The sequence below is a fragment of the Panicum virgatum genome, chromosome 2N (assembly GCF_016808335.1).
Source record: "Panicum virgatum strain AP13 chromosome 2N, P.virgatum_v5, whole genome shotgun sequence".
Classification (NCBI taxonomy): domain Eukaryota; kingdom Viridiplantae; phylum Streptophyta; class Magnoliopsida; order Poales; family Poaceae; genus Panicum; species Panicum virgatum.
Window position 1 is genome coordinate 61,270,371 of NC_053146.1, and position 69,952 is coordinate 61,340,322.

Sequence of the window (69,952 nt, forward strand, 5' to 3'; positions counted from 1 at the left end):
CCAATTTGTAGTAGATGCTGCATATCAACACTAGTAGGGCCTCGCAAATATTCTCCGCCAAACTTGTCAATCACTCCTTCTGCAAACCGCTCCAAACACTCCATTGCTGTGCTCGTACCAATTTGTACATATTCGTCAACAGCATCTGCTGGGGAGCCACGAGCTAACATACGAATAGCCGCTGTGCACTTCTGCAAAGGTGATAACCCTTGGCGACAACAGATATCTGCCCTTTTGGTGAAATAGGGAGACCACTCACCTAGCGCATGGACAATACGTAGAAAGAGTGGTCTACTCATGCGATACCTTGTTCTGAATATTTTTTCATCATAGACTGGATCATCAGAAAAGAAGTCAGTGACAAGCCGTTGATGACCCTCTCCATGATCTCTCTCTATGACTCTCCTATTAAAACCTTTCCGGCGGCGAGATGTACCACCTTGCCGTGCTTTGATTTTGGCCTGAATCTTCACATTGATCCGCCGAAGTAAATTGTGCATGACACTGTGCTCAGCAATGAATTCTTCCATAGTGTATTTGTATTTGCCTGCTGGGTTGATGGTGTTTCCATCTTCAGAATCATCTGAGCAGGAAGAAGTGTTTGATTGATGGGACATGCCTACAAGATGAACAATGACAAATATTTCAACATACATGATTTTTCTTGTAGGAAATATCATGATGAATGGCTTCACTTGTTCAAGCTGGAGGTCACGCTACATGTGGCTAGGGTGAAAACTGATACAAATCCTTAAAACTTTCGTGGACAAGAAACAACCCCCCCCCCCCCCCCCCCCAAAAAAAAAGACAAGGTGCAGTGCAGAGGGGCAAGTAATTGAATGCCAACGTAACCAAACCTATTATCTGATTTGACCGTTCGATGGGAATTTCACTCTCGGAAGTTGAATGTAATCAGATGTAATGCCCCGACAATAATGAGGAGAAAAAGAACAACCTGCTTCGCCACTCATCAGTGGGGATTGGTCGGCGGGTGTAATTTGGGGGAGACGGCGTTGGGAAGTCAAATCCCCCCTCCCGACTGGATCGCACCTGGTTGTTGGGGCAGTAGCGCCGACCGGCACCAGCTAAAGGAGAAGTGAGCGCGCAGCGGCGACCGCGGAGGAGGACGAGCGGCTGGCACTGGCGAGTGCACGGGGGGTTGGCTGGGGTTGAGTGGCGGCGCGGAAACAGGGCGGCTATCCACTGGCGGCGCAACCGGCCGGCGGTGAGGGCCGAACGGAGGAGAGAGAGGTGAGGCGCTCTTGTATAGACGGCCCAACAATATGACAATTTCGGCCCAGCCTTGTGCCTCAGCACGCAGAGCCCACCAAAAGGCCCAGGTGGACGTTGCCGAACCAGCAATAGGCAAACACCAATTTATTTAGTACTAAAAAAACCAATTTATTTATTTTGTTAAAAGGAGTAAATCTCAGAAATAAAAGCTTCATCTGATAGACACCGAATTGCATCCTTTATTAGTACAGTTACACTAAAAAGCATAGCAGTGCATTGGATTTAAAAGAAATGAAACAATTCTGCAAACACTCATAGAGGTAGGTGCTAAATGAAGCGTGACAAAAATTGTTAATCTTGATAAATATTTGGTAAAATTCCTATTAAAATCCAAGAATTATGACATTAGGTTAATGCATGTATGCTAATATATATGCCTTAGAAGTCAATGCAAACTATTTTGTTCTTGGCCTTTTTGTTTGAGTTTATGACCACCTTGATTTTTGTTTTAGTGGAGCACTGATGAAGGTTCTCCTTTTTCGTTGAGATATATTAAAAATCCCACAACAATAACCACTTTTACATCCAAAAAATAAGAGATTTACTCCTTTTAAGATGACTTAGATCTTATATTTCTAGTGCACACTTACATAACGGCTCGGCAGCAAATTAAAACTGATAATGCTTTTGGAAAATACATATGCACGGGTAGTTGTGCGTGGTAGGTTTTATATCTGGGAGAAGCAATAACTTGTTCTATCTAAAAGGTGGAACCAAATTAAATCCTCCAACAGGAACATGACATGATGAACGTTTGTTCCTTACATCAGTTTTACCGACAATGTCTAACCATTACTTGTTTGGCAGCTAAAACCCTCTCTTTTTTTTCCCCTTACATCAGTATACATGATATGCATATGAAGTTAGTTTCGTATTACTTTCAATATTTGTGAAATTCACAAGTCATATGCACCCTCCTCCATACTAGCTAGCTTCAATTTTGGATTCAGTTGAACAAAAATCTTCCAATAATAGCGCCAATTTGAATGTCAAACCCTGAAAACATCACCAAATTATTCGAATCGTATGTATTAGCATGCATGGAAATACCAATAAATTTGAGATAATTTTTCTGCTGGGTCACTCCAATCATTATTTAAATTATCTATCATGGTTTTGACAGTTGATATCATTGTTACTTGTCAGGATGATCAAGTGAATATATGTAGAGAAAATTAAGGTTATAATACGGGCATATGACCATGCATCAAACAAACAGGTCAATGATAATATGGGTCCATGTATCATTCAGACCATGCATACATTATCTTTATGCCAAAAGTTGGATCTTGCAATACAAGACAGGCTGAAAATATGTTTCAAAGAACAGGTAATATCAAACAAAACCTACTGAATGTATTATAGAACACTACAGCAGGTTGTCATCTTTAATAATCTCCGGTGATGCTTCATTGTAGTACTGGCCTTCTCATTTGTTTGACTTTGCAGATGTTTCACTTCTTTAATTTCATTGGTTTGCAATGTATAGCCAAGCTTTTGATGGGTATCAGTAATCGAAGGTGCAACTTGCTGTAGATAGCCCACGGAGCTTGCGCAAAAGCTTTTCAGATGGACTGAAACCTGTAGAGGATGCTATAGACACTTTGCTAAGTCCTTTTGCATTTTTCATAATAGAGCATAACAAACTCTCCTCATCAGTTGTGCCATTAAATCCATTAATAACAACCCACTTCAGAGAGGCCAATGAGATATTTTGGTGTCTCCAATTTGATGGTTGTCGGCAGTTACAATCTGACACGCATGGTATGTAATCAATCTGAAAGCGTGGTAACATACATTGTTAAAGGTATTGTAATATTGATATGATTTTAAGCAGTAAAAGTGGTATCATATGCACAGTAACAAAAGTCATACCTCCCCATGGTATATTTGAAGTGACAACTTTCTCACACAGCTACTTTTCTTGAGAAGATTTACTATTGTTGGCCCAATGTTGTGCTGGCTAGTGTCCACAATTAGCTCCAACTCCAAATGATAAGGAAGTTTCACTTTCAGCTCTTCATGGCCCTAAAGCGGTGCAAAACAAAATCCAGAGAGAATAATGTAGACTGTTAGTTGATCTAGCAAACCATCGTTGCATCATTGAGAAAAATAATGAATCAAGATACACAAATCAAACATAGAAGTATATGGACAATAGACTAATCTATTGAAACGAAAAGCATAGAAGTTTATTACTCGAAATGCTGAGGCAAACATGTATAAACTAGGGATTAGTGATATTTGCTTGTGTACTTTGCATAAAATAGATATAAACAACATATCTATTTCCCTGTATATATTTTGTTAATATAATGAGATAGCTATCTACGAGTGTCACATAATCCTGCAAATAACACCAACTATATTTCATCATATGTCACATGCAAAAAACAAAAGATGTCTATATATTTGTAGTGTAGATGGACGTACGTACCGGAGCAATAGTAATTTCAAGGCGTAGAGTGTCAGCACGGTGGAAATGCTGCAGGATCTTTGTGAAACGAGGTAGCTCGGCGATCACGAGCTTCTGGAGGCACCTAGGCAATCCCCAGAGGCTAACGCGGGCATCATCATGAGGGTAGTGGTCTTCCCAGTGGAGCTCCTCCAGCACAGGAACATTCAGAAGCATCGACGTGGGAGCGGTGGTAAGTGAGAAACACCTGTGCACTTGCATCTCGCGGAGGCTTTCTGACACCACCTGGAGGCGCTGCAGCTGCATGACCATGGAAACCCGCAGGAACAGGAGCGACTGTGCAAGGAGGGCGAGCACCTTCACGCCGCGGACCCTGTGCAGCAATAGGACCTCAAGGCAAGGGCAGCGCCGCGACACCACCGTGCTGATGCCCTCGCCGCCGTCGGTGAACCGGACGCCGCGGATGAACATCTTGGTCAGCTTGGCGAACGTGCCAGCGCTCGGCATCCTAAGGTCCACCCCCATGAAATCGAGCGCGAACTCTGTCGCCCTCGGGAAGCATGGCAGCTGGAGCGTCGCCGCCGCCGCCTCCTCGACGACGTCGTTGTAGAGGTTCCCGGCGGCGGAGGACAGGTAGAGGTGGAACCTGGCGGCAACGCTCCCCGCCGCGAGCCGGGTTGCCGACGTTGCGAGCCGGACGGCGTCGCCGGCGCTGGACCGGCGGCGGACCGAGATGAGCACGTCGGGCATGTCGACGTCGTCGGCGTAGCCGCGCAGGACGCCGTCGACGAGGTTCCCGAAGCGCGAGACGCGGGGCGCCGCGTCGTCGTCGAAGGCGAGCCGCGGGAGGCGCGTCCAGGCGCCGCGCCAGCGGCGGGAGAGCACGCAGGTGCGGACGGCCTCGACGAGCGGGAGCAGCATCAAGATATGGAGGAGCAGGGTATCCGGAAGGTCACTGATCCGGTCGTGATGACGACTTTCCTCATCTCCACCGCCGGAGACGACCCTGGCGAGCACCTCGCCGCCACCGTCGAGAGCCATGGCAGATTTTTAATCTAGGGTTTCTTGGCGGCGGCTTGGCTTGCTGCTGGTTGGGGCGGAGGTGAGGGACGCCGGCGCGCGAGGCTTTTGCAGCAGCTGTCTAGGAGAGGCGGCGCCTGAGCCGTAAATGGTATGGTTTGAAAAGCGACAGCTGCCCACGTCCAAGTGCGAAAGCGCGTACAGCATCAGAAAGCCGTTGGCTTCATCTAGCCGGCACATCCATTTAATTTTGAAATGCGCCGCAGTTTCTCGAAATTTTTTTTGAAATGCGCGGTAGGGTTTGCCCTGTGGTAATGATTTGGGGAAGTATCAATGGGAGCTTAACTTAATTACCATCTGATGAATTCCGAGTAAAGATGATTGCTGGACGCTTTGCGCTACGTGTACACATGTGTGTATGTGTGTGCCATTGCACCAAATTGAAATTACCTTGGCAGCCGAAATTAAACCACCAAGAAAGAGATAGTTTCTTCAGCGGTGCTTGTTAACAGCTAAGAATTCTATATTCCTCGGCGGCTGATGATATCTGCTGAAAAAAAGAACTTCCTTGGCGGATTCTCTAGACCGCCAAGTAATTTTTTTACCATAAATTTCCTGACCGCTACACTGTAAACCTATGTCTTTGTGTATGTGTGACGATAAATGGACAACAGGTGAGCTTGATGATGTTATTTTGCCTTATGCCGATAACTTCGATCCATGCATGCAGCGACGACGTCGGCGTCACTTGGCCAGAGCTTCTTGACAGCCATGGCCTGACCCTAGAAGTACATCATCAGGGAGACTGTTTGGTTTTGTTGGCTAACATTGACACGCCTTTCCTTAATCGTGGCTTGGGTTTTTTTAGTCATTAATGTGTTTAATTTTTGGTTCAATGCTATCTCACTTCCCATCCTAGTTGCTATATTACATTCTATGTGTGGCATACACATTTTTGTATGCATGCTCAAGATATGGACCTGTTGTCAAGTTGCCTTGAGTAAGTAAAGAATTCAAATGCGAACGGGAACACGGGATACCAAAATGTGACTAAAGTCATAGCTAACCAAAATTAATTTGGCTCGAATTTTTTGTTATAAACCAAACACATCTAGTGTTTAGTGCAGCAAGGAAATGTTGTGCCCCCACAGTCTTCAATTTGATTTCCTATCAGCCTATCAGGAATTGTTTGTGAAGTTCAAACCATAGTGTTAATGATTACGGAAATGCAATAGTATGGACATTTTGAGACAACAATAAGATGGTAAGAAACTCTTTTTGTGTTGCTGTGAAGACAATTTGCAAGACCTATACCAAAATACAATTTAGAAATGGCCAAAAGTTCTAAACTTGAAATGGCTGATGGTGTTCAGGTATCATATATAGGATTATGTACTCAGAGTGAAAATGAATTGCCAATGAATAATCACCGACTAGTTCTATTACCAAGGTAATAAATAAAAATACCAGACCTCATCTACGAGCCATTTGCTAACAAATTACTCTTTTTTTGAGGGAAACTAACAATTAACTCTTAGTAATTGTTACCAAGTGAATATACACCAATAAATCTGTGCTAACCTGACCGTAATACCACTCTACTTTTTAATAATACCACTCTGACCGTTTTACTGCTGTTCTCCATGCAATATTCATGTGGGAATTCTGTCCCCTGGCTAGCTATCCCTAAAAAAACAAAGGCATATCCTAATACAATAATTTTTAGCGTGCCAAAAAAAAGCACATGCTTGCACATTTATTAAGCTCTAACCGTGCAGCTGGAATTCTCGATCCAACTATATACTACTAGAGTCTGGGGCGCGCCGTTGGCGCGCCATTTTTGGGTCCGATTCAGAAGTGCTAGAAGGTTGTTTGTTACATTAGTATCTTACATGATTAATGATACAAATAATTTAATATAAGGATTAATATGACTACTTTAAACCCGTTTGTAAAGTGGCCAAACTGTACGAAAACATCTCAGTCGCGGCGTAGTTGGTCCATTCTTCTCAGAACAAATATTGTCTTCTCCGAGCTACTACTATAACTTAAAACAAATTAGCACACTACAATCGAGTTCAACTGATACAGGACTAACTCAGTCATGCTTGCACTGGTAACATGCAATAAGTATAGGAGATAATAATGTATTTGTGTACTATCTTGTGCAAGATGATCGCTGAGGCAGCTATTCAACATCAGCGCAGCAACTTTCTTCCACACAGTCAGCCCTAAACTATAAGTGGGCATCAGTAATGCGCATCTTTGCGCAAACCATGCATGGGCATCATGTAGTAACACAGCAACTTACTCAAATCTGTATTAATGGAATCGATTTCATAGATAAACAGTTTTGCACAAACGAAGGCATGTTTATTAGCTTCGGCTACAGAGGCCCACCTGGACCACCAGCACCTATATCAAGTTTCAAACTCTAATGTAACAGATCCTGTAAACATGGGCCCAAAAAATGCAGAACCTATCACGGAATGTCGACAAACCAAATGAGTTATTCTGACCACAAGGCTCTTCTGTAGAGAGCCTCTTCTCCACATAGGTTTCCTAACATCTAAATTTTAATCATCTCACATTTAACCAATGCAATATGCTAAGCAATTTCTACAGGGGAAAGGGTTGGGGAATTTACTACATAGCGTGAATCTATGTTATATATAAGGGATGCCACTTCTCAAGGACCTTTTGTGCTCTTTTTCCTTTTCTCTTCTAGCTCTGAAGCCTCATTCAGAATGTTCACAGCATCACTTTGCATGTTCAGCTTGGGTAGTGCAACGGCCTGAATATAGAATGCTGTTGGCATATCAGGAGAGACGATCTATGCTTGCATAGTTGCATGGCATCAAGGATTGCAGCATCAGGTTGGTCACACGTAAAGTAGCACAAGCTTCATCTGGCAGACACAGTTGGTAACCCCCATTGTCCCCACATCAACAAACTGTGAAACACAGGGAAAGGATGAATCAGCTACATTGGGTTGATATATCTGAGGACACTGCTTTCAAAAAAAAAAAAACTGAGGACACTAATAAGGGCTTTCATAACAATGATTGCTGCATTAGAATATTTGTCTTTAAAGGAAAACTCGCCACGTTCCCTTGCATCCAACATATCCCTCATGCCTCATCTATTGTGTCCATTCTTGAAAAGATAGCTGCAGCATGGAGAATGACAGCAGGTGTCACAGATCGATCATCCAGAGCAGGACAACTGAAAACAGAGCACTGATTTCTTTTACCTCATTGGACCATTCATCTTCTCTGTAATGTGTCGTGAATAGGATCTGATGGATGGCAGTTAGGTCCATCTTGCAAGACATACAATATATGTAACAAAAATAGTAGTAAAACAAATATTTGTGCATTTTGATCAAAATACTTCGATGTAGTATACAAAGGCAAGCTGGTAACATAATCTATCTGTACAGCGGTGCAGGTAAGCATCTACTACAGTGTCTGGCAAATTGGACATTATATACTGAAGATTTCTCTGTTCTGTATTTTAACTTCTATTGTCGCATCGTGACAAAAATTGGTTTTACAGGGTAAAAATAAAGCAACATCACACAGTAGTTCTGGAACACAGTCATTAGCATGAGATATGTGTGATGCCAGGACATTAAATATACTCCTTTCGCAAAAACGTAATCAAATATGAAATACAGAAGAACAAATATGGTTACCTCTGATTTTGTCTGCAAAGGCTCCAGTATGGAAACCAACTTTTTTATGTCAGGACGATCTCTTGGCTCATACTGTAGACACTGAGAAGCAAGGTTCAGCAGTGTAGTAGTCACCTCTGTCGAGTAGTTCCCCTCCAAATGTTAATCCATTGCTGCTTCAATGTTTCTGCCTCTCATGATATCAAGTGCCAGAGTGCAAGGAATGCGTATATACATTATGATATCAAGTGCCAGAGTACAAGGAATGCATATATACATTATTACCAGTGGCATACTTCTACCGTACGTCTTTTTAGTTTATGCTTTGATAAAGAATTATGCAGGGTGCAATTTTCACAGTGCAGAAGATGTGCCAGAGATTCATTTTGAGAAACAATTTCAATGCAATTTGCAAGCAAGGGTGTTCACTGGTATCCAACTGGCATGTGTATTTCTGTATTTGCCAAAAACGGCCTTGTATATTTAAAGCGTAAGACATTTCTTGCAAGAAACTTACATGTGAAGGGGGTATACATTTTACACTGAGAAGGTCAAGAAGTTACCAAAACTGAATATGACACTTTCTGGAGTAACCTTGCCTGAAAGAACACAAGTTCGCTCAAAAGAAAAACTTGAAAAGTTTCTTGCTGTTTTGTTTTGTCATTACTTAGCTACTTTAGTAACACGAAGAGGAAATAATAGATATGGTCCACTGACCACACCATCTCATAGCATTTGGTAATTGCCTTGCCAAGGGTGCAATATGCTTAATTTCATTAGTGCTTGTGAAATGAATCGGAAAACCATAAATCAAGTCACCGGTCCTCCTAAAAAGTTAAATTCCAGATGTACACTATATTTTGTCTTTAAGCACTATTTTGTAGAACTTAACTTTGGGAAATTTTGTCAATTTACATCAACAACAACAACAAAATGGCTTCTCTGCTGGAATCTATCAGTTCTACTTAGTGCTGAGCAAGCTGACAAAAAAATAATTCCCCTTGTAAGTGTAGCAGAAGAATTGAGTCAGACAAATAGTACTATAAAAAGAACTAAGTTTGAGAGGAACAGCTGAAATACCTAAGAAAACTTGAAATATTCCATTGCTAAGCATGAAACCGGAAACTTCTTTCAGGAAAAAGCATGAAAGTGAAGAGATAGATACCATTTCTGAAATATTCTGGAGGTCCATATGCTAGGTTTGTGCTATAGATTTTTACCATCCTTGCTGTCGTGGTGTGCAAACCCACAGCCGGGTGGCGTAGTGCACCCGCCTAAACCTAGAGGGTGAGTACTCGGGGGTGAGCTAGGATTAGCCCAATCTCGGTGGAAGAACGTGATGAACACAGCAGGTTTAGAGTGGTTCGGGCCGCCGGAGCGTAATACCCTACGTCCACTATATGTTGTATTGCTTGCGCTCTCAAGAGGTTGAGAGCAAGGATGTTCGGAGTGAAATCGAGCTTGTGTTGTGAGAGTCTTGGCCTGTCTGAAGTGTGCAGCGAGCGCCTCCCTTTTATATCTCAAGGGAGGCGTGTACATGGCCGTTGAGTCCCCGACAGGTGGGCCCAACGATATAGTATAAAATGATATACTGTACAAACATTATGGCATTACAGGCGATGGAGATCTCATTCCTGGTTTTCCTTGCTCTGCCCGTGGGAATCCTCCGTCCGGCATAGGCATGCCCTGTCTTGTCGAAACGGCGCCAGGGTGTAGCTTGCGGCGTTGCCTGCAGCGTAGCTGAACGGGCCGTGTAACTTGCGGCGTAGGCGGTATGATGAAAAGGTGTCGTGCCGTCGTATCCATTTAATGCGGCAGACAGTCTCTGCGCGGATGCGGCGCATGCAGCTGCACTGTGTACCTCAGTAATATGAGGTCTACAGTGAGGCCTGACAAAGGCTGTCCCGCGTGCCGCGGCGGCAGAGCACGCCTCAACCAACCGCATTGAATGCGGTGGGTGGGCGAGTCTTTCAGCGGAAGACTCGCGCCCGCGCCTTGCGCCTGCGGGACACGTGGCGCCCCCGGACCCCGCCCCGGCGGTATGTTGGTTCTACACGCGTGGGAGGTCCGGACGGACGCAGGGAGGTCTCGGACCCCTATGAGGGGTCAGAGACCTCGGCTGTTGGCGCGGAGCTTCCCCTCCTCAGGGACACGTGGCGTCTCTGGTCCCGTCCTAGAGCGGGGAGCGGGTCCGGGGCCGTTGGCCCGGTGAGGTAAGAGCCTGACCCGTGGGGTCGGCTGCTCCGCCCCTTAGGGCGTAGTTACGGATGACTACGCGAGTCCTGCCTTGCGGCAGTAGGAGTGGGTATCCCTGCTACAGGGTACCGACAGTGGCCCCCGGGCCCACCTTGGGAGAGGCGACAAACCCGCAGGTGGGGCCGCTACTGTGATTTGACTCTGCATAACTTGAAGTCTTTAGCGTTAGACTATGCACGATGCAGGAGTCTTGTCCGGCTTTGACCATCCATCGGGTTTCTCGCTGCCTCATCACATCGCAATGGCTTACTGACTCGTGGCCCCCACATACAGTGGTACACCTAGTCACGCGAGCGACGCTCGGCATTGTTGCGGACGGGGTAAATTGGGTCTTTACTACCAGCGCAGTTCCCGAAAAGCCTGGTCTTGCCAGTACTTTGTGCGCGCACGTCAGCTCAGCTTCCTGCCTCGCTTCGCGCGCGGGCGACGGTTCAGATCCCGTCTTTTCACACCTTTGTTTGTTACCCGCCCTCCCTGACAGGCGGGCCTGGGCCCCCTTGTCATGGACTGGGCGGCTAACACCAGGCGTGAGCATCGCTTGGCTTCCAGCGACGGTTCCGGGGCGCGCCGGATGGGTCAGGCTTCATAAATGGCCGAACCGCATACCGCGGTTACTTTTCCGCATTCGCCTTCTTCCTTCCAACCTTTGCGCCCCTTTGCCTTCGAGCCTCCTCGCCCCTTGCTCTTCTGCGCAGATTGTTCCTTGCCTCCATAGCAAGATGGCGTCCCTCATTCGTCCCCGTCGTTTCCAAACCGAGGAGGAACTGAACACGGTGCGCCGCCTGCTGGGGTGGAGTCCACAGGAGACTGCCTGGGGGATTCGAGCAGGCTCGGTTCCCCTCGGCGATCTGCGCGCCGGGGAATTTGTGCTGTTTATTTCGCACATTTCCACCGGCTTGGGGCTGCCGATCTCTTCGTTCTTCCTGCTGCTGCTGGAGGATTTCGGCCTCCAGCTCCAGCATCTCACACCCCACTCCATCCTCCTGACGTCAATCTTCGTCCACCTATGTGAGATGTTCGTGGGGGCGCGGCCCTGCGTCATTCTCTTCCGCCACTTCTTCATCCTAGTGAAGTCCGGGGAGGGCAAGGAAGAAGTGGGGGTGTACTACTTCCAGACGAGGAGCGATCTGCAGACTCCCTACATCCCCGGGCTTACTGGCGGGAAGTGGGAGGATTGGCGCAAGGAGTGGGTGATTGCCACCACCGAAGTCAACGAGCGCCTCGTCATGTCGACCAAGGGACCCGTCTCCGACCGCCAGACCTGGAGGGCCAAGCCGTCCTTGCCATCGGAGTTTGACCCCGTGCTGAGCAAGATCAGGGCGCTGGCGGAGAGCGGCCTCACCTCGCTGCACGTGCTCGGGGACTTCCTGAAGCGCCGGATCGCCCCTCTGAAGCAGCGGCCGCGTCCTGCCTGGAGCTTCACCGGACTCCAAGTCTGCAGCAGGACCCACCGCGGGGAGGGTAGCGATCTGACCCAGGAAGGCCTGGAGGTCTTGGTGCGGGCGGTGACGGGGGAGATCTTCGTCCCGGAGCACCTGATCCTCCCTCAGGGCGTCGTTCCCCTCTGCGAGGACTCGAGCCTGAGGACTGCGGTGCTGGCCACCCTACCGACCCTCGACGATGGTGGGCTAGCAGCGCGCCAGACTGGGGGTGACCCGGACCGTGCCGAGCGCCGCGGGGTCTGGCCTTTCTGCCAAGGGCAAGCACGCCGTGGCTGATAGCTCTGCCGCGAGTGGTCCCAGCCAGGCCCGGAGCAGCTCCGGCGCATCGCCAGAGGAAGCGAGCCGGCGCAGGTTACACCGCAGCGACGGGACCCCAGTTATGGAGCCCGCCGCAAAGCGTCAGAGGACCGCTGAGGACGTGGGGCAGGGTAGCTCCCGTGCCCCCGTCTCACGCAGGACCCCTGGAGTAGCTGCGCCGCCACCACCGCCGCCGGGAGGTGCCTCCCCCCCGGCAACAACAGCAGTAGCAGCAGCCACGAGGTGCGCCTCCGCCGCCGCCACGGCAGCCGCCACCACCGCCGGGAGGTGCCTCTTCCTGGCAACAGCAGCAACAACAGCAGACATGAGGTGCGCCTTCGCCGCCACCACGACAGCTGCAGCAGTCTCCACCACTACCACCACCAGGGCAGCAGCAACAGCAACCACGAGGTGCGCCTCCGCCGCCGCCACGGCAGCAGCAGTCGCCCAGCCTCCGTGGACGCTGGAGACCCGGCGCTTCGGGGTAAGTGTTCTTCCGTTCACTCCCCATATTCCAGGTGCTTTGCTTTTTGCTGAAGGGCTTCTTCTCTTTGTTTGCCAGGGCCTCTCGCCCAGGCAGCTCTTCCACCGCTGCTGGCTCGTCAGCGGGGGTCCAGGCAATCGGCGCCTCGACGACAACGACAGAAGCGACGGCGGATGTGGGGAGCTCGGGTGCGGCGACCTCCGCTAACCCGATGGCGCCCAATGTAGCTGCAGCGGTTGCGCTAGTGCCAGGCACAGCAACGCCCGACGCATTGGCCCCCGAGGCCCTGGCTACGGCGGTAGTCGCGCCGACACCGGGCCTGGCGACGGTGAGCACAGCGGCAGCGGGCGCGGCAACGGCGAGCACCTCGGTACCCGAGGTCCCGACGTCTGTGCCGGATATCCCCTCCCCCAGCTCCCAACCTGCAGCAGAGGAAGAGCTGGAAGTGGTCTCTGGTAGGCGGCTCTTGCAGGGTCCCCCAGAGGAGGATGTGGTTCCCCTCCCCCGGGTGCTGGTCCGGGTCCGGTAGACGATAGAAGAGGCGACCTCTACCGCCGAGGCGGCATTCCGGCGGGAGTGTGCGGCTCTAGAGAGCGAGCGTCAGCGCCTCGGTGACTGGCATATCCGCCTGGAGGAGCGCACGAAGGCCGAAGCCTCCCGTGCCGCCGCCGCCGCCCGGTCTGAGCTTGAGGCCGACCTTGACTCCTACAGGAAAGGGCTCCGGAAGGTTTTCGACCGCGAGCTCGCGGCGTCGGGATGGGAGAAAGCCCTGGCGCTGCGGGAGGAGGCTATTGCCAAGGAGGAGGCCAGCCTCGCGGCCCCAGCGATCCGAGTTCGAGTCTCGCAGCCAGGGACTCGAGGTCCGCAAGCTGGAGCTCGACAAACTCTCCGAGTCCCTGCATCAATGGCACCAGGAGCTGCAGGAGACTGCCAGCCAGCAGGCTGTTGCCGAGGTAGAGCTCGAGGGGGAGAGAAAGTCCCTTGCCTGGCGGGAATCCCTCACCACCAGCATGGAGCAGGCCCTTGCGCGCCAGTGCAAGTGTCTTAAGACCCTGAAGGAGTCAGCGGCGTGGAAAGAGGCCTCGCTCCAGGAGAAGGCCCGCCAGCTGGAGGCGGCTCAGGGGTACTGGATGCCCAGGTGCAGGAGGCGGTCCAGGAGGCAGTCCGGAAGCTGCAGGAGGACCAGCGCATGGGGGCCAGCGAATCATCGACTGGGCGAGCGAAGCAAGCTCAGCTCTGGTGCCACTTGGAATGAGTCCAATCCAAGTGGCGGAGCCGCCAGCTTCAATTGTTGACGCCCTCCCAGTGCTGAACTCTGCTTCAGATAGACTCGGGCGCCTGGAGCCGATCCTTGCTGGCCACCTTGAAGCCGAGGACCGCGAGCTGTGCCAGATAGTGGCGGAGTACATTTTGACCTGCCTCCGGAGCCACAACCCTGCAATCTCGCTAGCCCCCGTCGTCGATGGTCCACTGGCGGAGACGGAGGCCTCCGCTCGGGAAAGCGTGTGGGATGTCGTCGACTTCATAGCTGCTTATTTCAAGCAGGAGCTTGCAGATTCCTGAGCTGGACCATCACAGCAGGCGAACTTTTGTTTTTTATGTTATGTAAAAACATTGTACTTGTTGAAATTTTAATAGAAGAAAATTTAACTTAGCTATTTGTCAGTTGCTCTGGTTTGCGGTATGCAGCACCCCGGCGCCCTATCCCCCTGGTAGATAGGTTCAGTTGTTAGAACCTATTTGCCATCCGAGCCGAGAAGACGCTCCGGACCCCGTATGAGGTTGAGCAAGTGTCCTTGGGCATAGGTGTAGCATAGATTGCAAGTCAAACGAGCGACTTATTCCATGTATAGCAGAAAAAACTACAGAGAGGAAAATCAAACTCGCTGGGATGGTAGTAATGATACTGCAACTTAGCTGTTTGACGCATGCAGAATCGATTCTTGGTGTCTGGCTCAAAGTGAATGCTCCGGGCCCCCTGGGAGACAGGCTCAGTTGTTTTGAGTCTGTCTACCACTGAGACTGGACCTCGATCTGCATGAAGCCTTAAAGCGGATGCCGGGACCCCCTGGTAGGTAGGCTCAATAGTTTGAGGCTAGCTACCACCAGTCAAGGGCTAACCTGCATATCACTCAAAGTCAAAGCTTAGTAGCAGGCCCGCGGGACTTATTCTGGACCGGCCCCCAAGCTAGTACGAGGTCCGGTGCTCCGGATACGCAGGTCCAGGCAGCACAATGCTCATTACAGAGTGGTGGAGTGTGTAGGCTTAGGGTACGGAACCAGGCCAAGCCGCTACACAGGGCTCCGGACCACTCCAGGAAACAAGCACGACTGTACCAGACCTGGCTCCGAGGTTCCGGACCCCTCCCTAGCAGTGGGTGAGGCCATTCTGTCGTACTCGATCCTTTGAGATATGGAGCTGGACTTGCCGTGTAGGACTTAGGAAGCCAACCATTGAGCTAGAACGAGGTCCGGGCCCCTAATTACCCAGCTCCGGGTACTAGAGCACTCGTTACAGGGTGGTGGAGTGTGTAGGTGTAAGGATCACCGGGGTGTCCGACCCTAGAGGGGGAGGGGGTGAATAGGGTCGCTAATCGCTTTCTATCCTAGGGCTCAATCTATTTGCACGAGATAAACCTAACACGTCTTACACATGCTAGTTATGACTAAGGTTTATCTATGCTACTCTCTACTTACCTCTAAAAGACTTGCAATCTATAGCCAATCCTAATCAAACTAACTAGGAAAGTAAAGGCACGCAAGATAGAGTAAATGCGGAAACGTAATACGGTAAGTAAAGAGGTAAGGGAGAGAATATGCAAGCTCCCGTGAAGGCACAAAGACACACGATTTAACGTGGTTCAGTTAGGATACCAAGTTCCTCCCTACGTCCACGGCCACTTGTCCAACACGAACAAGTGTGATGCCGAGTCTCTCCGCTTGATCACCGTCTTGTGTTCGCCACCAAGGCTCCCAGCAAGCAAAGGCTAAGTGACCCCAAGTCACCAAGACAAGGCCACAACCACCATCTCTCTTGAAGCGTCACCCACGGCACCGTCTTCACTATTGGAGCTTCTCACCAAGAGGGGTCTCCTTCCCCGCACAAAGTGTCGTTGCCGCTCCACACCAAGTCGGAGGGTCACACGACGAGTACACAAGATGCTTTCCGCAGCAAGGCTTCTCTCAAGGGAGCTCTCGCAAGAACTAATCCCTATTACAAGCACTAAGCACTCTCACAAGTGTGCTTAAGCCTCTATGATGTACAATGATGCTCTATGGTGGTTGGAGGTGTTCTTCAAGTGTAGTAGGCTTCAGCAACTCTAGCTCACACAAATGAGATGTGGGGTGGCATATATATAGGCCACACACCCCAAAAGAGCCGTTGGGAAAGGCTGACAAAAACTCTTAACATCGGTTAAACCGACGCTCTAGGTTTGCTAACACCGGTTCAACCGGTGAGTATACTTTCCCTTCTTTTAGCCGTTACAGCTTCCAACGGCTACTTTGATCAATCGACCGATGCTCTCAAAACTAACATCGGTTTAACCGGTGAGTGCAAGCTCAGAACCCCCCCCAAATAGAGTCTCTGGACAACTGCACCGACGCTCACTTTGCCTTGATCGTCGGTTTAACCGGTGCCTGTAAAACTCCTGCTGTCTCTTCGGCCTCCAAGTCCATTACACCGGTGAGTGTAAAACACCCAACGTCGGTTAATCCGGTGCCAAGTTCATTGCACCGATGAGTGCAATTTGCTCATCATCGGTTTAACCGGTGATAGCAAATTGTCTTCGTCTTGATCTTTTCGACTTGGATTTCTTCACGGTCTCTTCAATTCTTGTCCCTTGGACCGAAGAGGTTTCAGGGCACTGCCGTAGGGGCGGTCCTTCGGGCCTAGCTACGCCTATCTTATCTTTGTCATCACTTGAACCTAAAAGCCTGAGAATGGTCATCTTAACAATCATATTAGTCCAAGTATTGTGTGTGTCATCAATCGCCAAAATATTATATTGAAATATGGCATGAGAGGCCATTTTTGCTACAGTAGGCTTTGGGTACGGAACCGGCTAAGCGGCTACACAGGACTCCGGACCACCCCAGGAAACAAGCACCTCCTCTCCAGAGCAGGTCCCTAGGGGTCCAGACCCCTCTCCCAGCAGCAAGGGGGTCCGGACCTGGACAGCTGTCCGACAACTCAATACAGATCTTAGCTATAGCGACAAGAGAGGGAAAAGCTCGAGAATCGAAATGCGAAATAAAATTTTGACACAAAGACAGAACTAGGAGCAAATCTTTCCTTTGCAACTTGATATACATGGCTTGCGCGATGGATGCCAGAGGCCGGGTTTATGAGGGCGGACCTCTACCGCTCTGGGCCGTGTGTTAATGTTAGCCGATGGTGCGATGGATGCCAGAGGCCGGGTTTACGAGCACGGACCCCCACCACTCTGGACCGCACGCTAATTCTATCTTATTACAAAGGAAAAAATTCATTTTCCTGCTCTGTCTAAGTGTAAAACTTACGCAGATGCTCTATGTTCCATGGGTTGGGTAGCGGCACCCCTTCTTCTGTGGCAATGCGAACGCATCCGGGCCGGCATACTTCTATAACCTTGAAGGGACCCTCCTAGCTGGGGGAGAGTTTGTGGAGCCCTGCTCGGTTTAGAATCTGCCTTAGGACGAGGTCCCCAGCCCGGAGCTCCCTACTATGCACGAACCATTGATGATAGCGCCTGAGCACCTGGTTGTAGCGTGCATTTCGGATTGCTGCTCGCCACCTTCGTTCGTCAACGAAGTCCACATCGTCACGCCGCAGTTGTTCCTGCATGGATTCGTCAAAAGCCTGGACCCGTGGTGAGCCCAGGTGAATTTCCGGGGGAAGTCATGCTTCAGCCCCGTAGACCAGGAAGAATGGAGTCTCCCAGGTAGCTCGGCTGGGTGTGGTCCGGTTGCCCCATAGTACGTACGGAAGCTCATCAACCCATTTTGCACCATGCTTCTTCAAGCAGTTATAGGTGCGGGTCTTGAGTACCCTAAGGACCTCTGCATTCGCTCTCTCGACCTGTCCATTGCTGCGGGGATGTGCCACGGATGCAAAGCATAGCTGGATGCCGATGTCCTCGCAGTACTCTTGGAAGAGTCTGCTTTTGAATTGGGTCCCGTTGTCCGCGATGATGCGGCTTGGGATGCCAAATCTGCACACAATGGACTTGAGGAATGCGACTGCTGATTTTTTGGTGATGTTCACCACAGGGTTAACCTCCGGCCATTTTGTGAATTTGTCAATGGCAACGTAGAGGAACCGGTACCCGCCGACGGCCCGGGGGAACGGCCCCAGGATATCCACGCCCTATACGGCGAATGGCCATGAGGGCGGAATCATTTGCAGAGCTTGGGACGGTGTGTGTATTTGCTTTGCATGGAACTGGAATGCTTTGCAGGACCTTACCAGCTTAGCTGCATCCTCGAGTGCTGTCGGCCAGTAGAAGCCATGCCAAAAGGCCTTACCAACAAGCGTGCGAGATGAGGAATGACTTCCACACTCGCCTCCATGGATCTCCGCGAGCAACTCACAGCCCTCTCCCTGGGAAAAGCACCTCATGAGGATACCATTGGCGCCACGGCAGTAGAGATCCAATTCTACCACCGCGTAGCGTTTCGCCAATCGTACTTTGCGCTCAGCGGACACATCATCATCAAGAAGGATATTGTCTTTCAGGTAGTCCCGAATCTCGGAGATCCATGCATCGGGACCTCCCTGAGTAGGTGGGAGTGGCGCTATGAGTTCTCCAGGGTCCTCAACAGCGCACACAACCCTGGGCGGGCACCACGGATGGAATGCCGCCGGGACCGCTAGCTTCGAGGTGCTAGCTTGATCCCCTAACACAGTTCGGTAGGTTGGGCGGTAGGTCTCAGCAACCGTCTTTCGAAGACGCCCTCAGGCACAGGTGCCCAGGTAGATGCTCTCGCGGAGAGATCATCTGCTCCTGAGTTGAATTCGCGGGGAACATGTTGCAGTTCCAAGGCGTCGAAGTCCTTCTCGAGCTTCCTCATGTGGATGAGGTGTGCCGTGAGCTGGGGATTGTTGCAGCTGCAATCCCCTTGAACCTGCTTGAGGATTAGCTGAGAATCTCCCTCCAGCAGGAGCTACCGGACCCCCAGAGACAGGGCTTGTGTCAGGCCAAAGATCAAAGCTTCGTACTCTGCCATGTTGTTGGTGGCCTTGAGCTCAAGGTGCACCATGTACTTCAGCTGATCTCCGTTTGGGTCGATGAGGACCACACCTAGCTCCAGCCCACTGCTTGCGGACGGACTCGTCGAAGAAGAGTGTCCTAGTGGGGCTCAGTGAAGACTGGTGTCCTAACTTCCGGCTCCGGGGGTCCGGCGTTGAGGTCCGGACCCCCAGAATTGCTTGGGGAAGGAGTCCATTCTGCTATGAAATCAGCCAGGATTTGGCTTTTGACTGCATGGCGGGGCTGGAAGTCCAGCTGGAACTTAGCCAACTCTGCTACCCACTTGGCGATGTTGCCCGTGGCATTGGAGTTGTGCAGGATCGCTCTCAGTGGGTAAGAGGTCACTACGACAACTCTGTGTGCCTGAAAATAGTGGCGCAGTTTCCTGGACGCAATAAGTATGGCATAGATAAGCTTATGCGTCTCAAGATACCTGGCCTTTGCCTCGTGGAGGACTTCGCTGACGTAGTAGACTGGCTTCTGGATGGTCTGGACCCTGGCCATCGGGTCCGGCTCGCCCTTGTCCACCACGTCAGGTCTTTGGGCTCCTAACGGTTCTGGGTTCCCCCTGGGTTGAGGCTCCTCCGGACCCCCTTGTGCAGGGTCCGGACCTTCAGACAGAGGAGTGGTTGCCGGACCCCCATGTCCGTGGCCCGGCTCACCATCCTTGGCCGGAGGGACCCTGGTGTCCCCCTGGCGAGCTTGCTCCGTCCTCTCGGCGACCAGCACCATGCTGACCGCCTCTGCAGACGCAGCAAGATACAAAAACAACGTCTCCCCTGGCTCTGGAGCCACCAATACTGGAAGTGAGTTGAGGTGCTGCTTCAGTTCCTGGAAGACTTGTTCAGCCTCTTCAGTCCAAGTGAATGGACCGGACCTCCTCAATAGCTTGAAGAAGGGGAGGGCCCTCTCAGCCAGCCTCGAAATGAAGTGGCTAAGAGCGGCCTAGAGATCCAGTAAGCTTCTGGACAGTCCTTGATATGGCCAGGAGGCCTCATCACCTCGATCGCCTTGATCTTGGCTGGGTTTGCCTCGATGTGAGACCAGGAAAACCCAGCAGCTTCCCCGCCGAGACGCCGAAAACACACTTCTCGGGATTCAGCTTCGTGCGCGTGGCGCGCAGTCGGTCGAAAACGAGGGACAGGTCCTCAACTAGTGTTGACCCTACCTTAGTCTTGACTACAATGTCATCGACACACACCTCAACTATATCTCTAATTAGATTACAAAAAAAAATTTCATAGCTCGCACAAACGTGGGTATGGCATTCCGCAGACCATATGGCGTGACAATATAGCAATAAAGTCCATCCACTGTTACAAAAGCAGTATGTTTCCTATCCTCTCTAGACATCTGAATCTAGTGGAAACCAGAGTATGCATCTAGGAAAGACAAAAGGTCACACCCGGAGGTGGAGTCCACAATCTGATCGAAACGTGGAAGATGATAGGGGTCTCTTGGACATGCCTTGTAGAGGCTAGTGTATTCTATGCACATCCGAAGCTTCCCGTTGGCCTTTGGGACGACGACCGGGTTGGCCAACCACTCGGGGTGGTGGACCTCCTCGATGAAGCCAGTGTGTAGCAGCTTGCGGACTTCTTCACGGATGATGTTCTGCCGCTCCACGGACTGCTTCCGAGGTTTCTGGCGTACCGGCGTGGCATCGGGATAGATCCTCAAATGGTGCTCGATCACTTCCCTGGGGATCCCGGGCATCTGTGACGGTTCCCAGACGAACACGTCCACATTTGCCCGGAGGAAAGTGATGAGCGCATCTTCCTATTTCTCCTCCAGGTTTCCCGCGATGCGGGTGGTCCTGGAGGAGTCCGCTCCGATCTGCATGGTCTTCACGGGTACATTATCCGGATCAGACGGCTGAACCTTAGGTGCCTTTGCAGACGCCCTGGCTCGCGAGGTGGATGTGTCCTCCTCGGAACATGCAGCCTCTGCCGCCAAAGCATGCAGTTTCTCAACTGCAGCGACGACAGCGGTGCGGTCACCCCGCACGGTGAGGACACCGGCAGGGGAAGGCATCTTCAGGACCAAATACCCATAATGGGCAATGGCCATGAAGCGGTAGAGAGCCGGCCTGCCAATGATGGCATTGAACGGGAGGTTTACCTCCGCAACATCGAACTGGACGCTCTCTGTGCGGAAGTTCTCCTCAGTCCCGAACGTGGCCGGCAGAGTGATGCTCCCCAGGGGGAACACCGGATGTGGGCCCACTCCAGAGAATGGGCGAGAGGGAGTCAGCTTGGACTCCGGGATCTGCAGCTGCTTGAACGCTGCATAGCTAATGACGTTGAGGCCAGCCCCACCGTCAATCAGCACGTGATAGAGTCTGATGTTGGCTATGACAGGGGTAGTGACTAGAGGTAGTACACCAACCCCGGCCATGTTCTCTGGGCAGTCAGATGGCCCAAAAGAGATGGTGGTGTTCCTCCACCTGTGGTGCGGCGCAAACTTCGGGACCCCCGGCTTCGCCGAAAGGACCTCTCGGCGAAGGGTCTTCACGTCCTGCCGGGAGACAAGCTCCCAACTCCCGCCGTACATTACGTACAGCTTCTTGCGGCGCTCCTCGTTGTTAGAGTCGGAGTTGTCGTGGCTGTAAACGCCCTTCAGCTCCCGAGCGGGGGATTGGTACCCCAGCTCCTTCTCCCCGACAGCGGTCTCGCTGTCGGAGGCTTTCTCCTTGCCAGACCGCTAGCGAGGAGGGGGTGAGCCATCCTTGGAGGCCTGCTCACGCCTCCCACTGACCCGCTTCACGAGTTTCTGGATCTCGCGGCAGTCAGTGGGCATGAACCTTCGTTGCCACCTTGCGGGCGCGGGCGCTTGCCATGCGCATTCTGGCCCCCAGCCACTGCCGTAGCAGCTGGTGCCGTTGCTGCAGCGACTGGACCGCCGGGATGTGGCTCCCCGCGACCCCGGTTCTTGTTCTTCTTTTTCTTGCCACCGCCCTGGATGGTAGATCCGGAACCACCAGCCTTGGCGTCTCCATCTTGGGGGGCTGAGTGCCATGCGCGGCCCTGGAACACTTGTCAGCCAGTGAGAAAAGCGTGGTAACTCTTTCCACCTTGTGCGTCGCCAGTTTCTCGAGCATCTTCTCATCACGTACCCCTTGACGGAAAGCAGTAATGATAGATGCGTCAGAGATACGAGGAATGGTACCATGTACCTTGGTGAAGCGCGAGATGAATGCCCGGAGCGTCTCTCCGGGTTTCTGCCTCACGGCGTGGAGGTGAGCCTCCACACCATCCTGCTGGTACGCACTGGCGAAGTTTGCAGTGAACCTCGCACAGAGCTCCTCCCAGGACTGAATTGTTCCATGAGTGAGGTTCATGAGCCAAGTCCGGGCTGGCCCAGTCAAGGCTACATGAAAGTAGCTCGCCATGACGGCGTCGTTACCACCAGCTGCTGTGATGGCGGTAACATACACCTGCAGGAATTGCGACGGATTAGTGGTACCATCGTACTTCTCCGGCAGGTGCGGGCGAAACTTGGACGGCCATGCCACCGTGAGGAGGTGATCCGCCAGTGCGGCGCAACCCACCCCAGCCACCGGGGTGCCCGCCTATATCCGGGCGTTTCCCAGAGGCTTGGGTGCTGCTGCATCCAAGTCGGCGTTGAGGTTGTGGCCCTCAATGTTGAGGCGGCGTTCTCGCGCCCTTTCCACGGAGATGCGGGCGTCCTCACCCGCGCGCCTGCGGTTGAGCTCCGCCCGCAGGTCTTCTGTTCGTGCACCCCTCACCGTGGGGGAGCACACGGATGCCGACGCACCACCCTGGCGCCGGGGGTAGGGTACCACCTCATTGCCAGGCGGAGGTCGTTGCCCAGTCCTTGCAGAACTGGGGGAGGCCTGAGCCAGATGGAGGAGACAGTCAACGTCATCCCGCCATTGCCTCAGGACGTCTGGCGCGGCTGCAGTAGCCGGAGGGTTGCGAAGCAACTCCCTAGGTGCCGCCAGCGCTCCGCCGCTCGTAGCTTGTGAGGGGGCCCTTGACGGGCGCCCTGACTCTTGACGACGTGCAACACGCGCTGCTACCGACGGTGGCTGCTCCACGGGCACGGTTGCCCCTGGCGCAGGAAGGCGAGAGGCGTGTGGCGCGAATGACGCTACACCCTCCGCCATCTCCACGTCGTCGTGGTGGTGGGAGTGCTCAACCACCCGAACCATGGAGATGAGCAAGAGATGAACTAAGACCAGCTAAATTCCCCTACTTGGCGCGCCAAATGTCGTGGTGTGCAAACCCACAGCCGGTTGGGGTAGTGCACCCGCCTAAACCCAGAGGGTGAGTACTCGGGGGTTAGCTAGGATTAGCCCAATCTCGGTGGAAGAACGCGATGAACACAGCAGGTTTAGAGTGGTTCGGGCCGCCGGAGCATAATACCCTACGTCCACTGTGTGTTGTATTGCTTGCGCTCTCAAGAGGTTGAGAGCAGGGTTGTTCGGAGTGAAACCGAGCTTGTGTTGTGAGAGTCTTGTCCTGTCTGAAGTGTGCAGCAATCGCCTCCCTTTTATATCTCAAGGGAGGCGCGTACATGGTCGTTGAGTCCCCGACAGGTGGGCCCAACAATGTAGTATAAAATGACATACTGTACAGACATTATGGCATTGCAGGCGACGGAGATCTCATTCCTTGTCTTGTCCGGCATAGCCATGCCTTGTCTTGTCGAAATGGCGCCAGGGTGTAGCTTGCGGCGTTGCCTGCAGCGTAGCTGAACGGGCCGTGTAGCTTGCGGCGTAGGCGGTATGATGAAAAGGTACCGTGCCGTCGTATCCATTTAATGCGGCAGACGGGCTCTGCGCGGATGCGGCGCATGCGGCTGCACTGTGTACCTCGGTTATATGCGGTCTACAGTGAGGCCTGACAAAGGCTGCCCCGCATGCCGCGGCGGCAGAGCACGCCTCAACCACCCGCATTGAATGCGGTGGGTGGGCGAGTCTTCCAACGGAAGACTCGCTCCCGCGCCTGCGCCTGCGGGGCACGTGGCGCCCCCGGACCCCGCCCCGGCGGTATATTGGTTCTACGCGCGTGGGAGGTCCGGACGGACGCAGGGAGGTCTCGGACCCCTACGGGGGGTCCAAGCCCTCGGCTGTTGGCGTGGAGCTTCCCCTCCTCAGGGACATGTGGCGTCTCCGGACCCGTCCTAGAGCAGGGAGCAGGTCCGGGGCCGTTGGCCCGGTGAGGTAAGAGCCTGACCCGTGGGGCCGGCTGCTCCGCCCCTTAGGGCGTAGTTACAGATGGCTACGCGAGTCCTGTCTTGCGGCAGTAGGAGTGGGTATCCCTGCTACAGGGTACCGACACTTGCTGTTTTCCATCAACCCAAAGCATAACAGACGAGGGTCACCATTCTTCAATCTGAAAGTTCTTTGCAACTATAAGCTTTTGTTTGAAAATAAGATAATCGGTATAAAATGACATATTCGTCTGCTGGAAGATATTACCATCTACATAAATTGTTAGCTAAAGAACATAATACATGCAATGTTACGAAGCCCAATATCAGTTCTGATATGGAACTCGTATAGGTTTCTTTAAGTGTTTCTATACACTTCTAGTCAGCAGAGTGGATAAGTCAGTTGGCATTTTTAACTTCTAGCCCATTGTTCCAACAACTGGAGCAAGCAAATGGATAACCAGATGGATAGTGACCCTTAAAATTTAATTTTTGGTTTAGTGAGAGGCAGAGATCCAGATTTGCAAGTCGCCGTCCCAATATATACTAATGATATTTTCAGACACAATAAATGTAACTTGTGAAAATGTAATCAATAAAATTATCAAGGATATATGGCACATGGTCATCAGCACAACACAATAATCAGGCTTTATACACACTTTCAGTACTCTACGTCCAAACAAACTCCACAGATTACCCATTTACCTCATCAAAGAGGACCCTGTATGCATTTACTTCATGATATGCTGGCCTCCCCATGACACTACAATATTCCAATGCTTGGGAGACGTATTATGCAACTCTCAGACGCATAGCCCATTCTATAGTCTGGTTCTCCCCGTCAAAATAAGGAAGCGGATGCACTACATGTATAGCACTAATGCAGCATGGCAATGCAGTTGAGACCCAGATTGCTCGCCAAAACTAATGCAGCTTACCAAATGGGTGTTAGCTCTTGAGAGGTAGATGTGTAACCAGAAAGAAAAATCGTGTTAGATTATGTATATTGCGTGGGATATATTGCTTGAGCCCCTTGGGCTAATTATATAGGAATACATGGCTTGGAGGGCAAGTAGCATTATCCTGGAATTACGATCAATCCTAAACTAACTATATCCAGAGTTGCCTAATGTACTCTAACAGGTCGAACTGCTCATTGGACCCGAGCGAAAATCCAACTTATTACATAAGACGATCAAGAAGGCTAAGGTCCCCTCACGCTCCCAGCACGTGAATCATCATCCTCTGCAGGCCCTACTAATTAAAACATGTTGCAATCGCTGCGACATGTATGCAGCGGAATATGCTAATGCATGTTAACTGGAACACTACAAAACTGAATATATTGAAAGATAAATCCAATATAGAGGAATATATAGAAAGAGCAAGCTATTAGTTCAATACGCTGATGCATGTTAACTGGAACACTACAAAACCGAATATACTGAAAGATAAATCCAGTATAGATAAATCCAGATTGGTATGAGATAAAAACCTGGTCTTAATCTACTCAGATAAAAGCATCTAAGATCCAGCAGTACTACCATGTCAAGAAAAGCTAAATGATACAGCTGGACCCAATTGATGGAATCCTTTCAGCCAATTGCTTCCAGAACCAACTTGAGCCATCTGAATTTTCTGATGAAATTCAGAATGACAATTTTTTTTTGAAAAGTTAGAATGACAAATTGTCATCTGTATTTGTTGTCGGTCGAAACCCACCGGCGAGCAGCGACAAGCAACACGAAGAGCCGGGAGGTCGCCGGGGCGCTGGCAGGCACTGCTCCCTCGTCGACGGCCCGCAATTCCAGCACACGCCGCGGCTTGTGAAGACGCAGGGCGTGCCACCTGACCTATACCCGATCAGGAAGGTACGGACGTGCTTGCGACGATTTGCCTACATACACAAACACGTGGAAACATAAGTCCGAGCCGTGGTCGGCTCCCCGGGACGACTCTTGCATCGGCTTTAAAGAGCCGATCGAGTCCCGGTGTCAGATTGGATCTGCATCTATCCGGATATCGATAAATAAAGCAAATAAGTGTAAAGCTGCTTCAATTAAATCTAAGGAATCTAATCCACGACGGTCGAAGCTTCACTGCTAGATCGGAACATCCTACACGTGATTGGGCCTAATAAATGTAATAAATAACTAAACCGTAACAAAAAACAGAGGCCTAAGAACTAGCAAGGGCCGATTCCCGGATCAATTCCCTGTTAAGACTAAGGCAAAGCATCTAATACATCACCGGATCATCCAATCCGTTTGCAAGGCCTAACCTAGCAGATATCACGCCAACTCTTATGTACAAGAGCAAACCGTAACAGATTGGATCTACTAGACAGAAAGGAAGCATGGTGTTGTCTCCGTGCAACTAATTCTACACAACAAGAACTAGCATGAGATTGAAACATGACTGCACGAAAACAACATGATATTCGTAGATGATAAGCAATAAAGCACGATAGATCTACTAAAAGCCATGCTACGAACATCAGGATAACTAGCATTACTCGCCATAAAAAACCCTTCAGTACGAGTAATACCAAGGTAAAAGCAAAAACAACACTGCCCTGATCGCAAGAAGCGATCAGGGCAGCATGACGCTTACTTGGATGAAACCCTAGAATTAGGGGTGGCGATGCGCCGAGAGTTGCTGTTTTGCGAGACGTGATGACGTTCCCTTTTTTCATGAATAACATATGGTACATATTTATAGTCTGGAGACTTGGGAAACAATCTAAACTAATCCTGTCCCGATCGGACTCTATCTCTAATCTTAAACTAAATCTAAAGATACATGGCCCATGTGGCCCAAACGCTTACGCAGGAGCCGATTTACAAGCCTTCTTCAATCTCCTGCTTCAAGCCCATCTTGCTTTCGGCCCATAAATTAATCCTGTTAATTTATGGCGATAACAGTATTTTCTAAAAACCACCACAAGAGTGGCATGTTGTGGTTTTCCTCAACGGTGAGTATCCGTCATATAAGAAGAGACCATTGCACCTTGAGCACCATAGAACCATTGTTTTAAAAGTTCAATACTACTCTATGGCAATAGCACATACAGGAATTCAACTATATCAATGCGCACCTCAAAAAAAAATCAATTTCACAACAGAATAGATAGAGAATAGATACAAGTGAGAAGCCTTAGGCCGCCGCGCGCTCCGCCCGCCGTCGCGCAGGCGGCCGCACGCACCGCGGCGAGGCGAGCTGGTGGCCGCGCGTGCTCCGCAGCGAGGCTAGGCAAGCACGCCACCGCATGCTCCGCGCGCGCACCGCCGGCGCCAGGGACCCGAGCCGCACCGCCGGAGCTCCCGCACCTGGCCGGAGGGAGGAAGGAGGGACGAGGGAGGAGGGAGGGGACGCTGTCGCGAGGCCGGCCGAGCTCGGGCACCATGGAGGGAGGCCTGCCGCCGTCCTCGCCAGATCCGCCGTCGTGCCGCATGTAGGCCGCCGCGCAGCACACTGCCCTGCCCCGGGCCGATCTGGCCGTCGGGAGAGATGGCGCGGCCTCCGCGGTGGCGGCGGCGGCGACGACGGCGACGGCGGAGCGGAGAGGGAGATGACGGCGTGGCCCAGGCCGGCGCGCCCGCTCGGAGCTCCGCCGCGGCGCAGGGGAGGCCCACGCTCGCCCACGGCCGCATCAGGGGAGGGCCGCTCCCGCGCGCGTCTGCTCGCCCGCGGCGGCGCTGCTCGGCCGCCCACGGCGGCGCGGAGCTCGCCTGCCGGTGCGGCGCGCGAATCCGGGGGCTGAGGGGGGTGGGCGGGGAGCTCCGCCGCGAGGCCCGCCGCTCGCCGGCGCGGGATGCAAGCGAGGACGGCGGCGCGGCCCGCAGCTCACCGGCGGGTGATGCAGGGGAGGGGTGAGGCGGCGGCGGCGACCCGGGCCACAGCCGCGCGCTGCGAGCGAGCCTCCACCGCCGCGCCTGCTCGCCTCTGTCGTTCGTCGCCGGACGCTGAGGATGCGAGGAAGGTGAGGGAATTGGGCACCAACAGGGGAAGCCCGCAGAGGCAGCTCTAGCTCGACGAGGGCAGCGGCGACGGGCGGTGCGATGTCGGAGGCGGCAGCGGCGAGGAAAGGGGGACAGAAGAGAGAGAGAGAGATGAGAGGGGGAGGCTGAGAGGCGGACGAGGGGTTCTCTGCGAAAATGGACGCGAGCATGTTTTTGCAAAGTCGTCGCCGAACTCAAATTTTCTCTTCTTGGCGTTGAAATTTTCAGCACGACAGGGGGTTTTCAGGTAAAAAACAGGCGCCGCTGCTGTAGTTTGAGGACCTCCCCGGACCGCGGGTTGAATTCAGTAAACAAGGAGGATTTTTTTGCAAAACTCCACACGCCTGGATGCCTGCTTCCGAATTTTTTCTTCTTCGTGCTAATTATTCGGAACAGAAGGGGGTTTTAGTATAAAAAACAGTCGTGCCTACTGCAGACTAAGGGCCTCCCCGGACCGCGGGTTGAATTCGAGAAACGTGGAGGTTTTTTTTGCAAAACTGCACGCGCCTGGGTGCCTGCTTCTGGATGGCCGCGAAAAGGGGCGACGTAGCCGCGGTCGGAACCGGATCCGCTGCAGTTACCTCCCCTGCAGTTGGGTCACTGCCACGTGGGCCCCACTCGTGCAGGCCCCACACGCAGTGACTCAACTGCACGGCGGCCAACTGCAGCGGAGCCTCGTCCGCCGCGGTCCTGGGGCTTGAATTCCCGCAGGAATAGAGAGTTGGATATCCGTATGTTTCTTTTGGATTTCAGGTAACCTTCGGAATTCGAATCCACCGGAATCCGAAATAAAATCGACGTACAGGCATACAGCTATCAAACGAAAGCCACACGATTCCGAACCCCCAACCCCGGAATCCTGTGGAATTGAGGGAGGCCTCCGCGGACTGCGGTGCCATTCGTCTCGGTCTCGTCTCCCGCGACTGGCGGCTGCAGGTAAATCTCCACCAGCCTCCCTCCCCTCTTCCTCCTCGCCGGCGGCCCAACCGTCTCTGGCGCTGTTCTGGCTCCCTCCCATCCTCGACCATCGGCTCCACTCCTCCAGCTAATCCTCCTACTCCTGTCCTAACCCTACCCGGAGGATGGGGCACACCGGCACGCCTCATCTTCCCGTACGCCGCCGCCCCCAGGTACCCGCTCCGGCAGCGCCGCCCTCCCCATTCCGCAGTTCCGGCCGCCGGTTTCTACACCCAACTTCAGGACCCCTTCTTACAGACGGACACACGCTCCTCCGCCTGCCCGACGCGACTTTGCCTTTACTTTGCGCTCCTCCGCTGTAGTGTCCAATCTTGGATTTGTTGGTTCTTGCAAATCTTGTGATTGCGCGCTGAAACTTGCGTACGTGCAGGATGGAGTCTCTGCTGGCCCAGATGTCTAGCAGACGAGTAGATAGCATAAGTAAGATGCTGTAAGAGCGCCAGGTATGTTGCAAGGTCCAAGGGTCATGTGCTTGTTTCAAGTGTATAAGGCTCACTGGCTCAGGCCAGAGGATAGAACCAAAATGAACATTGGCTTCGTGAATTGATTAGCTAGATTATACTTCCTCCCAAATGCTATCTTATGATTCGTTTCTAGCATTCAAAGCTTATAAATCAGGCTTTATCGCACTTGACGAGTCTAATATGCTACTTGCCTTGCCTGATTTTAGCATAAGAGATCAGGTACCATGAGTGTGAGCAATGGTAAGAAGAAGTATAGAGGCTATCTTACTTGGACGGATGATATGGACCAAGCGCTCCTGGATGTTCTTGTTGAGCATCACAACAATGGGGACCACACAGCAAATGGGTGGAAGGCACATGTATACAGTGCGGCGGTGAGAAATGTGCAGGAGAAGTGCAACGTGGACATCACAAAGGATCATGTGATGTCAAGATGCAAGACATTTGACAAGCACTGCAATGTCCTTGGCAGAATACTTGCCCATGATGGATTTGAGTGGGATCAGGACAGGAATAAGCTTGTGATCCACAATGAGGATGCTTGGATCAGATACATAGAGGTGGGGTAAATGTGTTCATTTTTGATAGTGTGTAGTGGAATAATTCCGGGCATGTAGTTCAGCTTTGATAATTATTTTGCAGAAAAACAAAGCTGCTGCTTGCTATCAGCATAAAGTTATCAAGAACTGGGATGCAATAAGCCTAATATTTTCCAGAGATCATGCTGCAACTAGTGAAGATGTTAGTGCAGGTGCTGAGAATGGCCAAGAGGTGGCGATGAAGGTTGCCGAAGATGTTCGTGACCCTACCCCAAGTTCACCTTCAACATCTGGACCTAGCATTCAGTACCGTCCTGAAGCACCCATGTTGATTCAATCAAACAAACAAGGCAGGGTGAAGAGGTTCAGAACAAAGGATGCGCTCTTTTGCATGTCTGGTGACATCAAGAATTCGTTCCACATATCTATGAAATCCAATGAGACCCAAGAGGAGCCAAAGAGTGCATGCCCTAAGGAAATCTTTGCAGCACTTCAAGCAATACCCAACTTAGCTCGTGATGATTTGCTAAGGGCCTATTGTATCCTCACAAATAGTGATCGGAAGTTTGAATGTCTTATGGCACTTCCAATGGACATGAGGAAGGATTGGTTGTTGATGGAGATTGGGAAGAAATGAAGCTCAGTCGATTTCTGTCCGTACACAAGATCTATTGTTAGACTTGCTAGTATTGTTTAAACTCGGAATCTGTATCTGCCAACTCTACATTGCAATGTAGCTATCTATCTGTACATTCTGGTCAAGATATGTTGCTAATATCTTAATGTTTCTTTGTTATGTCACGCGCACTATTTTTTTTGCTTGCTGTTTTTTTGTAATCAAGATATGTGCTACTGTCATGATGTTTCTTTGTTATGTCCAGTGCACTACTTTTGTATGCTTACTGTTTTTTTACTCGATAGGTGTACCCTCTTAAAATCCCCATGCTCCTGAGAACAGACAATATGTTCCAAGTTTTCATATGTACTATTAGAATGTCAGTACTCTTTTGTTTATTTTATTTTGAAGTCATCTTCATGACATCGGTGTGCATTTTCTTTGTCCCGTTTTGGTTGAACGAAATGTCTGCCGGTCTGTTAGGTGCTGGACACGTTGTAGTGGTCAAGGGTCTGAACGTGCAAACGCAAAGTCACTCGTGAAAACTCTCTGATTTCATTGTCTCGGGAATAAAATTTGGGGTCGCCTGTTAAAAAAAATCACTATGATAAGGGCAATGTCAATAATGTGTTAGTTTTGACTTTTGAGGCAATAGAACTATAATACATTTCCTTTGTATTGCCCTACACAACGTCTACATCTAAATACAATTTGGAAGAGCTGGAATTCTGGTTCCATTTTGCAATTCATTGTCTCAGCAAAATACTGGAATTGAATTATAAACCAATATCAATTCCATGTCTCCAACTCAAATTATGAGGTCCGGACATGCACAGTATGTGTTTCCTATATAAGGTCCTCGCTTCTTTCTGTCATGTATTTAGTCTCCTTTCTATTGCAAATGAATGTCTTCTTGCACAACCAGAGTGTAGCAGTCAGCATATGGTGCTTCACCTGATGAATATACAAACCATAAGTCTCAGTAAAAGCAGTTATCCAATAAACTTGAGAAGATCTACAGAAAAATGCAAGATTCAGAGAAGTTCTAACCTTCTGTTGAAAAGTTTAATAAGATCAGCAGAAAGATTATGATTCCATCAGATGCAATCAGTAATTGTGTCTAACTGCCTATGCAACCCTCATGTGTTTCATGTATCTTAATGCCGACCGCAGCATTGCCCTCGCTTTTCGATCAGGGGCACATCCAGATGTGATCATTTCTTCATAGATAACAGGAACCTGTTAAATCATCAGTAAAACCACAAGGGTCAGGTCAGAGTTCAGTTCATGCCTATTTCCCCACGAGCTTGCAGGTTTACAACTACATAAATCATTCACGAAAATAGGAAATACAAATTTGAAACATTGAAGATAAGTAGATAACTAGTTGATTTACAACCATGTAAAAAGCAGTCGCTGCTATTCTACTTATCTGAGAAGAACAAAAGCGAGAATATCAAATTAGATCAGATTTGCTAGATCCAATCGATTTGACAGCATGTAACTTTGTGAGTAGGTAGATTTGATCTGAATTGTCTCTAGTTTATCTTGGCAAGGAGAAAGGACGTGCATAAGAGTTTGTGCTTACCTTATCAAACTGCTCAACACGGATTAGAGCTTTCATCAATGTTGTGTATGTTATAACATCAGGCCTCAAACCCTGCAATATGAAATACAGAACACAGCAAACTTTTATCAAATGAATTGCCAAAGACAGCATGATCAAACAGAAGAACAAGTACTATGAGTATCCAAAATAGATCAAAATAACAAACGATGACAAATACACCACTCACATTTTCTTTCATGAACTGCAGCACAGAGAAGGCCTCAACAACCCTTCTGTCTTCACCAAAAGCATTAATCAGAGAATTCAACACTAAGATGCTAACCTCCAGGCCATCTGCTTTCATAGCCTTCACCACATTTAAGGCATGGTCCGCTAAACCCTGAAGATAAGCAGTGCATGAACCATGAGAAGCCAAAAATTTAATTTGAATCAAACAATGCACTTAGTCTGGCAAAAATATATCGACAATGCAACCCTGATTCGTATACACAACTAAGCAAAACTACCATATTATACACCGACTTTAGAAATCAACTAGGTACGTATTAATATCAGAACATATAAGTTCTATCAGTAATTAGAGTGTGCAGGTTTTTTGTTGGCAGAACATTGGTGGCTATTATGAAGTAAATCTCGAAAGTAGCAAAACAGCTCATCATTTCTGCATCAAGGCTAAGGGTTAGCAATCTGGGCCTAACTAGGTAGTCACGGAATATTCATTTGGTAACCATAATGGAAAAATAGACACAATATAGAAAACTTTCTTACCCTTTGAGCATATGCATTAACTAAGGCATGGTACATAGTAGGTGATGGCTTCAGTCCATCAGCTTTCATCGCTTCGATGCAATCAATTGCCTCCTTGTACCTACCAGACCTTCCATACACATCCACAAGAGTAGTATATGTGATGATGTTGGGTACCAGTCCCTGCTCCTTCATCTCTGATAGCATTGCTTCTACACCCTCCCAACGCTCTTGCTCTCCAAGCAAATTGATCATGATGTTATATGTGGTTGTGCCTGGCGGGAAATTGCTTTCACGCATCTCCTCAAACAGCTCCATGGCCCGGTCATGCCGCCCTCCTTTACAGTGCGCATCAATGAGAGTGTTCCATGTGACAACATCCGGCTCAATCCCTTCTTCTCGCATTCGGTCAAACGCATCCATGGCGTGCCCAAGGCAATTGTACTTCCCAAATGTATCTATCATGACATTGTAGAAATGCCGGTCTGGCCTTACACCACTAGCATGCATCTCTCGAAGCACTGCAAACGCCTTCTGCCAATCTCCCCTGTCACGGAACCCCGCAAGGATCCGGCTGAACACATAAGAGCTTGGTTTCACTCCATCAGCTTCCATCTCCTTGAGCAGTATCCTTGCACTCTCCCACCTCCCAGCCCTTGTGTAGGCGTCCACAAGTAAGCTGTACGTGGCTTCGTCTGGCGCGACACCACATTGCGACATTTCGTCGAGCACCTGCTCTGCATTCTTGAGCGACCCAATCCTCACATACCCTTTGAGCAGCGCGTTGTAAGCGCGCGTCCGCGGCTTGATCTCCCCAGCAAGGAAGAACTCGAGGAAAAGCGCCTCCGCCTCGGCGACGCGCCCCGCAGCGCCAAGCGCGGAAATGAGCGCGGTGACCGCGTTGGACCGCGGCGTGAGCCCGATGGCCTGCGCGGAGGCGAGGAGCTCGAGCGCGGCGTCCGGGAGCGCCGCCCGCGCGAAGGCCGAGATAAGGTCGGAGAAGAGTGGCGCGTCGGGCTCGAGCCGCGACTCCCTGAGGTCGCCGAGGAGTCGCTCTAGCAGCGCGGCGTCGGGCGGGTCCTTGGTGTTGAGGAGCGAGGCGAGGAGGTGCGAGTAGGACGCGAGGTCCGGGAGGAAGTTGTGCTCCCGGAGCAGGGCCAGAAGCCGCAGCGCGACGGCGGGGCGCGAGGCCGCGGCGGAGGCGGCGAGGAGGGAGTTGAGCAGCAGCGGCGAGGGCGGGTCGGTGAGCGACGGCGGGAAGGAGAGCAGCAGCGAGTGCGGGAGCAGGCGGCCGGAGACGGAGAGCGAGTGGAGCAGCGAGGAGAGGAGCAGGTCGAGCGGGAAGCAGAGGCGGTGGCGGTGGAGGAAGGGCAGCAGCGCGAAGGCGACGGGCAGCGACGCGTCGCTGGCGGCGAGCTCCCGCAGCAGCGCGTGCCACTCGTGCGACGGGACGGCCGAGTAGGACGCGGCGAGGCGGCGCTCGGGCACTGGAACGGTAGACGGCGGGGACGACGAGGTGAGGGAGGCCGCCACGGACGGGGAGGAGAGGTAGGCCAGGAGCGGCTCGAAGTCGTAGCGGCTCGAGGGGGCGGAGGCCGAGGAGGAGGCGGGCGGCGAGGTGGTGCAGCCGGCGGGAGCGAGGCGGCGCAGGCGGTGGGGGAGGAAGGTCCGGGGGAGGAGGGAGGCGGGCATGGTGGAGTGGAGGTGGACGGAAGACTGGAGGAGGAGGTCAGGAGGAGAGCGAGTGGTGGAGGCGCGGACGCGGGAGGGAGGGGCGAGGGAGGCACACGGGGGTTTATCTGGTTTTGTGATATTTTTCCGCCTCTTGGCTTTGGGTTCCTGGTTGAAGCCAGAACTGCCATCTGGGACCCACGTGTCGGTGTCATAAAACTAGCCTACGTGCAACCCGCTCGCGGCTGGTGCTACCGCTACCGCTACCCCATCCGCTCACCACCGAGATTACGAACAGGCAACGTGCAACCGGACACACACACACGTATTTGCATGTACTGTGCAACCGGACATATACCTTGGGCTTAGGCGATGCATGAGTGACTGGTGTCAGTTCCCGCCAAATCTATTTATCGCGCGTGATATTTGGCGGCCGCATTGCAGAAGCTCACTCTCGCCCCTCCTCTGTTCAACTTCTTCCTCCAAAAGAGGGGGGATGGGTGGTAGGTGGACGGAGCGGTCGCCGGCGAGGTCGCACAGACTGCAGTGAGACGACGCGGCCAGGAACGTACCCGCGGCCAGGCACACGCCTGCAACGGCGGCAACGGCGGCCAGGCGTGTGCCCGCGACGGTGGCGACGCGCGTCCTTTATGGAGACGTAGCTGTGGTCGACAGCGTCCCACATGGCGGCGAGCCGGCATGGCTGCGGTCGACGGCGTCCGGCATGGCGACGAGGCCGGCACGGCCTCGGTGTCTTGCTCATCGGCACGGCTGAGTGCCCATAGTGTTGTGCCTGGGCCGTGCCTCGTCGTGCTAGTGCCGTGCTATGCTCGGGCGGCCCGTTTGGCCATGTATAGTGGAGGGCGGCGGCGGCCTCATGATCCGGGTTGCTGGGGTAGTGCGGCTCTATGGTCGCCGGCCATAAAGGAGAGAGTCGGGGGCGGCGGCGGCTAGGCGGTGGCGACGGTTCGGCCGCCGTAGGTAGGGAGGGTGATAGTGGAGGTGGCGGAGACGTCCGGGAGCCGGGGGAGCAACACGGCAGCCCTTCTGCTGATTCCCATCGCACCTGACATGAATAGAAGCCCCCTCAGTTCCGGCCTGGAATTTGCACGGAGGTTACGAATGGCAGCTTTCATTCCTTTCCTCTAATAACGCCACGTATTCATGCGCATTCATTTTTGCAGTTTCCCTTCCTTGATGTGTTTTGTTTGATTCATCGATCGAATTTCGCAGATTTATATGAGATGATAATGTGGCACTTCCTGTCAGCCTTCTAGTCTCGACCAGCTTCAGAAAATACACACAGAAATTTAGCAACCCCTACTCATGATCTGTTGATGAGGCAGCAGATTGGATTCTGATCTAGTCCAGATTATTATTCTACCTAAACAAAACCGCTTCGAAAAAATTACACCTAAACAGAATAATCAATCCGATGCATGCTCTTTCGAACACGGCCGGCCAGTGTCGGCTAGTTGCCGCCGCTGCAGCCGCACTTGTTCTGCACGAGGTGGCACTTGCCGGCGGGGTCGCACTTGATGCCGGAGGTGCAGGTGGTTATCTGGCAGTTGCCCGTCGACTTGGAGCAGCACCGGCACTGCAGGCACAGGGGCGCCCCCGCCATCGTCCCCGCGCCGCCTCTGAGCGCCACCACCACCTGCTCCGCCGGCGTCCGCACCGGCACCATGTCGTCCTCCTCCGGTGCCCAGCCTAGACCAGTTATTATTGGTAGCTTATTAAGTTATTTCATTACAACTAAACACATCAGGGATGCAAGAACTTTGATGCATGAGCTGTATATACCTCGAGCTTGTGCGGCTGCCAGGAGGAGGACGGCGGCGACGAGGGAGGCGATCTTGAGGCTAGACGCCATGACTGATCGATCTGCTGAGGTTGGAATCGTTGGGAAGATGAACAAGACTACAAGAGCACAAATGGTACGGTGTTTGACTCCTTGTTATTCTACTGGTGAGATTCGTGCTTTGATCTCGTGTGTATATATAGAACCACAGAAAGATTTTTTTTTTTTTGGCTGTGACCCGGAATGGAAGCAGATTTTTAATGTTTTCTGAAGCATATTGTTTTCCTGCTAAAATGGGAACGGAGCTAGCTGGCGTCGGATAGATAAGGCGTCTGCTTATCTGGGCGTGCTTATCTATTGCGCCGAGTTTAATGCCTGCTAAATAAAAATCTAGAAGTTTATTGCGTGATTTTCTTGATCACTGGAATTTTATAGGTTCACTCATGACATTATGTAGGTCCTTGATAAACATATCACACTGTACCTGTCTGTAATCTATCTACACTATAAAGAATCAACATCTATCTATCTATATCTATACACTATGAAGAACCAAACTTTTGAAACACATTTTACCTAAAAAATTTGCTGCTACCCCTCATGATAACCCCACAAGTCAGTAACGACTTGGTGGAAAGTCTCACGGGAGAAGAAAAAATCACATCACGCAAAATGCTTCTGCCGTTTTGAGGCTTATTTTCTCACCTCCGAAAAACTTACCCGCCCCGCGTACCCACGTTACCAATTCAGCTCCGCTAAGCACGCTCCCCTGCGTTTGTTACCTTTTGTGGACACATAATTATCCTTGCCAGCCCGTCCCTCTGCATGGTCTGCTTAATGAGCGATTCCTTTCCAAGATTGCCTCATAATAATTATCACAGGCAAATCAGCAAAATTGGAAGGATGCGGTGTAGACATTCCATTTGGCTCCTTTCCTAGAATTGCCTCCTCATAATTATCATCGGCTAATCAAACAAATAACGTCAGCATATCCAAAGCCAAAGAGAAAATCAAGCTACTATTTGCGCTGCGAGGGCGATGAGGGCGTTGCGAGGGCGGCGTCTGCGGATCGCCCCCGTTGGCGAGATTCGTCGCCGGTGGGGTTCAATTTTGTCATCGGAAGAGGGGAGGTTAGCAGCTTTTCATTTTTCCGTGTCAGATCAAGGGAAGTCTGTGGAGAAAGAAGGGGAGCCCGTTGAGGAAGAAGGCTCGCCGGAGGATGATTTAGTGTGGACGACGCCGACACAGCCCTCACTGAGCACTGGCGATCCTTTACACGGCATCAGGCCTGTTGGATCGACATCTCAGTTCTGGGGCAACGGCGACGAGTCCACGCCATGTTCATCATCACCGAGCTCCCTCAAGACGGCATCTCTGGTTCGGATCGCAGCAGAGGCAGGGTTCTCTAAAGAGGAGATGGTTGCAACTTCCGACGTGGTGGATGATCCGACTGCTTGGGGCAAGGCCTTGGCGTTCTCTACGCCGGACACCATTGACAGACCGACGGCTCTTGCGAGGACTCTCGTCAAGGCCATGACTGCAGGTCGAAATTCCGCCGGGGTGTGGCATGGCCCTCTACCTCGTACCAGGGTTTCGCCTCTGTTAACTCTCGGTGACTGCCCGGTTAAAGTGGTCGCGAATTCCGGCGTCAGATCAGGGCTCCGCCGGCGACCAGAGGTAGGAGACGAGGTTCAAATTTCAAAACGTGATCCAGATTTTTTGGTGGGCCGCGAGCAGGCGTTTCCAGTGGGCCGTGAGCTAACGTCGATAGGCCGCAGTCCGGGCGTTTGGTTGAAGAATGGCCCAGGATGGACTCGAGTCGGACTGAGATCATCCGTCGGCCTTCTGTTGTCACGGCGCGGAACCCTACCGCAGCAATTCCGTGCAGACGGAGGTGCTTCCCAATCCCAGCCGCGTGGACGGCGTTCTTACGCGGAAGCTCTCGTGCAAGGCGGTGGGGAGATGGCAGGTAGAGGCGCTGGTCAGCAGAGAGGCGGGTTCAACCAGCAGGGTGGAGCCCTTCACGGTGGGGGTTTTTTTCATGGCGATGGCAGAGGTATGGGCTTTCAGGGTGGCGGCGGTGCACAAGGTTTTCAGGGTGGCGGCCATGGCTTCCAGAGGCCACCACAGCGAGGACAAGGCTGGAGCAGTGGGCCACAAAGTCAACCAGGTGCTCCACTCCATGGTGAAGCCCAAAGGATTGCGCCAGGCAATGGTGAAAATCATCAGAATTTTCAGTTGCAGCAATTCGGACAGCAACACAACTCTGGTATGGTTCAGCGGCAACATCAACCGTTTAATCCTGGTGCGGCCACGGGTCCTCCGTCTCGTGGTGCTAATCAGGGTTTTGCAACAGGAAGAGGTTGGCCGAGGCAGCGAGGACGCGGCCGTGACAGAGGTCGTGGTAGAAGCTTTGTTAACAGGGGTAATGGCCCTGAAATGCCTTATGGTGCACATGGTGAAAATCTTCAGGTTCCTCATGAGCAAGTTGTTGGTGCACAGTTCGGTCCTGGAGGGGGTTCGTTGGGAGCTAATGTGATGTCAGAAGCTAATCTTGGGTAGATGAGTGGGACTGCTCCTAATATTAATAATCCTCCTCCACAGCTGGTTAAAGTGACAGGAGTTCAGAGTGATGTGTCGACGACAGTACCGGTAGAGGCTGCATTGGAAGGACCTCTTGATAGTTCTGTGGTTGGGAAAAAGAGGAAGAAAAAGACATGAAAAGGCAAGCAGTAAGTTGGTGATTTAAGTTTTGTTCAAAGAGACATGTCTCAGCTGAGTGCACTACGCCTCTTTTTTTGCAATATTTGTGAGAGCGAGAAGCATGTGGCAGCTAAATGCCCAATGAAGAAAAAGCCGAAGCCTGTGGCACTTGCAGTGGGCTATGCCGTGGATGATCTCGGGTTCTATCACATCCCTCATGATCCAATACTACCATCTAAAATGGATAGCATCACTGCTTTAATTAAGGTGGAAAGGGGATCTTTGACTGAGGAAGATCTTAGAGTTCATTTGAAGCAGCTGTTTTGTGCTAATTTTGAGTGGGATTTACAAGCTCAAGCACTAGATGTGTGGGTGGCTCCGTTGCCCTCAAATGTTGAGTTTATGCGTGCTATCAACTTTGGATCAGCAAATCTGAAAAATGGTATGCGGCTGAACTTTGAGTGTTTTGAGGAGGAAGAATATTTTGGTCATGAGCTTCCTATGGTTTGGATGAGGGTTCTTAACTTGCCAAAAGTACTTAGAACATTTCAAGTTTTATTGGCAGTGGGAACATTGCTTGGGGCAACTTAGAAGGTGGACATGATATCGACAAGGAAAAATAAGTTTGGTAGATTCAAGTTAGCCGTACTCAATCCCACCATCTTACAGACTACAATGGATTGTGTTATTGGGACGCGGTTTTTTGGACTTCAGTTTGAAGTAGAACCATTTATGCGATCTTGGGAAGCAACTGGTTCTGGTTCTAAGGATGGTCCAAATGGTGAGGATAATGGTAATGCAAATGGTGACACCGAGATGGAAGACGCCAATAAAAAGACCAAGAAGATGGATTTCTCTGCAACAAAAGAGAATAAACAGCAGAAAAATTCAGCAGCGGGTCAGCAACATGATGTAGAAGGTACTTTAGATGATTTCGATGATGATGATCTGTTAGATGATGCTGGGAAAGGGCAGCTAGGTGATCCATTTTCAGATAGCTCTCCTATGGAAGAGGTTCATGTCGAGGTTGGGGAAAAGGTGAAGTTTAAGGAGGGGACGTTGGCACAGAGAACGCTGATCCCGAGTGTGACACCCTAGATGTCTGTACAATAGAATTGTATTTATTTTATGCATCATGTGTTTAATTTGCTAGAAAAAGGATCTTATTGTAAAAATAAAAGGGTAGTTGTGTAAATATGATTTATTCCAGGGTCCTTTCTATAGTTTAATTTAAATAGGGAGAGCTAATATTGCTTTTGTGGAGGGTTTATGTGTAAAATTCAGTGTAATCATTACATGGCAGAAAATTTTGCTTTTTTGTTTGAAATTAAACTGAATTTGCAATGGAAAAGACAAAAGTCCATTAAATTCAAAATCCTTTCTATGTTTTCAAAATAACTCTTTAACCTTTGGTCAAATCAATTTTTGCACAACATCAAAGTTGTAGATCTTGAAAAGTTGAACAACTTTCATGTTCGGCACTTTTTCATTTGAGCCCTAGTTTAGAAGTTATTTGGCACTCCCCCTCGCGCTGGACCCCTCCTCCCCTCGCCACGCCACCCCGACGAGCTCCGCGGCCGCCACCTCGCTGTCGCCGTGGACAGCTCGCTGCAGAGCCTCAGCTCCCCAACTCGCGCGCGCCTCAGTACCTGAACATCGCCGCCGCCCGCCCGAATGCCGGCGAGCTCGAAGCTCACCGTCGCCCCGCACCTCCGCAACCGTTCCGCCCGCGCTGACCCCGCCTTTAGTACTGCCCGAGTCACGCGCAACTCCCAGACTCCTCCGCACCCCCAATCCACCGCCGCAGCACGGTCGCCGTCGAGCTCCGCCGTTCTTCTCCGCCGCCGTCGCCCTGCTCGCAGTGGACCACCTCGCTCCGACCATCCCAGACCCGTCCAAGCACACCATTAGGTGCGCCTTGACTTCCTCTTACTCCCCAGTCTCTTTCCCCTCGCCGCTGGCGACGAGCCTCGCCGGGATTCGGCCGGTCAAACCCTCTCCCTCGCTCTGACTCCGGGCAAGGGCATGTTTGCTAGGATTTGAAAACTTCTAAGGACCTCTCTGCAAGTTCTCAGATCTTTTCCTTTTGTTTTTAGGCTGAACTTTGAAGATACCTAGAAATTCGTAGAAAAATAAAAAAATGAAAATCCAAATGTTTTTGAATCCTTGTTACAGGAACTACAAGTTTTGTTACATACACATCTTCAGTTTTGGTCTGTATTTTAATCCAAGAAAAAGAATTGAATAATTAGACTTTAATTGTTCTAGGAGTTCTACTCAGTAATTTCATGTGAGCTTTGTCTAGCTTGTGTCTTCCAGTGTTACTAGTACCTAGTAAAAATTTGAAACCTTTTTGTCATCATTAACTAGGTCAAAGTTTCAAGATTTCTAAATCTACTAGTTTTGCTAATTTATTTGTGCTGGTAGAAATATTTAAGTTCTGAGTGTGAAACTTTTTCTATGCTTACATGTCACTACACCCTTGCTGTTAGCCAAGTATGGAAAATTTTAGAACTATCTAGCTATATCTTTGATTTAACACTTGTTAAGTAGGCTTTAATTGTGATAAATAGTTTCCTTGCTTATAAAATTCTGAGAATTTTTGTGTAACTCTATTTCGGTCGTGTATTCATGTATGTAAAATTTAGGATCCATAAACACTAAATAACTTTCTGTACTAATTAGCTTTACCATATGTGGTTTAATTTTGTCAAAATTATTACTTCAGTTTTATGTCTAGATAAATTCTGAAAAATTTATGGAACTTTCATAAGCATATGAAGCATGTTCTGAAAAATTTTGTGCTTCATAAGTGTTGTTGTTTGTTCTATATAATTTAATCTTGTTCTAGGTGCTGTCTGAATAAATGATTTATTTTGATTATTTGACTGCATAAAATGGTATGAAACTTATAGGGTAGATTTATCTTTGTACTTACTATTTGAGGTAATTTTTCTGAATTTAATTGCAGTTTGTGAGTTGAGTTACTCATTTCTTAGCAAATCATGATTTACATGCTTTATAAACTAACTAACACTTACTTTGTAAGTATAATCAAATTGTTTTATGAGGTTGATCATGTTGTTATGTGTAGTAATAGTTATTAGATAACTACTCTATAAACGCTTGCCCAGATGATAAGAATGTTTGCTTAGTGTTAGACTACAAATTTATCGTGAAATATGTATGTGGTAATGTCATCTCTTGCATCACATATAGAGACGACTGTTCTAGCGGACGGGACGTACGAGCTGATCCCGAAGTCCGAAGGAGTTGATCAAGAAGCCCAATTGAACGCCGCCATACTGACTGAAGACCCGGACCAAAGTTCGGAAGAGCCCAAGGCTGTTTTAGCTAGCGACTACCGAGAAGGCAAGCCCCGGACATAACCCAATATTTCAAGTTATTACAATTTATCGTTATTACTTACTTGTGCATTTACAGTTCTTAGGATTTGAATTGAAACCCTAGATGCATGATCCTAGGAACTTATGTACTGAACACTAGACCTGAGTTCGAATAATTACTAAGCTTATAGGACCGGTAAAAGTCGAGTGATTGCCTGTCACTCGCGAGCTCGATAGGAATTGCTTGGTTACTTTCTGCTATCAATATAAGGACGACGGACGGGGTCGTGTTCGATATCATGACCTTGGGTGAGACCCGTCTGAGTTGATGAATTCTGCTAAGGTCGTGGTGTGTGGTAGCGGTAGTTATGTTTTTGAACGTACTAGCCACATGCCGTAAATATGGTACGCGGTAAGCCTAGTAGCCGATCGGACTAGGGAGTGGATATACCTTTCACTCTCTCTTAGAGATAGGTTTTATTTATGTTTATGTTGCGCAACACCACGGGTGCAGGGAGGAAGTTGGTGCCCTGTAGTCGGGGAGAGTGACCCTATCCACAAGCCGGAATGAAAGGTCAACGGTTGTTTGGGAATGACCCGACGGTGTTCCAAACGTGTGTGTTAGGTCTGCCTGGGCAGGTCAACAAATTCGATTCGAATCATCCGCTTGTCATGGTTTGGGACTGCTTTATCCCTTTGCCACATAGAGTAATAAGAGTAACGTCATTTGATCAATCTTGATGTTTGACTAAAGTTCTACCATGGTTGAGTAGAGTTAGTTGCTTACATAGAATGGATAATCAACTAGAATATTGAAAGTTAAAATGTGAAATTAAGGACCTACTCTTTATTGCTTTTCAGCAAAAGAAAAATCAGAGCCTACAAAACCCTGCATAGTCTAGCTAGGTGGACTAAGTATATCCGTTGACGGTTAAGTCTTGCTGAGTATTAGAATACTCAGCCTTGCTGTTGAAACCTTTTTCAGGTATGGGTTTTGAGGACCAGATCGCTAGTCTGACTTCGCCCTACTCCTTGCCTCCTGGCTGGTCCGTAGAATGGGATCCGTCTTTGGCAGACAATGACCCTGATGAGTGATACCTTGCTTGGGCTAGCTTGGTGTCCTTTTGTGACGTGTCGTAGCCGTCGTGTTTTCTTTCCACTGCTTTAAAACTCTGAACTTTAAACTTATGTCTTGTATAATGTTTTTACTAAATTTGGATCTGTAATAATGTTTTAAACTTACTGTAATAACTGCTATGCCTGTATTGTAAAATGTATGGTTGTGATATCTCTGGACTCGCCTTCGTGCGGGATATGCTTGTTCGATCCGAGATCCGGTGGTTGTATCGGGACATTACCCGACAGACCAAGAATTATTCCGTTTGAAGTGCGTTTGAGTCGGTGTTGCCATTATGGTGATGGCCAGTGCACTTGAGCCGGGATAATTCAGGTGGTTCTGCCACAGCTGGTATCAGAGCTGCAAGTGTACACCAGAGGTGTTGGAACCTTAAAAATTGATTTCGGTATAAAAATTGGACCAACAAAGTGTTTGTAAAACTACATTGGTTTCGTTAAAGATTGTGCATATTGCGTAAAGCCCTAGAGAAATTATGGGATTTATCAGGTGGCTATCTATGTATGGTTTATTATATCTGACTTCTAGCACTTTACATTCTGTCAAACCTTACATTTGTGCACAATCAACTTTTTTAATTCTGTAACGACACACCTACGCGAAGGTACGAAGGTAAGGATCCTCAGTCAGCTGAGGGAGTCTGACCTTCCCGTCGGTGATGCGAGCCGAACGCTGCCCTCAAGCAGTGGCTTACTTGAGGTGCTACCAATATACCAACTATTAGTTGACTATATTGGGAGTAAAGTGTACTCAGTCAGCTGAGGGAGTCTGACCTTCCCGTCGGCGATGAGAACCGAACGCTGCGCTCAAGCAGTGACCTACTTGAGCTACTGCCATTATATTGACCATTGGTCGATTATATTGGGAGTAAAAGTACCGTGAATACGTTGCCTCAGTAGCGTATGAGCACTGTCCATGCAGTGTTGGACGCATGGATGCCGCTTCTATAGTGATTGGTAATGTATGAGGACGCTTTCATGAGTGCTGGCATGAAAGGTTCAATGCATATATATGTTCTGTCAAACTTCTGCAGGTACACTAACCGTGATTCGATAAGTTAAGAACGGTTAGAATTTATCGACTAGATATTATAGGGAGAGCCGTATCTATGTTATGTCACTGTACTAACCGCGTAAGCCCAACAATAGTTGGCAATTGTTTATCTTGAGAGGGCGAATAGGCCGTGCATGCATGGTTTGATGATGTATGATTTGATTCCTAGAATTTGAATTTGTTACATGAGCCTTTTTAAGGAATATTTAGCGTGGATCATCATAAATAGGTTTAGTATGCTTAAATCATAAGTTGAGTTGAAACTTTATATTAAGAGCATATTTGTTGAAACATTTAGATTTCCTTGGATAAAAAGATGGATTTAAGTCATTCCTTCATCCTTAGCCCCATCTTGATGTTCTAATGATCTTTTCGTTCCAAAGAATCTCAAATGATGAACCAGTACCAATTGTGGTTTGTTTACCTCCTGAGTTTTCCAAAGAGGAGATTGAAGGAGTTTCAGAGATAGATTCCGAGCACGCACCTGCCGAGCGTAACCCTCAGCCGGACGACTCTTCCTCCGGCAGTGCTTCCTCTGTGGGCAACCTCGACGACTTCTAGGCATCTTAGGATTGTCTTAGATAGTATGTGATCTTCCTTGTTGTAGTATATGTACATAGGGAAGGAAATGTTGTAAAATAGCTCTAGGAAGGAGTGCCACTTGTTGTAACATATGTGGTAAGAAAGTATGATGCTAGGTTTGTAATATAAAGACTACCTTGGATGTAATATAGTCGTGGCTACCAGTTTGGAAATCTTGATCTTTCTACTTGCCAAATTCTTATCTCTTCATCAGTGCATTTTTCGGCGATTGATGAATACCAAAGTGATAGAGTACGAAGTTATCTAACAGCTAACCAAATTTTGAGCTATGTTGGTTGAGCAAATATGTGTTATGCATATTGTGTTACACCGCATCTTTTTAAATTCTGCTGATTTTGTTTTGATGTCTAATGTATGATCATTGCACATACCATTAATTTTGGGAGCAAAAATAATGTATCTAATGGATGTTTTCCATAATTACAGATGGTTGGTCATACCCGTGGATCGCCTGAAGGTTTCGGCCGTGAAACTGGCAGTGGATCTCAGCAGCCACCGCCACCACCGCTGAATCTGGCTGAGCTAATGGCCATGCAAACCGAATTGCTCCGTCAGCTGGTGCTAGGGCAGCAGAATCCGCCACACCAGCAGCATGGAGGACGTGATGCACAACCAGCGGATTACCAGGAATTCTTTGGTACCCAACCTCCGCTGTTCAGCCGGACTGATGAACCCTTGGACGCCGATGCTTGGCCCCGTACTATTGAGTCCAAGTTTGCTTTGCTAGCAGTACCTTGTGCTGATGCGAACAAGGCTCAATTCGCCGCCCAACAGCTTCGTGGCACCGCTCGCATTTGGTGGGATCACTATTGTGCTATGCACCGAGGGACTGATTGAGAGAAAGCAGAATGAATTCTTGGCTTTGAATCAAGGGACCCGCACTATGCTTTAGTATGCACAAGCCTTCAATCATTTATGGCAGTACGTGGGCCATCATGCGGATACTGACGCCAAGAAGCATGATCGTTTTCGTCGTGGCCTTAACACCAAGCTCAAGGAATGCCTGAACCTTGTTCAGCCAAATATTTATAATGAGCTGGTCAATATGGCCATTACTCAAGAAGATTGTATCGCGGTACATCGCACCGAGAAAAAGCGAAAGGCACCAACGGGACCCTCGAGTGCTCAGCCACCAAGGTATCGTCTGGTGCAAAATACTCCACCAAGAGCTCCACAGAGAAATGCCCCAACGGGCAGGTTTGTTTTTAGGCCGCCTCAGCAACAGGGAGGATTCAGACCTCCAGTCTTTCAGCAGCCGCAGCAGTTTGGCCCAAGGCCAAATGCCCCACAGTTCAATCGTGGGAACGGTGACAATCGATGCTTTAATTGCGGCAGTACTTCCCATTTCGCCAAGAATTGCCCGCAACCCAAGAAGTCTTATCCAGGGCAGAACTCCAATCAGAACAACAAGGGCAAAGGCAAGAAGCAAATGGTGCAAGTCCGACAGGGGCTTGTTAATTTCACTACTCTTGCAGAGCTTCCCGAAGGAGCACCAGTCATGTCGGGTATTTTCTCTATCCACAATAAACCCGCAGTCATATTATTTGATTCTGGTGCAACTCATAGCTTTATAAGTGCCAAATTTGGAGCAAGGTTAGGATTGGATTTTTGTCATACCAAGAGGTTTTGCATGATAGCAACCCCTTGTGGGAAGATAGCTTCCAATCAAATCATTAGACATGTGCCAATTAAGTTGGGTAGCAATTTGATAAAGACAGATTTGATCTTGTTGAATTTAGAAGGCACATATGTTATTTTGGGCATGGATTGGATGATTAGACATAAAGTACTGTTAGATATCTCTTCCCGAGCTATTGAGATAGATTCACCTTATCAAGGAGCCACCATACTCTATCTGCCACAACGAGAGTGCTTCAACTCTTGTGCCTATACCACAAAAGAAATTAAAATTGAAGATATTCCTGTTGTGTGTGAGTATGTGGATGTATTTCCAAATGATTTGCCTGGAATGCCCCCTGATAGAGATATCGAATTCGTTATTGAGCTTCAACCCGGTACCGCCCCTATTTCTAAGAGGTCGTACCGTATGCCTCCAAATGAGTTAGCAGAATTGAAAATCCAACTTCAAGACCTTCTTGACAAGGGTTTTATACGTCCGAGTGCTTCACCATGGGGATGTCCAGCTCTGTTTGTGAAGAAGAAAGACAACAGTTTGAGGCTATGTGTTGACTATCGACCACTCAATGCGGTTACTATTAAAAACAAGTATCCTCTTCCCCGCATTGATATCCTATTTGATCAGTTAGCTGGAGCCAAGATTTTCTCTAAGATTGATCTTCGTTCTGGCTACCATCAAATAAAGATCAAGCCTTGTGACATTCCAAAAACAGCTTTCTCGACCAGATATGGACTCTATGAGTATCTGGTTATGTCTTTTGGTCTTACCAGTGCCCCGGCATATTTTATGTACCTGATGATTTCAGTCTTCATGCCGGAGCTTGATAAATTCGTTGTGGTGTTCATCGATGACATTTTGATCTACTCCAAGAATGAAGAAGATCATGCTCAGCATTTACGCATCATTTTTCAGCGATTACGAGATCATCACCTTTATGCCAAATTCTCCAAATGTGAATTTTGGCTGGATAGTGTGAAATTTTTAGGTCATACTATTTCCAGTGAAGGTATATCAGTTGATCCGACTAAAGTGCAAGAAGTGATGGATTGGGAACCTCCTACTTCGGTCCATCAGATTCGCAGTTTTCTCGGTTTAGCTAGATATTATCGTCGATTCATTCCTGATTTCTCCAGAATAGCTAAGCCTATGACGGAGTTATTAAAGAAAGGAGTGAAATTTGTTTGGAATGATAAATGTGAAGAAGCTTTTCAAACTCTCAAAGCACGATTAACTACTGCTCCAGTGCTGGCTACACCAGACAGTACCAAACCTTTTGATGTCTATTGTGATACTTCTGGTACGAGACTTGGTTGTGTACTTATGCAAGACAACTGGGTGATCGCGTATGCATCAAGAGCTCTCCGGAATCATGAGAAGAACTATCCAACACATGATCTGGAGTTAGCAGCTGTCATTCATGCTCTTAAGCTTTGGAGACATCATCTTATAGGAACTCATTGTAACATTTATACTGACCATAAGAGCCTCAAGTATATCTTCACCCAAGCTGATCTCAACATGAGACTGAGACGCTGGCTAGAATTGATAAAGGACTATGATCTAGAAGTGCACTATCATCCAGAAAAAGCTAATGTGGTTGCGGATGCACTCAGCCGCAAGTCACAATGCCATTGTCTATTTGTAGAGTCATTCAACGAAACTCTATGCCAGGAAATGATGAAACTAAATCTAGAAATGGTACCTCAAGGAAGTCTGAACCATATAGCTGTCGAGCCTACACTTCATGATAGCATCATCATGGCACAATTACATGATGAAGGTATCAAAATTATCAAGGAAAAGTTATCCCAAGGAGAAGCAAAGTACAAGTGTTTCCGAGTGGATCATAAAGGAGTTCTATGGTTTGAATTTCGTCTTGTTGTACCCAAGAATCACCACCTTAGAAAACAAATCCTTGATAAAGCACATCTATCGAAGTTTTCTATTCATCTCGGTAGTACCAAGATGTACCAGGATCTTAAACAAAATTTCTGGTGGACTCGAATGAAAAGAGAGATCGCTAAATATGTTTCTGAGTGTGATGTCTGTCAAAGAGTTAAGGCTAGTCACTTGAAAGTAGCTGGTACTCTCCAACCTTTACCCATTCCATTCTGGAAATGGGAGGACATCAGTATGGATTTTATCGTTGGTTTACCCAACACTTCACAGAAACATGATTCTATTTGGGTAATCATTGATAGACTCACCAAGACCGCTCATTTTATTCCTGTGAATACCACTTATTCTGCCAAGAGGTATGCAAAGATTTATCTCGACCAGATTGTCCGTCTGCATGGAGTTCCAAAGACGATCATTTCTGATCGTGGGGGCGCAGTTCATTGCACGTTTCTGGGAGCAATTGCAAGAATCCCTTAGAACCAAATTGATTCGTAGTTCAGTGTTGGCGCTCCTTAAGTACCCATTTTATCCCTTGTTTATCCTTGATAATGGCATGAATTTAATATCAAAATCACTAACCGTCCTAACCCCGGCCTAATTATTGGTCATTTTCACACTTGCACATATATTTTGGAGGAACTTTGTTTTTGCAGGTTTTTGGCCTATTTTGGAGCATGAAATGATGAGGCCCATGATCGAGCGCTAACATGGAGAATGACGAAGGCCAAAGCCCAAAGAAAGGACCAAAGCCCATGTTGATTTGAAGCCCATTCATGCACATCCATCCTCCAAGAGAGCCCAAAGGACCAAGCCCACAAAGATGAGATCAAGATACTTCGGGATTAAGCAAAGCAAATGAAGATTTAAGAAAGGATTCCCTATCATATCCTTTCCTCGAAGGCCTTGGCGTGGTGGATGATCCGACTGCTTGGGGCAAGGCCTTGGCGTTCTCTACGCCGGACACCATGGATGTCACAGAACAGTCCAAATAATACCGATCAAGTGCACTAATTATCCATTTAACTTAACCCTCCGATATTGCACTTCACCAGTACACCTAGACCTGCCTGCTATAACCAGGATCGATTACATAAGAACTCTCGCCAAAAGACGAGCACAGGTGATTACAAGCAACAAAAGTTTTCAAACTTAACTTACAACCAGAGTTAAACAAAATTCTCCAAATTAATTCACAATAAAGTTTTATAAGCCAGGATTACATATTGTATACAGAGTTCAACGCAGCGGAACATACAACCAGTTTAAAACAAGTTTCAAAATACAGTACGGTAGATAACGTCGATGACAAAAGAAGAGCTTCACATCTTGCCCACTGATGTAAGGCACTTCACGGAGAAGACGGGATCCACTCGACCGTCCACCCTGGAGGAAGAGGCTGACCAAACCAGGACGCACCGATTTCCTCGAAGTCTTCCGGAATACAGTCTGCTCAGAAGGGTTACAACCAAACCCTGAGTACTCTAATACTCAGTAAGGCTTACCCGACTATTGGTATATACTTAGCCGACTCCTAAATATGCAAGGCTTTTGGCTCTGGAGTTCTTTTGCTGAAAAGCCGCTAGTACTGGATCCTTACTTTCAATATTTTAGCTCCAATTAATTTGATAAATAACACTAGATTTGCCTGAACAGCTAATACACACATGGATGATCATATTATCTTTTAAAGAACATAACCATACATCCACCTTTCATTTTTCTGTCCTTTCAATCCTTACTACGATGCGACACATTGACCAAGGCTCTCATATCCGCGAGTCACGGCGAATTGATCCGATTTAACCTTGCAAGGTGGACCTAACTCACACGCCCAGTGCGACCCCGTCGAGTCACACCACGCAACTGTTCCCATAATTACACCGAAGTCTGAATCAAGCCCGCAAACACCCGGATGATGAGCCCCGCACGTGCGAACACCCGGTGAACCCGTGGGCCACTTCACCATCCGTCAACCCTACCCAGCACCGCAGGTCGAGACTCAGATTCCGACGCAATTTAGGTAATTAGCTTACCGGTTTCGACTACCTCCTACTTCCGGCATGTGGTTAGTACTGTTCAATCCTCAGTCAAAGGGCCAACAACGGAACGGTCCTCAATCGACACAGGAGGAGACTCAACTTCCTTTTAATCAATAACCATGTCCAACTTTCCCTCCGCCCGGTCTCCAATTCCCTTCTCATTTCATTATTTCTCATAACACTGCCTGAAGTAACAACCCTATATCTTGCGGGTGACAGGAAATCACTCGTCTTCTACCGAGTTTACTTAAGCATAGCGGTGCTAGCATAACTGCACTAGTAAGACACTGGGTATTCAAGATTATGCATCTACGGTTCCAATCAATTCCTTGAACGTAAATGCACAATACTTTAAATATAACATGGAGTAATTAAAATAAGGGATATGCTCCGGGGCTTGCCTTGCAAGTCAGCAGGGTTAGTGGCTTCTTTGGGAGCTTGATCAACGACTTCTCCTGGTTGCGGTTCTCCTGCGGAAGGCTCCTGGACCGGCTCGGCAATCAGCTCGTAGGCGACTTCGGTTTCCGCGTCTATACGATTAAAATATGCCATGCATGAGACTCATGAAATGATGCAAGGCAATGCAGTAAACATACAAGAATGCATGGATAAAATGGATAACAACAACCCCAACTATGGTTCAAAAGGGATGGTTCAGTGCTGAGATAAATTCCTGGTTCAAAAGTCTTTTAGCCTGAAGTGTTTCCTATCAAGCAAAACTTACTAACTCGCTTCGAATGATTAAATACAACCCTAGAACAACATGGATCAAATTAACCAGGGGCTTGTTTTGTTGCAAAAACACATGCATGAAAGAATTAATTACAACAATTAAAAAGAAAAAAGCCTAGCTGGGAACAAAATAAAAGCAAGCACCTAACTTGCAGATATGATCAAGCCACAAGAATTTATCAGAATAACATGATTTTGATAAAACATGCCACATAAATTCTCCAACATTTATTGACGATCGAAAGTATTTATTTTAACCCTAGAAAAGAAATCAAACAACAATAGATCCACAACAATGCACATAGGTTATGCACCTAAAATTTTTTCAGTGAACTACACATGGAAAGAGTAGGTTACCATAAAATTTTCAGGATTTTTGGACAAACAGAACAACCGATACAAAATGAATTATCTTAAACACAAACCATAAATTTAGAAGGGGCAAAAGTGACATTTCACAATCATAAGTATTTTTTCCTCTAAAGATCTTGACCTAAGAAACCTAACAAAATTTGGATTGCATTTTTAGCATTTTTCAAAAATTTTCTAGGAATTTATTCTGCATTTATGAAATAACAGCCGAAATCAACAAAAGAAATAACTCCACCCTTAATCCCTTGACCCGTGGGCCCCACATGGTGGTGGAACAGAGAGAGCAAGGGGAGGGAGGGTGCTCCCCTGCTCTGCCTGCCCTGCCCGGCCGCGCACGGCGACGCGCCTGCGCGAGCGCGGCGGCCATGGGCCGGCCGGCCGGCGGGGTAGCGCAGGCGGGCCCACGCGCAGGGGCCAGCGCACCCGCAGCCGAGTAGGGGCGCGTGTGGGGGCAGCCCAGGGCGGAGCCAGGCGGCGGCGTTGGCGTGGCGGCGGCAGCTCGCGGCGGCGTGCGCTGGCCGGGTCGTTCCGGCCGTGGCGGAGCAAGGCGGCCGCGAGGCTGGGCGGCGTGGTGTCCAGGGAGGCTTGGCGGCCTCAGGGCGTGTGGCGATGGCGAGCAGGCTCGTGCGGGGGCGGCGCGCGGTGTGCGCCGGCAGAGCAGCAAGGCACACATGGCGGCGCGGCGGCGCTGCAGCGTTGGCGCTGCGGCGGCGGCGTCGCCGGAATCGGAAGGGGAAGGGTTCGGAGAGGTAGAGTAGAGCGCGAGGAAGCTCACCGTGGGCTTGATTTGGGCGAAGGAGGCCGGAGTGGGGAGTTCGACGGCGAGGGCGAAGCTCGGCGGGCTCGGTGATGGCGGCCGGCGGTCGGGAGGCCGATTCGGTCGGGTTTGGGCGCGGCCGAGCTCGGGAACGGGTGGAGGAGGCAAAGGGCGAAGCCAGGGAAGCTCTAGCGCGAGGGATCGAGGCGGGGTGGCGAGGATGGCCGGCGGGGACGCCGGCGGTGGCACTGAGCTCGAGCTCGGCTCGGCGTGAGGGCGAGGAAGGAAGGGGATGGCAAAAACGAACACGACTCCATGCGGATAAGGCCGGGCATGTAAGCACGACGGGCGAGGTTCGTCGGCGCGACGCGTGGAGGGCTCGTCGGCGGCCAATGCCGGTATGGGCGCGGTGAGCGCACAGTCAAGGAACAGAGGAAGCACAGTGGAGTTTCTATGAATTTTGACCCAACTTGACTACCCAAAACTCCAAATTTTATATGAGAACATGGAATTTGACCAAAATAAAAGTTGTAGAGAAAGAGAAGATCTACAACTTTGCTTTTGGGCGAAAGTTGATTTGAAGCTCGGATCAGAGAGAAAAACGGGGTCAAACATGGATAAAATGATGTTTACCACGCGAACTCGATTAATACTAACGATGAGCTTAAGCCCATAATTAGCGGGTTCAGCACATGATTAACATCGCGATTAACACTGGGGTGTTACAATGGACAGACCGACGGCTCTTGCGAGGACTCTCGTCAAGGCTTTGACTGCAGGTCAAAATTCCGCCGGGGTGTGGCATGGCCCTCTACCTCGTACCAGGGTTTCGCTGCCATTAACTCTCAGTGACTGCCCGGTTAAAGTGGTCGCGAGTTCCGGCATCAGATCAGGGCTCCGCCGGCGACCAGAGGTAGGAGATGAGGTTCAAATTTCAAAACGTGATCCAGATTTTTTGGTGGGCCGCGAGCAGGCGTTTCCAGTGGGCCGTGAGCTAACGTCGATGGGCCGCAGTCCGGGCGTTTCATTGAAGAGTGGCCCAAGATGGACTCGAGTTGGACTGAGATCATCCGTCGGCCTTCTGTTGTCACGACGCGGAACCCTACCGCAGCAACTCCGTGCAGATGACGGTGCTTCCCAATCCCAGCCGCGCGGACGGTGTTCTTAAGCGGAAGCTCTCGTGCAAGACGGTGGGGAGATGGCAGGTAGAGGCGCTGGTCAGCAGAGAGGCGGGTTCAACCAGCAGGGTGGAGACCTTCATGGTGGGGTTTTTTTTCATGGCGATGGCAGAGGTATGGGCTTTCAGGGTGGCGGCGGTGCACAAGGTTTTTAGGGTGGCGGCCATGGCTTCCAGAGGCCACCACAGCAAGGTCAAGGCTGGAGCAGTGGGCCACAAAGTCAACCATGTGCTCCACTCCATGGTGAAGCCCAATGGATTGCGCCAGGCAATGGCGAAAATCATCAGAATTTTCAGTTGCAGCAATTCGGACAGCAACACAACTCTGGTATGGTTCAGCAGCAACAGCAACCGTTTAATCCTAGTGCGGCCACGGGTCCTCCGTCTCGTGGTGCTAATCAGGGTTTTGCAACAGGAAGAGGTTGGCTGAGGCAGTGAGGACGCGGCCGTGACAGAGGTCGTGGTAGAAGCTTTGTTAACAGGGGGTAATGGCCCTGAAATGCCTTATGGTGCACATGGTGAAAATCTTCAGGTTCCTCATGAGCAAGTTGTTGGTGCATAGTTCGGTCCTGGAGGGGGTTCGTTGGGAGCTAATGTGATGTCAGAAGCTAATATTGGGCAGCTGAGTGGGACTGCTCCTAATATTAATAATCCTCCTCCATAGCCGGTTAAAGTGATAGGAGTCCAGAGTGATGTGTCGACGGCAGTACCGGTAGAGGCTGCATTGGAAGGACCTCTTGACAGTTCTGTGGTTGGGGAAAAGAGGAAGAAAAAGACAGGAAAAGGCAAGCAGGAAGCTTGGTGCTTTAAGTGTTGTTCAAAGGGACATGTCTCAGCTGAGTGCACTACGCCTCTTTTTTGCAATATTTGTGAGAGCGAGGAGCATGTGGCAGCTAAATGCCCAATGAAGAAAAAGCCGAAGCCTGTGGCACTTGCAGTGGGCTATGCTGTGGATGATCTCGGGTTCTATCACATCCCTCATGATCCAATACAACCATCTAAAATGGATAGCATCACTGCTTTAATTAAGGTGGAAAGGGGATCTTTGACTGGGGAAGATCTGAGAGTTCATTTGAAGCGGCTGTTTTGTGCTAATTTTGAGTGGGATTTACAAGCTCAAGCACCAGATGTGTGGGTGGCTCCGTTTCCCTCAAAGGTTGAGTTTATGCGTGCTATCAACTTTGGATCAGCAAATCTGAAAAATGGTATGCGGCTGAACTTTGAGTGTTTTGAGGAGGAAGAATATTTTGGTCATGAGCTTCCTATGGTTTGGATGAGGGTTCTTAACTTGCCAAAAGTACTTAGAACATATCAAGTTTTATGGGCAGTGGGAACATTGCTTGGGGCAACTCAGAAGGTGGACATGATATCGACAAGGAAAAATAAGTTTGGTAGATTCAAGGTAGCCGTACTCAATCCCACCATCTTACCGACTACAATGGATTGTGTTATTGGGACGCGGTTTTTTGAACTTCAGTTTGAAGTAGAACCATTTATGCAATCTGGGGAAGCAACTAGTTCTGGTTCTAAGGATGGTACAAATGGTGAGGATAATGGTAATGCAAATGGTGACACCGAGATGGAAGACGCCAATAAAAAGACCAAGAAGATGGATTTCTCCGCAGCAAAAGAGAATAAACAGCAGAAAAATTCAGCAGCAAGTCAGCAACATGAAGTAGAAGGTACTTTGGATGATTTCGATGATGATGATCTGTTAGATGATGCTGGGAAAGGGCAGCTGGGTGATCCATTTTCAGACAGCTCTCCTATGGAAGAGGTTCGTGTCGAGGTTGGGGAAAAGGCGAAGTTTAAGGAGGGGACGTTGGCACAGAGAACACTGGCCCCGAGTTCTGAGGAGAGGGAGATGGTGATGGCAAGTTCAGATTCTGTATTTTAGAGTGTTGACAGTCAGTCAGTGCCTCCTTCGATGGCCTCGGGCTCTCTTTTGGAGAGGGCACTCATGGGGTTTAAGGAGAAACATGTTGGCTCTCGCAATATTGAGAAGGATACTCGAGTGGTACAGGATATCGGGGAGGTAACTCCTCAAAATACCATATCTGCAGGGTCTTCCCAATTTACACCGCTCAGGAGGAGCAAGAGACGGGAAGCGACAGCAGATGAGGATTCCATTGAGAGGGTATCCAGGCTGGTTGCTAAAAGGAATTTGGAGGTGGATGAAGGTAAGCATTATAGTAATTCCATTCTTTCTTTTTCAAATAAGCACAATTCAGATAATATTCAGAACATTGGTATCTCAATTGGTAAAGATGCTAATGCTGTTAATTCTTCTATTTTGCTCTTAAAGAAAGTTGAAAAGGATAGATTTAAGCTTCCTTCTACTACCCAAAACTGTCAGGATAGCCACTCAGACATAGATGATTCAGATTGTGAAATTGATCATTTGGCTCTTGGTCACCTATGTGGAGACCTAACTGAGGAGCTAATGGATGATGATGATCTGAACCATAATCTTTCCTGTAAAACTAGTAAAAAACTTTCAGTTGCAAGGAAAAAGGCTTCAGTTAGAAACACGAAGATTGGTAGAGTGAAGCCGACTCGTAAAGGACCGGTCACCAAAAAACATACTAATTTTAAATGAGAGGTGTTTTTGGAATAGCAGAGGTCTTCGAGACTTGGCTAAAATTAATTTTCTTCGTGATTTATCTTTGGAAAAGGACCTTGATTTTATTGCCTTACTCGAAACACACAAAGGAAATTATACTCATGACAAGTTAAATGACTTTTGTGGTGGTAGAGAGTTTTTATGGCATTGGGTTCCGCCTAGGGGAAGATCTGGAGGTATTTTATTGGGGGGTTGATTTATCTGTTTTTGTTGTTGAAAGTACACAAGTCGGTGATTTCTTTGTCAAGTTTATTGTTAAAAACAAATGCGATGGCTTCCGTTGGGTTTTAATGGCTGTCTATGGGGCAGCCCAACCTGAACATAAGGATAGCTTTCTTGCCGAGTTTGTCAACACCTGTAGTAGTGAGACTCTTCCACTGCTAGTAGGAGGCGATTTCAATATTATTAGAAGTCCCGAGGAAAAGAATAATGACATATTTGATAGTAGGTGGCCTTTGTTGTTTAATGTTTGCATTGAAACTTTGAACCTTAGAGAGCTAGCGCTTTCAGGGAGAAGATTCACATGGGCAAAGCTCAGCAGAGGTACCAACTTATGAGAAACTTGATAGAATCTTAGTTAGCACAGATTGGGAGCAAAAATTTCGTATCTCCACAGTGGAGGCACTTACGAGAGAGCTCTCGGATCACACACCTTTGTTACTTGATACTAGAAACGCAGCTCATAGAGGAAACAATCATCTTTTTAAGTTTGAATTGGGATGGTTGACTAGAGATGGTTTCCATGATATGGTTGCTAAGGTGTGGCAAAGAGCCTCGCATGGAAATTGTCCCATGCAGAGATGGCAGAATAAAATAAGGGTTGTTCGAAGACGGTTGAGGGGATGGGCTAAGAATTTAGTAGGAGAAACTAAAAGGAAAAAAATCCTTCCTGCTTGATCAGTTAGATTTGCTTGATAGGAAAGCCGAAGTTTTGTTATTATCACCACAAGAAGTCGAATATAAAAATCTTTTGCACTCTGAACTAACAATATTGCTTAGAGAAGAGGAGTTGTATTGGCTCCAAAGATCTAAAGTGACTAGATTAGTACAAGGAGATGATAATAGAAAATATTTTCAACTTCTTGCAAATGGTAGATATCGCAAAACCAGGATTTATCAGTTAGAACAAGAGGAATGTGTTATAGTGGGAGACGAGAACCTTAAGACCTATATTACAAACTATTATAAGGGCTTGTTTGGATCTCCTGAGAGTAATCATTTCTCTTTAAATGAGGAGTTTACGGAGGATATTCCTCAAGTCTCCGATTTGGAGAATGAAATCCTTTCAGATGCTTTTACTGAGAAGGAGATTAGAGAGGCGATCTTTCAAATGGAACTCAATAAGGTGCCTGGGCCGGTTGGCTTCCTAGCTGAATTTTATCAAACTTTTTGGGAAGTGATCAAACCTGACCTGTTAGCTTTATTTAATGAGTTTCATCAAGGTAGTCTGCCTCTGCATAGTCTCAACTTTGGGGTGATCACTTGGTAGCTCATAAGGTTATAAGATCTTCTCAAACAGTTTTTCTTCCTGGTAGGTTTATTTTGGAGGGTGTAGTTGTCTTACATGAGACAATTCATGAGTTGCATAGGAAAAAGAAAAGTGGGATCATTCTTAAATTAGACTTCGAAAAAGCTTATGACAAGGTGAAATGGCCTTTCTTGCAATAGATGTTGCGTTTGAAAGGCTTCTCACATAAGTGGATCTCTTGGATCCAGCAAGTCACAGAGAAAGGGACAGTAGGTATAAAAGTGAATGATAATATAGGACATTACTTTCAGACAAAGAAGGGGTCAGACAAGGTGATCCGTTATCTCCTATTCTTTTCAATATTGTTGTAGATATTTTAGCTATTTTAATCGACCGTGCAAAAGAGACTGAGTTAATTAGGGGTCTAGTCCCAAACCTGGTTGACAATGGCTTATCTATTTTGCAATATGCGGATGATACGATCCTCTTCATGGAAAATGATCTAGAAGAGGTCAAGAACATGAAGCTCTTGCTATGTGATTTTGAGCAGTTTTCTGGTCTTAAGATCAATTTTCATAAAAGTGAGATGTTCTGCTTTGGTGAAGCTAGGGATCTAGGGAGGGAGTACTCTCAAATCTTCGGCTGTGATATGGGTACTCTTCCTTTTAGATACTTAGGAATACCAATGCATCATAGAAAGCTTAGAAACTCAGAGTGGAAAGAAGTGGAGCAAAGATTCCAAAAGAAACTGAGTGGATGGAAAGTCAAAATGCTCTCTGTAGGTGGGCGGTTGGTGCTCATTAATTCTATCCTTACTAATTTGTCTATGTTTATGCTTTCTTTCTTTGAGGTACCTCGTGGTGTCTTAAAAAGACTAGATTATTATAGATCTAGATTTTTCTGGCAGAGCGATGGTCATAAGAAAAAGTATAGACTAATAAAATGGGGGGGGGGGTACTCTGTACTCCTAAAGATCAAGGAGGGTTAGGAATCTTAGACCTTGACCTACAGAATAGATGTTTACTCAGTAAATGGGTGTTTCGGCTTATTAATGAGGATGGAATTTGGCAAAGGCTCTTAAGAAATAAATATTTGAGACACAAAACCATCACACAAGTAGAATACATGCCGGGTGATTCTCATTTCTGGTCTAACTCGATGAAAGTCAAGAATGATTTTTTGAGAATGGGCAAATTCATGGTGGGAGATGGGTCTCAAACTCGTTTTTGGGAGAATGCCTGGCTGGAGACCATTCCTTTTAAACTTCAATATCCAGATTTGTATAACATTGTACGGAAGAAGAGTGCAATAGTGTCAACGGTCCTTAGGTCGAATCCTTTAAATGTAGCCTTCAGAAGATCCTTAGTTGGGAATAACTTACAAGCCTGGCTTCACCTAGTAGCTAAAGTTGTGAATGTTCAGTTAACAGATCAGAAGGATACATTTTTATGGACGTTAAAACAAAATAGTCAGTTTACAGTTCGATCTATGTATAGGGCTTTGGTGGCACCTTTGGCTGTTCCGTACAATAATATCATCTGGAAGTTGAAAATACCCTTAAAAATTAAAGTTTTCATGTGGTATTTACAAAAAAGAGTAGTTCTAACCAAAGATAATCTAGCACATCGACAATGGAAGGGAAGTATAAAGTGTTGTTTCTGTAATATCGATGAAGCTATTCAACATCTTTTCTTCGATTGTCAATTGGCTAGAATTATTTGGAGGATTGTACATGTTTCTTTTAATATTACACCACCCATGAATATTCTCCATATGTTTAATGGATGGTTAATTGGGCTTAATAAAAAGCTTATGTACAAAATTTTGGTTGGAGCTTCGGCTGTCTGTTGGGCAATTTGGTTAAGTAGAAATGACATAGTTTTTAACAAATTCAGAGCTGCTACTCCTTTGCAGGTAATATTTCAAGGGACACACTGGATCCGCTTTTGGGCTTTGCTGCAGAAGGAGAACGAGCGACCTCAAGTTACTCTGGGATGCCGTGTGCTTGAAACTACAGCTATGGAGTTTTTCGCTTCCAATGGATGGTCTTTTAGTTATAGAATTTCCCGTGGATAATTTTGTGCTTGTTTCTTAAACTGAGTCGTCTTTTTTTGTGTGCGGAAGAACTTCGAGTGTAATAATAAACAGCTATATGCATAGTTTCATGCGGCGGCTGGAATATTAATATATTCCCGTTTCTGAAAATCAAACAAATATAGCGCCTGTGAATCTGTGATTCTCATTTTAGTTGCTCGCCCTTGTTTGTGGCCAAAACTGATCGGACGACACAAGTGCCGGCGATCGACGCACCTCCACGCCGGCGATCACATCGCCCATGTCTGTGGCCGCAACTGATCGGACGATGGAAACGCCGGCGATCGATGCACCACAGCCGGCGATCGACGCACCCTTAGCGGCGACGGATGGAGCGTCGTCCTCCTCTTGCCGACATGACTAATATCCACGCTGGTGTAAAGAGGTCTAGATGTGATCAAAGTGGATTTGTCGATACAATGCAAGTGTGTAATTTCACGAATCTTCACTATTATTTCTATGTATTATTATGAGTACATGTGTGTGATAATTTGGACTAAAAATGTGGCTTACAGAGATGTTTTGGACGGATAAAATATGGTAAGTAACTTACTCCTTGTTCAATAAATATTTGAATATTCAATGTACGAGATATATTGCACTGTAATGGAAATATATTATGTTGCTACATAATTATTGTCATATTGATATGCAAATGTTGGATCACTGCTCGTCACGTTTCAATGCAATTAACTGGCTTCGGGATCCGTATCAACATTTACATCGCGCTAGCGAGTACCAGCTATTGTCGTCAGGCAAATTACGCCCGTGTTCAGTTCCATAATTCAAAATTCCAAAAAAAAATTCGGCACCTGGATGGAGACTTAAATCTAGACGAAATAAAAAACGCATTGCGACTGGTGTCTGTAAATGGCGAGACAAATCTAATGAACCTAATTAGGTTGTAATCAGACGCTAAATTGCTACATTAATGCTACAGTAAACAACCTCTAATGACGGATTAATTAGGCTCATTAGATTCGTCTCGCGATTTACAGACGAGTTCTGTAAACTCTTTTGTGATTAGTTTATATTTAGTACTTCAAATGTAGAAAGATATCTTTTCAAAAATTTTACAACGCGCAACCAAACGGGTTTACAGAAACGGATTGGCTAATGATGTGCAGGCAGATACGGACGCTGATTGATATGATTTATGGCTTTGATCCTCTTCGCTATGAACTTTTTTATTTGGTATCAATAACATTGGTGCTATATGCTACTCGAACTTTTGGAATCCTTGTCATGATCAATTTCTTTCGAGTTGGCATGTATACTACTCGAACTTTTAAATTTTTTGTAAAAAATATGCGTTTACCATTACAATATTTACAAGATTATTGCATGTTGGTTGCAAGAAATTTCCGTTGATTTTTATAATATTGTACTCGGTATATTTATTATTTAAAATATTTATTTTATTTTTCATCGCAACTAATAACTTGTTGACGTATGTGGTTTGTCAAATGAATTCTCAAAGACGTGCGTGACGCAACACCCTACTAGTTGTAGTTAAAGTACGTTAATACTGTTTCTTTTCTGTTGTGGGCATCATCAGGCTCTACCATAACGATAACGGGTCCTTACTGGGCTGAATTTGAGGCCCATGAGGTAGCGCGAAATACTTTGGGCTACTGCCCAAACTCGCTATTAGTGCTCTCTCGTGGGTTTCAATTAAATTGGGCCGAGGCTTCTGCTGCTTGGTGTCGTGGAGAAGAAAGAGCAGATGAGAGAGAGTGTGTGTTGCCGCCGCCCCAGCAATCCCTCACGAGCTGCCCACCATCGAAGCTGGGTCTGATAGCCTTTGGGCTTTCAATTGAACTGGGCCCGTTAATTCAAAAGAAAATGAACTGGGCCCAGCAATCGATAAACTCGAAAACGACGCTGCAGGTTGGCCCACAGCCGATACATGCAATTCTGAGTGGAACATCCATATTGCAACACAGTTTACTGATGCCATCTTGGTAGGCTAACCAATAGACCGTTTGTCGGATTGCTAATATCTAGGACGGCCAATATCCATAGATCGGTAATAAGAGCAAAGCATCTCAAGTGGATTACTTAATCGCGTACCCTATATATTTTCTCTATCCACCGCTAATAATACTTTTTATATTTTTGTTAGCCAGTATTATAGCATATTACTCAAAAGATATGGTGGAAGAAGGAATCATCTACATTTAAGCAAGAGGAAGGTGGGTTTCCGCGATCACCTAAAATATTTTGGTATTGACGATAGAATTGGTAATCTGTTAGAGCATCTCCTATTATATTACCAAAAGAAATAAAAGTATTCTTGTATTTCTTCTGAAACAGAACCGGTAGGAGAGCTGCCTGTTGTATTAATAAGAAGAGAGAAAACCCACAGACTATAGTACTGTACAGAAAAATTGTAACTTTTACAAGAATCGGTCAAAACTCACACGTGAAAGTTCACACTCTACCAAGAAGGCACACCAAAATCCAAGCTGAATCCTCATCCTTGATCTTGGTAAATATCACAAATGAAGGTGTTCATCTATGATTGAAAATGCGGGCATTACGCTCACTCCAAACATCCCAGCACACTAGAATGATTAGAGCTTTTAGTCCTTTGCGCGAGACTCCTTTGCTTTGTAGCCATCGCTGACCACCACTCGTGAACCGAGGCTGTGTCTTAGTTTTTTTGTATCGTCATCCATCGTAGTATCGTACGCCAACGCGATACGTGGTCGTCGTCCATGGCAATGTGTAATGCTTAATGCCATCGCCAAGCCGGACGGCGATGGCACGAACCCGGCCGGCAGCTGTAGCGTTGCATCATCGGGTCTACTACCTGTGGCCGGGCCGAACAATCCAAAGCGAGATCTTTTTCCTAGCTAGTTAGCTCTCTGATGGCACAATACAGGGAAGTTTTCTTTTAAAAAAAAGAAAAGAAAAATACGCCATGAATGGAGCAGCCCGGCGTGAGCGGACTGTTGGTCCATGCATTCATCCGTCGTGGTCTGTCAGAGCTCCTGTAGCCCGTGATCGATCGATGGAGGTAGACGAAGCGACCACGTGTAAATTAACTTCCAACGCCCGCGCGTCAGAGGCCCCACACTCATGTTCGAAAATCCAAAACGCGAACCCGGGCTCGACTGCATTCCGAAACCGGTTTTAAATATCCGCCCGGGGATCCAACCAACGTGGCCTGCTGGGAGCAGGATCTATCTTTGTTTCTACCGGCTTTGTTTATATTTATTATGTATGTGTGTGTGTATATCAGCATGGCCATGGACTGAAGAAGAAGAAGAAGCTGGATGCTGGAGCCAACATGCCATGCGGGCTGCGGCGACTTGCAGGGGAGCCAGGGCCCGGGGACACCGGTGTGGGGCCACGCCCGGCGGCCCGGGATCCAATCAATGCCCGGCTGGCCCGCACCCTTGAGTTAGCAAAGCCACCAGCAGCAGCCTTGTCCCTGTCCCCACAGGCGTTCGTTCTTCTTCATGGCATTGGCATCTGCCGCCTCGATCGAACATCGGTGGCAAAACAATTGATAGGACTATACTGGGGGTTAGAGAAAGGCATCTGCAGCGTCCAAAGTGCCTAGAAATGACACGCTGCCAACTTCTTTCGATCTCTCAACATTGCTCCTCCTAATCCTCGTCGACCAGAATACCAGCCTCTGAATGAAGCCCTGGGTTCGAATCTCGTCGGCCACACTCTTTCTAGAGTGGAGGGCGAGTCAACCGGAACGTAAAAAGCCCAGTGCCTAGCGTTCCTGACGACGCAGGGAGCTACTCTAACCTCCGACCCCTTTAACATCGCCCCTCCTATTTTCTCACGCATGAAATTCTGCACCCTCGCTCTTTGGTACCAATAACGATTGCCACCAGAACAGCATCTGCACGAAACGGATCCGGAAGCTTTAGGTGGCCAATTGACGGCGGGCGAGATGAGTGAGTGACCCGGCACATCTCTACGGACAAAACGGTCCTGCAGCTGAAACTTCTTTGCTTGTTGCCTGCGAGCTGCATCACGTATCACGCCGGAACGGCCAAGACGTCCAGGCGAACTGTTCACGTGCACGTAATGTGCACAAGGCCGGCGGCCCCCGGCCGGCCCCACGCCTAAACTAAGGTTGTCTTCTTCTTATTCTTCTTTTTTTTTTTGAGAACGAGCTAAGGCTGGTTCCAACAGTGGGTCTGCAGCTCCAGCCCGCAGCCACAGCCACATCAGCACCACGTCAGCTCTCGCCAGCCCACTCGACCCCAGCGCTCCATCAGTGAGCCTGCAGCCTCAGCCCACAGCCACGTCAGTTTTTCCATTCCAGACTTAACCATTTCAGAACGCGTTCTTTTATAATTTAAATGGACACAATAACCTCATTTTATTAAATTTAAAAAATCAGAAATTACATAAAAATTCGAATTTTTTGGACACAATAACCACGTGATTTTTTGGAAAAATTTTTCGAATTTTTTGGAATTCAAACGGTCAAAAACGGCTAATTGCAACGGCTAGCTGACGTGGCAGCCGTTGGCCAATCACAGAGCGCCATGTGGCAGCCGACCGGACGCCGGATCGGTACCGACCGGCCGGTACCGACCGCGCGCAGCTCCAACGCCGGTCTGTACCGACCGCCCGGCCGGTCGGTAGCGCTACCGCCCCGCGCTCTCGGTTTCCGCGCTTACCGACCGGCGCGGGTCGGTAGCCGGGTCGGTACCGACCGGCGGGGGGTCGGTACCGACCCCAGCCTAAGGCTGCTGTACAGGAAGCGCGGCAAAACGGCGGGCGGCCCCTGGTGACGTGTGCGCGGTGTGCAGCCACCGGAAGAAGCAGCTGGAAAAGGTACCGGGATCCCTAGGGTGACGCCACAAGAAAACCCAACCCGGCATTCGGGATGCCACATGATGGCTTACCTCCTTCCAACTCGTCTTGCCTCGATCATAATTTAGGTTTGATGAAAGTAGGGGTTTTGCAGAAATATTTGATGTGAATTTTGCAGCGCATTACAACTAGTGTGTCCAAACGTTGCCTAAGATCAGTGCGGCACGCTAGACTGAATTATGCGTGATTTTCCTGCATTTTAGTAGGTATATATATGACGATTTTTATTGTCCGAAACACCTTCTTATAGTTAAGTTCAGAGTTTGCAAAATGTTCATGTAAAAAATAAAGCAAGCAGATCTTGTATTTGCTATGGTGGCCGTGATAGTTTTTTTATTTTCTAGAATCCGGCCTGCTACTAGTGTCAGCTAAAGCCTACTAGAAGCAATAGGCCGATCATCATGCAGATGCAGGTTAATCAGGGTTACCAAGACATCATTCCCAAAAGCAGCGGAAAACGTGATGTCCTTTTCTCTTTGGAAAAAAGGGGCGCAAGCAAATGCAATGATCTAGTTGTACATTTGGTGGAACATGGCGACTGTTTGTCCTAGAGACATTAAACTGATGAAGATGGGTTAATGACAAGGGCATGCATGCCACACTGCCAGCAAACTTTTACTCAAGAAAACACTAGTTTTCTTGACAGTGGTACGAAGTGACCGAGTACTAGAACTGTTGCATATTGATGATATTGCTGAGATGACGGTTCATCAAAATATTGCCCTTTGATTAGGTCGGCAAAAATTAAGACTTTTAGAAAAAAATGCTATGACCCTTGTAATCCTATTTATGGAGCAGGCAAGTACCTAGATTCGAGCATGATGTAATATGATACTCGACAGCAACCTCTGCCGACCAAGCAAATGCCCAATCACCTCAGGCGGTTAAATTTCAAGAGAGCATCTTTGCAAAGACAATGCAAGAGGGCAACATATATGCTGCCGTCATGTTTGACAAACTGGCGCTTAATTAATTTTCCATGCAACTATTAATTGGTCACCAAACCTTCCTACTATTAAGTGGCATATCTTCAATAATGAACTTGCATGCAAGTAGCTGTTGACAAATGGCCTCAAATTGTGGTGGTTTCATGTAGAATTTGATCAGTTTTTTATTTAAAATTTTTAATAACTTAGACTGTAACAAACCCGATGCCCACATAAATCCAACACGTCTACAGATTCAGTATGTATTACTCTTGATACATTATTCTTTTTTTAAAAAAACTGAATCTTGAATTAACTAGTATGCATGGTGGTCTGATGGACGAAGAATCCAGCAGGTTATACAAAAGTAGCTTTTCTTGCTTTTTTGGCTTAGTTAACAAAAGGAAATGTTTACTTAAGTATAAAAATGCATCCCACCTAGATCTAACCGCTCGTGTGGACACATACCCAAATGGACCATCATCAGGACTCAACAACTCCTTATTAGTATCACACATGGCTATAATACACAAGGGGGGGCGACAAAATCTAGCCTTCCCCAGTTAATTGGCAAGTCATCTCTCATATATGACGATATATGCTTGCATGCACCATAAACTTGTACCTCAAAATTAATGGTAGCTAATTATATAAGGGGAGGTTTTGGGATACATCTATATTCTATATATGTGATGAAGATGCCCATCTATTACGACAATAATGTTAGCTCTACGCGGATCATCAAATAAAAGGGTAGCTAACTCGCAGCGCTGCGCTTTTTTTTTAAAAAAAAAATCGTTCTAAGAACTCTAGGGAGACTATTATTTACAGAACCATGCCATGCTTATTGGATTTGGGTAAGGATGGATCTTGGATTCTGATTAGGTTAGGCATTAGCTAGCGCAAATTAACCTGACGAGGCATGCATGGTATGATGATGGAGAGTGGCTAAAGGAACCTTGACTAAACTACTGAGCCAATTCATTTCGTGGAGCTCAATGATTGATGTCCAAAGCGTATCATTAGGGAAACTTGAGCCCGGAGGCATTACCCTAGAAAGAAATCAAATCAAGCAGTTTGTTCTCACATGAGGATGGGTCCCACGCCACTTGTCCTAAGCCGCTCCGTGCACCTATATCACCTCCTCGAACCGCATAATTGCGCCACCACCGACACGCGGGGCCCGAACGATGCCACATCCTCATGTACCCCACATGTCATTGGCCATATGAGGGCTCTACGTGGGACGAATAGTTGGTACGCGTAGCGGCGCTTGGGCCGTATTAGCAGGCAGCTAATCCAATCAAAGGAAAAGGCCAATGCTTGGAGCTGTGAGCCAGCCGTAAACCCCCTGTTGCCTACCGTGTGGTAGCGCTAGTACGAGTAGTGGTTAACTAACTTAACCCCAGCCAAGGTTGGTTTGCTGGTTGATCAGGTTAGGTTGCTTGCTCTCTCCCGGTCCTACTGATTTAGGCAAACTAATCAATTGAGTAATCGGTAGATTAATCCCAAAGAGTCTCGGCCATTGGGCTGGAAACTAGAATAATGGTTTGATGTATAATCGGCTTGGCATCTTGTGTTGTGTAGGGGGCGTCACTTGGATGGCTTCGTCGGGCGGTAGCTTGCAGTGGCAGCGCATGCCTGGCTCCCTGGCTGTTTGCCGGCCAGAGGAAGGTTCTTGCGTCGTCAGACAGGGGATCAGATGAAGAATTCGGAGCACGCTGTTCTAATGTATAGGCAGCACGCTACAAGAAGAGAGTACAGTGCCGTAGCCTAAATTAACCATCGTGTTACCTTGATGGGCTCTAATTTCTCTCCTCCTCCCCCTGCTGCTGTCATGTTATTTCTTGATGCAAGTTTACTTTTGGATTTTGATTTCAGTGTTTTGGAAATGGTACAGCCAAAGCAAGAGAGGAAAAAATTAGCAGAGAAAGATAATTAAGTATCAATGAAACCATTAGAAAAAATATCCGTAAGGAAAACATTTGTTGACGACACATATATTTATGGTTAGGGGTGGTAACGGATCAGGTCTCTTCGCAATCCAACTTGTCCCCTATACCCTTATATATTTTACCTCAAAATCATATAAGATTAGAGGCCGGCTCTTAAATTATTGAAGTCAAAATTTAAAACCCATTACCACGTACAGGGTTGGAAGAGAAGAACGTGTTATACCTTGGTTCATTTCGGGCTAGACTGACCTTCTGGAAGGAAGAACGCCCCCACAAAGTTTACATCAACAAATAGTACGAAAGAGGTGGTTAATTAAATAAAACTTGGTTCAACCAAATAAATACCTGTACGATATACGTCCCCAGCGCATAAGAAGGGTTGTAAACCATCGAAGATTAGCTGTTAAGTACTGGTCGCCAGTACGAGATTAATGATTGGAAAGCCCAAGCAAGCTTTTTGTCCACGACATGCAGCCTTAATCATCTTGTTTATGGTACGACGTAGGAGCTGTAACGTTGTACCACAGCACGCTACAAGCAACAAAGTGACGGTGTACCCAGACCGGGGTACCCACTCCTACTATATCAAGACTGATACACGCGTAGTTATCTGTAACTACGCCCTGAGAGCCTGAGCAGTCGGACCCCAGCAGTCCGACTCCGTCTCACCGGGCCAATGACCTCGGACCTACTCCACCACATAGGGACAGGTCCGGTGACGCCACGTATCCCAGAGATGGAAATGCTCAGGTTCTTCTGCCGTGGATTCGGACCCCCACAGTCGGGTCCGGAACCTCCACGTGCCTATCCGGACCCCCCGAGCCCTCGGCTCAGCACTCCGCTCGGGAGGGGTCCGGAGCCGCCACGTGTCACGCAGACGCGGGCGCGGGCGCAAGCCTTCCGCTGGAAGCTCGCCGACGTGCCCTGCATGTGCGGGCGCGAGCACAAGCCTTCCGCTGGAAGCTCCCTCACCCACCCGCATTAAGTGCGAGTGGTTGAGGCGTGCTCTGCTGCCGCAGAGCACGGGGCAGCCTTTGCCAGACTCCACTATTGGTCGCATATTACCAAGGTGCACAGTGCAGCCGCAGGCGCCGCGCACGCAGTGTATGTTAGTCTACCGCATTAAATGGATACGACGGCACGACCCTTTCCATCATGCCGCCTACGCCGCAAGCTACGCGGCATGAATAGCATGCGTGGCGCAGCCTACCCGGCTAGCTGCAAGCGCCGCACCAACATGACAGCTCAAGACCATCCCTGGTCAGAAGCTACGCACGGAAGCCGACGACAAGATCTCCAGATCTGGGGCATTGAAGGCCAAAGAGTAGTTTATAATACATCGCCGAGTCCACATGTCGGGGCCCCGCTCTGTGTACGTGTTCCCCTTAGGCATATAAAAGGGAGGGCACGCACGATAAGATAGAGGTCACAAGGAAAAAAACTCACGAAGCTCACGAAGCTCACACATCCTCCCTCTCGGGCTCAGAGAGCATACTCTAAACTCTGGCGATACAACTCACAGTGGACGTAGAGTATTACGCTCCGGCGGCCCGAACCACTCTAAATCCTTGTGTGCTTCTCGCATTCATTCGCCTCTAGATCGAGCACTCCTTGACTGCCCCCAAGCTCATCCTACACTTAGGATTAGGCGGGTGCAATCCGCCACCCGGCTATGGTTTTCCACACCACGACATTTGGCGCGCCAGGTAGGGGGCTAGCTTGGTTTTCGCTTGATCGCCCACTTGGCATCACCATGGCTCGGATTGTCGAGTTCCACGACCACCCGATGGGGGAGGGCGCGGCGACACCCGCGCCGCAGGCCTCTCGCCGTCCAACGCCGAGGGCTGCTGCCCACGGCGCATAGCAGCGTGCAGCGAAGCATGCCCCCAGAGCCCCC

General features: G+C 48.5%; 5 protein-coding genes and 1 long non-coding RNA gene across 11 annotated transcripts in view; 1 reads left to right on the forward strand and 5 right to left on the reverse strand.

The window, feature by feature from the left end:
- Positions 1-1,245, reverse strand: part of LOC120661608 (putative nuclease HARBI1) — a 3,066-nt gene extending 1,821 nt beyond the window's left edge. For all 3 annotated transcript variants that reach the window (XM_039940504.1, XM_039940503.1, XM_039940502.1), the window contains exons 1-2: positions 956-1,245; positions 1-619 (exon numbers count right to left, since the gene is read on the reverse strand). The exon at positions 1-619 is cut by the window's left edge and continues 809 nt beyond it. In XM_039940504.1, the coding sequence (XP_039796438.1) occupies positions 1-619; positions 956-971 (635 nt within the window). In that variant the 5' untranslated portion in view covers positions 972-1,245. The remainder of the gene's footprint in view (positions 620-955) is intronic.
- Positions 1,246-3,427: 2,182 nt separating this feature from the next.
- On the reverse strand, positions 3,428-4,750 carry LOC120662858 (F-box/FBD/LRR-repeat protein At2g04230-like). The gene is made up of 2 exons (XM_039941919.1): positions 3,731-4,750; positions 3,428-3,460 (listed from the first exon to the last, which is right to left on the reverse strand). The coding sequence occupies exons 1-2, from the start codon at positions 4,748-4,750 to the stop codon at positions 3,428-3,430; spliced, it is 1,053 nt and encodes a 350-aa protein (XP_039797853.1).
- Positions 4,751-7,047: 2,297 nt separating this feature from the next.
- On the reverse strand, positions 7,048-9,269 carry LOC120661609. Of its 2 annotated transcripts, XR_005669976.1 has the most exons (3): positions 8,427-9,269; positions 7,983-8,051; positions 7,048-7,898 (listed from the first exon to the last, which is right to left on the reverse strand). It is a non-coding gene; the product is annotated as an uncharacterized LOC120661609 (long non-coding RNA). The 2 variants fall into 2 exon arrangements; XR_005669975.1 differs by having other exon boundaries at positions 7,983-9,269.
- Positions 9,270-29,110: 19,841 nt separating this feature from the next.
- On the forward strand, positions 29,111-31,173 carry LOC120661611. Of its 3 annotated transcripts, none has more exons than XM_039940506.1 (4): positions 29,111-29,232; positions 29,645-29,717; positions 29,945-30,298; positions 30,381-31,173. In XM_039940506.1, the coding sequence occupies exons 3-4, from the start codon at positions 29,963-29,965 to the stop codon at positions 30,912-30,914; spliced, it is 870 nt and encodes a 289-aa protein (XP_039796440.1). In that variant the 5' UTR covers positions 29,111-29,232; positions 29,645-29,717; positions 29,945-29,962; the 3' UTR covers positions 30,915-31,173. The 3 variants fall into 3 exon arrangements, with proteins under 3 accessions (XP_039796440.1, XP_039796442.1, XP_039796443.1); XM_039940508.1 differs by lacking the exon at positions 29,111-29,232 and adding an exon at positions 29,239-29,426; XM_039940509.1 differs by lacking the exon at positions 29,111-29,232 and adding an exon at positions 29,464-29,572.
- A 295-nt stretch (positions 31,174-31,468) lies between these two features.
- Positions 31,469-35,016, reverse strand: LOC120661610 (pentatricopeptide repeat-containing protein CRP1, chloroplastic). The gene is made up of 5 exons (XM_039940505.1): positions 33,232-35,016; positions 32,690-32,842; positions 32,482-32,553; positions 31,944-32,132; positions 31,469-31,847 (listed from the first exon to the last, which is right to left on the reverse strand). The coding sequence occupies exons 1-4, from the start codon at positions 34,900-34,902 to the stop codon at positions 32,022-32,024; spliced, it is 2,007 nt and encodes a 668-aa protein (XP_039796439.1). The 5' UTR covers positions 34,903-35,016; the 3' UTR covers positions 31,469-31,847; positions 31,944-32,021.
- A 1,336-nt stretch (positions 35,017-36,352) lies between these two features.
- Positions 36,353-36,754, reverse strand: LOC120662859. Its single transcript, XM_039941920.1, has 2 exons — positions 36,685-36,754; positions 36,353-36,591 (listed from the first exon to the last, which is right to left on the reverse strand). The coding sequence occupies exons 1-2, from the start codon at positions 36,752-36,754 to the stop codon at positions 36,353-36,355; spliced, it is 309 nt and encodes a 102-aa protein (XP_039797854.1).
- Between the last annotated feature and the right edge of the window lie 33,198 nt (positions 36,755-69,952).

Bases quoted from the DNA above. Each gene is read 5' to 3' on its own strand.
- LOC120662858 (XM_039941919.1), bottom strand. From the start codon at position 4,750: ATGGCTCTCGACGGTGGCGGCGAGGTGCTCGCCAGGGTCGTCTCCGGC. The intron at 3,461-3,730 runs GTACGTACGTCC...TCGTTTCAATAG, and splicing joins TTGAAATTACTATTGCTCCG to ATTAGTCTATTGTCCATATA.
- LOC120661611 (XM_039940506.1), top strand. From the start codon at position 29,963: ATGAGTGTGAGCAATGGTAAGAAGAAGTATAGAGGCTATCTTACTTGG. The intron at 30,299-30,380 runs GTGGGGTAAATG...ATTATTTTGCAG, and splicing joins CTTGGATCAGATACATAGAG to AAAAACAAAGCTGCTGCTTG.
- LOC120661610 (XM_039940505.1), bottom strand. From the start codon at position 34,902: ATGCCCGCCTCCCTCCTCCCCCGGACCTTCCTCCCCCACCGCCTGCGC. The intron at 32,843-33,231 runs GTAAGAAAGTTT...GCTTATCTTCAG, and splicing joins TTAATGCATATGCTCAAAGG to GGTTTAGCGGACCATGCCTT. The intron at 32,133-32,481 runs GTAAGCACAAAC...ATGATTTAACAG, and splicing joins GTGTTGAGCAGTTTGATAAG to GTTCCTGTTATCTATGAAGA.
- LOC120662859 (XM_039941920.1), bottom strand. From the start codon at position 36,754: ATGGCGTCTAGCCTCAAGATCGCCTCCCTCGTCGCCGCCGTCCTCCTC. The intron at 36,592-36,684 runs GTATATACAGCT...TAACTGGTCTAG, and splicing joins GGCAGCCGCACAAGCTCGAG to GCTGGGCACCGGAGGAGGAC.